Here is a 71,161-nt window from a genome sequence, read left to right on the forward strand (position 1 = left end):
GAAAAATTCTACAGGTAAACAAGTTCATATTCTTCCTCATTGGGTCTTTTTAGAGTTATTAAATTCCAAGCAACATTATTTGTAAACACAAGAACTCTTCTGGTATGAGATTGCAGCTTTTTCAATATTAATTATTCTATCTCTAGTGTCTTTCTCTAGAACTAGTTTCATCTCACCATTGTAAGTTATGCTTAAAATAAGAATGCTGAGCAATGAAACAGAACCCCCAGGCTGGAATATTAACATCAAGCACCAAGATTTGAAGCACTACGACATTTGGTAGCCACATCTTTGTTGTTTTTTTCAAGTGTAGTTTTCTGGTACTTGCTGAGTACTGAAATTTAAATCAGAAGTGAAAAAACAGCCCCATTTTTATCAAAACGTTTACAGTTTTTCCAAAGACCAGAACTTTCTCTCCACTCCTACTGTCCTGAATAACCATAGCTACAGATGGGATCTGAAGGAAGTATGTTTAAAAAAAAAAATCCACAACAACATAACAAATACATTAATTCTATGTTGTTTCTATCCCTGGTACTCTGAATAAAGTCATGCGACGGCATACACAAATATTCAAGGCCAGGTTGGAAGGGGCTTTGAGCAACCTAGTCTAGTGGGAGTTGCCCTCACCCATTGCAGGGGTGTTGGAGCTAGATGATCTCTAAGGTCCCTTCCAATCCAAACCATACTATGATTAATTTGGTGCCTATTCTGACAATTCTGAATAGACCTCAATACATAAATCTTCAATAATTTGCTTTAATGTGACTTACAAAGAAAAGGCACACAGGTCACAAGTGTGATTAAAATTAATGTGCAGTTTTTGAATATCCATAAATACTTTTGCAATATTTTGCCAGAAGCAATGCTGACCTTGACTTACGTCTATTTATCAGAGTGTTCTAATTAACAAAATCTTTGCAGTTTCTATTTTCCAAGAATGTCTAAACAGAATAATATTGGCCTACTTAATAGTTAAATGTCAGCAAAATATGCAAAAATATTACTTCAATTAGATAGAAATTTAATCTCTAATTTTGAAATTATCTACTTGGTTCCAACACCCGGATGCTCAAGATTTTGTATAAGAAAGCATCTCTTTCTTTTCTCCCTAAAATATTATTTGAGATGAAACAACTATTTCTTCCATGACAGTTTCATTACTAAAACATTTTCTTAGGTTAAATGCTTTGGTTTACTCACAACCATTTTCTTTAACAGTAAAAGTAGCAAGAAATAAAAAGGATGAAAAAATTGGTTCATAAGCCAAGATGGCTCAGCTCCATTGCACAAAAGGACTAGTCCATCTACCTTTGCCTACTCTGGTCTCTCTCACTCCTCTCAGTCTACATTTGTTGTGCAAGTTTCAGAAGTTGAACCTCTTGAATTATCACATTGAGAATTTTAATTAAAAAATGGTAAATAATATTGATTGTTCAGGTATTTCTGTTACAAACTATGCTGTCTTTTAAAAACAGGACTCCAGAATGAGGAGTGCACAGAAAGTACATGCTGTTTTTCTTCTGATTGTAACAGCATATTTAATTGAATTTCAATCATTTCAAAATAGATCAAATTGACCTTTTCTGCAACAGATTGTGCTGAGTACAAAGACATGAATAAAGATGAAGTGACTATGAGGATCTCTCCATCAGCTGCTCTGCAATAGCATTTTAAGGAAACATAATACTAATGCCAGTTTAATATAAACTTGAGTCATAGAATGGCTTGGGTTGGAAGGAACCTTAAAAATCATCCAGTTGCAACCCCCCTGTGGTGGGCTGGTTGCCAACCACCAGATCAGGTTGCCCAGGGCCCCATCCATCCTGGTCATCAGCTCCTCCAGGGACAGGGCATCCACAGCTTCTCTGGGCAACCTGTGCCAGCACCTCCCCACTCTATGATTATCATAACCCTATATGGTTCTCTCAAACATGTGATACATGAGACAAATGCTTTATTTGAAAAAAAAAATAAAATTAAAAATCTGTGAAGAAAAAGCCACCAGTTATGACAGATTGATTCCTTCCATTTTGCCGGTACAAATGCTGTTTTTCTTTATCTTGCAATGATCTTATCTCAAAATGTCCCACTTTTCATTTAAAACAGAAGATGTTTGGATGCCTACAGAGAAAACAGGTCAATATGAAAGCAGATTCCCCATTTTTAAAGAAAACTTAAATATTAAGTTGCATTATTACCAACGTATAACAAAACCAATCCCCAGTCAATGCCATGATCCAACTTCTGGGGCACACACAGTACAGTCCAATAGCTCTCAGCAGTGAACTCTCAATCCTTCCTGCTTTTGATTTATCCAGACCTCGAGCGTCAGATTCTTTCACCTAAAAAAAAATAGAAAATAAAAGATAGAGGTAATTGTTTCTCTGTAACTCCATAACACACACAAACCACAGAAGTGGATTTGCTATACACTTCTTGTAAGATAAATTTTAGTTAGTTTTCCCAGGCTATTAGGCAGATACATCAAGCATTTCCACTGAAAGCTTGAAAGGCACCAGATCAATTTGCCTTTTTTCCATTCAGCTATAATCCTCTGCTGTTAAAAAAGAACAAAATAATGTCACCTGGAGGTAATGAAAACATCAAAAAAGTCAAATGGAAGGACAGTTTTCATCACTATTTCATTGTTTATCTTCAACTTAAATATTTATTTATTGGGATTTTAAAAGCATCAGATTTCAAAAAAATAGAGCACTTCCCTTTAATGCTCAGCTGGTTGCTTTGAGTTGGTTGCCATTTGGATACATTGGCTGTAGAGAGGGTCTGGGCCAACACATCTTCATGGTCTGCAGCCATCACCAACACCAAGAACATGCAGATTAAAACAAATATTTCCACATACAAACTAAACGGAAGGTGTTCACATTTGTTTTTCACTACAGATATCTCACACTCATTCTTTTTTTTTTTTCCTACCCACAGCAAAGAAGATCCAAAAAATAGAATGCCAAGAAGAAACTTCATGTATGCTTTATAATAAGAGATGTCTTCAGACAGGAACACCTCCTCCCTTCTACCTACACAGACAGAAGGTGATGCATTTAGTACAAATAAGCTTTTGGTTATGCTTTGTCTTTAAAAAAAGCTGTTATTTTTTCTTATAAAATACTGTAAATTTGGTTGATTAAATTATTTTGCTGAGTCAGTAACCTAAATGGGAGAATGTTCTGGAAATGAACCTTATTTGAATAAATTAATATTCATAGAACTAAAGCTATAAACAAGGTAAGCAAAGAGCAGAACACTAATTTTCTTTTACCTTTGCACTCTAACAGCAGGAATTTCACTGTTCTCATCCAGAAAAAATTAAGCTTTGATGAAAATCAGCTTCCAAAGGTTGCTTTAATCAGTAAAGTGTATCTAGTCAGCTTTAATTACAGAGCTTTTCTGATTCAGACTTAGTGTTTATTGTATAAATAGATGTCTTAACGTGTACACAAATCTTGAACAATAATAATTTTCACCCTGTGAAAAATGCTGACAAACTTGATGTTATGTTTATTAATAAGCATCTAGTTTACTAACACACACACACACAAATCCAACCTGAAATGGAAACTGTAGAAGTATAATTGAGCCAAGGCTACTCTAAAGAAGGTCCCTCACACATTTATTCTTGAAATAATCCTTTCGTTTTCTTTCTGAATCCTATGGGAAGATGAGAAGTCAGCAGACAGTTATTTCCCAAGCAACCTCTCATTGCACAGTATTGTCAGCTTTGGTAGAGTAGTGGGAAATAGAGTTCAGTGCTAAACTGGGATCAGGAGACAAGCACGTATGTCACAGGAAAGCTTAAGAATTTGAAAACTGTAAGAGAATGAATAGCCAAGTGCACATAAGATGCTAGGACAAAGGAAATGGAGGCAAATGGAATCTTCAAGTGAGTTCACAGCAACAAACCAAACTAAAAATCATTTCCCCATGATATATCATTACTGAAACATTCTTGGAGCGCTGTATCTCATAAGAGTGTCTGGATTTCTAAAAAATGTCTTGAATAGACAAGAATTGGGCAATATCTTGCAAGTACTCAACAGATGTGGGAAAGGATTTGCTTTTCAGCTCTGCCATTCTCAGCCATACTCCTCCACAGACAACACAATGCTCCAACATCTTTAGGAATTTCAGCTCACTAGGATTATTAAGAAACCAGGCTATAAGAGTTCAAGTCATTTGGAGACAAAGGGCTGAAAGATGAGTGCCAGTCGGTCAGGGTTTCACGTTCCCCAAATGGGTCTGAGTTTCAAAGCAAGCTGGAAATGAGGGATATTTGCAAATATTTCCTCCAGGCACATCATGTTTTCAGCTTCAGCCTAAGTTACAGCACATCTCTTCTTTTGGAGGAGTAAATGAAGTTCACATGTACTTACAGGCTATTCTTCACCCTTGAACTACAAATTGAGACTGGCTGGAAAATGTCAAACGTTTGTCTTATCAAGAGGTTACAAGAGGTGCTTTTATTCTGAGTATCATTTGACTGGAAGGGGGTTGTGCTGCTTATAAAGGCAACAAAAAAATCAAAGACCAGTGGAGGCCAGGAGCTAAAAAATGTTAAACACAGAAGTCACAAAAACAGGAAAAAAAAAGATAAGAGAAGTGGATAGGAAGGAAAAAAAAATGATGTGGCCCTAATAAGATGACACAATTAAGAAATAAAAAATAGACAAAAAATGCAGCTCTAGATCCTGGCTCTCTTCAGCCTCGCAAGTATCCAAGAGAACAGCTCATTGGGATGGATGTGAATATTTACAGGGGAGACATAAAAGAGATGAGATGGCACACGTGAGACAAGACAACAAGCCGTGGATGAGGCTCACATTGCTACATATTTAGACAGAGGGAGAGTATGACAAACAGAGGCAAGCTCAGGGTTTGGTAGGAAGGTCTGCAGTGGAAGAGATGATGCTTCTTCATGAGATGGGGAGGAGGGAGCTGGCACAGGGATTATGGGGAGGTAGAGGATCCCAAATGTATTATCCTGCATCACTAAGTGTAGGAGGTAGTGGGGTGCTGCGGACACAAGCAGGGGGACAAGCATAGCAGGGAGGCTGAAAAGGACCACAGTGAGCAAGTAGCAAAAATGCATCAAGAAAGTCCATCAAATAAATCAAATTTATCTCTGTATAACCAATGAGACAGTCTTACTTGTTTCCAGTTCATAGTTAAAATTTGGATATCAAATTGCAAACCTACTCCCAGATCCTCCTCCATCTGAGCTAAGTCCAACAGATCAAATTGATACAAAAAACAATACAGAAACTTCATGGCTGGAAAAATATATCAGTTAAAAACACATGTAACCATAGCAAAAAATATTTCTGCTTTCTTTTCTTCCTTTATTTTAAATGGAGAATGTTACCCACCAGCCCAGGCCTAAAACAGAGGGTGAATAATGAGGGATTCTGAGAAGTCACTTCATGTGGCAAATTAGTAGCAGCGTCAGGAAGTTTTCACATGGGGAACTCCAAACAAATCACACAATGGTTTGGGTTGGAAGGGACCTCAAAACTTCCGCAGCCACAACCCCTGCCATGGGCTGATTGCTCCCCATGGGATCAGGTTGCCCAGGTCCCCACCCAGCCTGGCCTTGGGCACCTCCAGGAATGGGGCACCCACAGCTCTGGGCAGCCCTTGCCAGGGCCTCACCACCCTACAAAAACCCATGAACTTTCAGTTTTCAGATCATGGATAGAAATCAGCAGAGAAAAAGACTGTGTAAGTCTTTAAAATAATCATAATCTATAAAAAGGACATGATAGGTTCTGCATTACTCTGGAAGGCAGGAAATCTATCTTTTCTAATCATGATAAGAAATCCAATCTTCTGCCGCACAAAACTCAATTGCATTAGCTGTTTTTGCCTATACGAAAAGATTGAAGACTCAATTAGTTTCATATATAAGGATCAGCTTGATTAGGAGTTGTTTGTATTGACTAACCATGGCAGCTAACTGCTGGATATAAGCAGCAACAGAAATTCTTTCCTCTTTCATATTAGCTTTGTGTAATGAGCCTACCATGCAGAAATTTGTATAGGTGGGAGGAGGTAGAAGATGCTTAACAGAATTTTTTTTGTACTTAGTTATTGTTTTGTGTTCTTCCTTCTCTTGCCTTAAGTTAATTAAGCTCTTAAAGGAAAAATAAGAGGAAAGAAGGAGAAGAAAATAGAAGAAAAAAAGAAAAAGGAAAAAAGTAGGCATTTTCTAACCTTGTACCACAGGGATTTTCATGAACATCTGTGAGTGGAAAGCAGTATAGTACTGATTAGGGATTGCTTTGTTCTCTCATGCATTATACCCTCCTTTTAGTTTTCATGGAGCCAAAGCTGACTGGCAAAGCAACAAAAACAACAGCAAAATCCAATCTCTCCCCACAAGCTGCATTCCACCAAGCAGAGTCCCCGGAGTACAATGCCCCATGTATGCCTACTTGTGCGCATTCTTCTGCATTTCTTAGGCTAGGTTCCTCCCTTGATCTACCTTATTCAAAGGGACTCTTAGACTTTTCCCTCTTCTCTCTGACAACCAAAATACTGTCAGAACCCAGATTTCCTGCTACAAGCACTCCTGGCCAGCAGAGATAATACAACATTTCAGACAAACAGTACCTTGCAAACAAAAGCCTTCACAGGGAAAGTTAATTTTAACCTCCTCCCCAAGTCATAGAATCATAGTATTGTTTGAGTTGGAAGGGACCTTTAAAGGTCTTCTGGTCCAACCCCTCTGCAATGAGCAGGGACACCTACAGCTTGTGTTTGGAGTCCTGTCCAGCCTGACCTTGAGTGTCTCCAAGGACAGGGCATCCACCACCTCTTGGGGCAACCTCTTCCAGTCTCTTATCACCCTTATTGTAAAAAATTAAATAACTTCTTCCTTATCTCCTATCTAAATCTCCCCTCTTTTAGTCATTATGTTGTATTTGGCAAAATAATAGTGATAATGCACAAAATATGCCAGAACACTCTTCTTAAATTTAGTTAGACAGAGTTATTCCTCTCTGTATTTCTTTAAACAAGGATTATTGAGTCAGTAACATATCTTCACTTGCTACATAATCTGGAGCTAGTTTTGTTGCAAACCATTACAACCGAGATCGGAACCATGATATCCCAAGCTCTTATGCACAAATTTAATCAAGCTTGCTGATTCTCAGACTATCTTAAAAATTCTAATACACACAGAAACTTGATTAAAAGGGAAGATCTGCAGGATGAGGTAGTATCTTCTGCTATACTGACTGACAGATGTAGTCAGAGAAACTGAGCTTCTACCTGCTCATTTCACTAAACATCATCCACGCAAAATTGTGATGATTTTTTCCAGCCATAGCTGATATAATTTCTACAGGTCTTGGCTCATTTATACGCAGTCTGTCAGAGAGAATAGCAACACTGCTACACTACAAAAGTTAAGGAAAACACAAGAACTTCAGGAGCACAAGGGAAACATGTCCTTCCACAGCTCAGCATCCCTTCTCCCAGCACCACCAGGAAGCACAATGTTTGCCGGTGTCAGGTTTCTGGCAGTTTTGCAAACCCCTAGAATACACTTACGCATCCAGGCTTTTTATTAGACTCTCTGAAGGGCAGCTTTCTTTGCTTAGCTTCCTGCAGCTCAGAAAAAAATAGTGGAAAAAAATATGCATGTCTTCACTGATTTAGACAAACAGTACCCACGTTTCCAAAGTAAACAGCACAAGAGCTTTTTCAAACTCAGATACCTACTTTACAAAAATAACCAACTTTGACATCACTAGTGTCACAAGTCCAATTCAGCCCTTTGAGGAATCTTGTCCCAGTTCAAGAAAGGACACGAAAATGCATATGGAGAAAGAAGTGGATGTTTCGGGTGAAACAAGGTATTATTTCTCAGCATATTCAGGCAGAAATTGGTGATATGGATTTAATATGCTACAGAAAGACACAGTGGCTGAGAATTTATCCTTCTCCTTTTTTCAGTTACGACCAGTTATCTGTCCATCCCACGCTAATACACAAGCAAAGTTTCCAACCCAATCTCTGGAGCAGCTATGCGCTCCTAGATATAGCTGGTAGTTACAGAAAATTGACCTAAGTGCCCCACAAATTACGAAGTTCAGAAATGCACAGAAGTCCTTCATGTGTATTGCATACATGTCCATTCACACAACCACATGTCTGTACATCATTACTCCAGGGAGAGGTGCAAGCTCTGAACTATCGTTTGTATTTCAGGTTCTTCCAGTCCAAAGTTCTCCTAAGACAGGAGTGTAAAAAAGTATTTATGTAACTACATAGGAACAGTATATCCACAGCCTTCTTGCTTCCTCTCTAATTTCTTCTTTATTCCCATTGTGCAGCCAGGTGACCAACCAGACCTACCTCCTGTAGGGCAGCAGTGCAGAAGAGGTGGACAGGGCTCTGTAATCACAATATTTTACACTAAATTTGCATCTGAAAACATTTGAGGGTTAGGGAACAGGAGAGATTGGCTGCAATTGTTCTTTCCTACTTTGAATAATGCATGTAAATAAATAGTCCCTCTTTATTGTGCTTTGCAAAACCAAGGTTCCTACAAGTTACACGTTCATCTGAAAAATAAGGTCAGACCAGAACCAGTTAAGCTTGCTGCGATATCCGGAGAAAGCAATTCTACATAAAATAGCCACATTGTTTTGCAAATTAGTCATAAAACCTTTGCAAAGTATGAATAATCAAAGAAAATGAACAAAACAACAAAACAACAACAACAAAAAAAAGAACAGACTTTAGATTGCAATCATAAAAAAAAAAAAGAATTCATCATCGCCAACTCTCATGTTGCCATGATGTTACAAACAGATGGGAGGACACACTGACTCATATGAACTGAAATTCTTCCTGTAACCAGTGCACAAAAATTCCCTGAAAATGTTTTGTTTAAAGGAAGTCTTCATGCTAGGAAAAATTGTCTGTGTCTCCCCTGCATGCCTAAGCAGACTAGTAATTGAAAGAAAGAGCAATAGCTGCAATAAAGAAACCCCAATGTATTATTTCCAAAATGGACAACTACAACAGTTTCAGTTGGTCCAGTTTTCAGGCCTGTCCATACCATTGTTAATTTAACATTTAGCCCACCTAAACCCAATGACATGGCTCCTCATACAGTCTTCTTCCCAAAAATAACTATTTTCTGAACATGCCTATATACAGTTTTCTTAATTTATGCCCTTCAAGCATGAACTATCTAAGAAAGAATGAGTATTAGACTTCCTGAATCCCAGCAGAACACACAAGTCAGAGAATTTACACCTAATTTTTTTTTGGAATCATGCAGTAATTCCTGACTGAATGAAAGCATGATGTTATTTTAGTGTCCTGGACTGTGATTTAAAAATTAAGAGAACAGGAGAGCTTGTGATTCCGGCAGCATCTATGTGAAACATCATTTTTATGAAATCCATCAGTGTTTCCTTAGATGGTCCTCCAAGGTAGGAGGGTTTGGTCAGCCTGGGAGTCCACATACACACAGCACAGAACCGCTTCTCAGCATTCAGTTCGGTATTTCCTGTAGGTAGAGATTTCTGAGAAACACAGAATGACTTAGGTTGGAAGGGACCGCAGAGATCATCCAGTTCCAACCCTTCTGCCATGGGCTGGCCACCTCATCTCCTCCAGATACTGTGTTATGTAAAAAGGAAGGAAATGCTAGAAAATGGCATGTTCTTTCTGAGTCTGTTTCAAAATCATTTTATAACTGTGATACACCCGGGTCAGGGTCTGGTTTTGTAGAGCGAAGCAGATTTTGACAGAACTGTATCTTGCTGTGGCTGTAATAGAGTAATGTATCAAACTGGTGAGCAAGACAAAATAGAACGTCACGTTTTCCAAGTTCACTGAAAATGGTAGAGGTAAGTCATGACACAAACCCAGAACTAAAGAACTCAAATAGGGCAAAACCAATGTAACCTTCAAGCATCTTCCACTGCCATATACACCATTTTACAATGCGCACAAAGGCAAGCTCTAAATATCCAGAGTGACTCAACTCCCTACTAGATGTAACTGAATTTCTCATTTGCTAAGTGGCAAACTGCTTGGTAATTACATTTAATTTATATGTTGGGGTCAGTTGGAATCTTCAGGAGGTCAGGGAGATGTTTCACAAGAACACGGTGGCAAAAGGGGTTTTGTAGTTTGCGAGAACAAAGCAAATAAAGTATAAGGAAGACAGGGGATCTGGCAAGAGTCATCAATATTTCTACAAGCCTGCAGAAGACAGAGCAGCAACTCGCTGTGATGTTTTGCTAGTGGATTCCAGCCTATGCAATTACTCACTTTCAAAGTCTGTTGACTTCCAAGAAAGTGCTGTCGCATTCAATTATAAATGGATTTTCCTGACTAAGTAGCCCTCAGTAAGCTATTTTTTTTTTAAGCGTTGGAACTTTGATTTCAGGTACTTTCCAAGAAACTATTGAGCTGTTTCTATTATTTAAGAGATCAATTAAAACCTGTGATCACCTCTAACTAGAGAGCAATGTGTGCTTAATAGAAATTTAAGGCAGCAGTTAATATGTGCAATTGTAATACTCTTAAAATCATGTATGACAGGTTTCCAGGCAAACAAAGCATGCCAGGCTTTCCTAGTTAGACACCTGTGCATGACCTGAGAAATACTGTTCTGTGGGAAAGAGTGTGGATCTCATCAATCCAATGCAGAAATATCAGCATATTTACAGAATATTTATTTTTGTATAGGCATGCATATCAATGCTTACTGTAGAAATACTGCACTTTAGGCTTTCCAAGCTCTCTGTAACATAATGCAGAGTCTTACAACACCTGTTTTGGTGCTAGTCAAAGGAATGCCAGCAGAGAGGAATGGCTTAGTGCAGTCACTGCAGGGTGATATCTCATTTAAGGGACTGATATCAGGGATGGGCAAAGTAACACTACTCAGCAATTCCTGCTCTGCCACTGCTCTTGTGCAGTGGCTTTTGAGGGAGAAAAGCAAAAAGTGGAGTACGTGTCTGTACTTTTCTACAGAGAAGTGTGCAGATATGGATGGGGATGAGAATAGGCAGAGAAGAACTCAGAAACCCAGCACTCCCCATTTCCAAACAGCACCTTAGTACAAAGCATATGCACTGTTGTCCGTACCACATGCTATTATCACATGCAGCGCAGTCACTTAAATTAATTTTCCTTAAAACTAAAAATAACTTACCATGCCCCAGCCATTTGAGTACTAAACGAAATGTAATGAAATTTCAGAGGAGGAATTCCACTTTTTTAATATTCCCAAGCATTTTTTTTTTATATACATGAATGCCATCTGCCTTCTTGATAACTGTTACCGTATGACAGATACTCCAGCAGAGAACTCCTATCCTAAGGAAAAATGTGTACAAGCATTTCATGAAATAATCAGAACAAGATCGATATATTGTAGGAGAATTTTCTAATACCCAGTGCAGTCCTTCCTCTGTTTAATGTCCCAAATGAGCATATGTAAGCACAACCACTGGGAAAGCAAAGCAGAAACTAAGGGGTGTCCCTGATGGGCACAGCTGCAAATCCTTTGTCGAGTCGTTGATGCAGGTTCAAATAGGAAGATCCAGAAAGAAGGAGAATGATCTCTAGAGGTCTCTTCCAACCCCTATGATCCTGTGATTCTGTTAACTCCTCCTTTCTGGATCTTCCTATTTGAACCCGTACTGCTGACTCGATGAGGGATTTGCTTTTGAATGCGGCATTCATTGCAGCACAACTTGCAAATGGCTTTAGAACATGTCGAATGATTGGTACCGAAAAAGCACAAAGCTATTTATCACCCAAAACTGGAGTCCAGCTTACTGTGTCTCCAAAACCAGTCTTGACATCTGTCTCCTTTTTCCTTGTCTCTCTAGAGCAGGCAGCTCCCTCTGCAAAGAAATGAAGTTCAGACAACACAACCAGAGTCTATAGAGACATTCCTCCCCATCCTGCCTGCTACTTGATTGCAGTCACATCAAAATGGGCTCTCTTCTATCTGCTGCCATTGTAGGACCCACGTTACTACTGCAAGCGTGCTGGGTGGATGAGGTGCCAGGGGAAGGGGGCAATGGGCTCAATATAAATAAAGCCTTCAACAGCACAGAGATGGGATGGATGTCTCCTTATCTCTCAGCTAACTACAACAGCTGCTGGGCTCTGGACAGGTGATAGCCCCAACGGCTGCTCCAGCAAATCCTCAGCCCTTCTGCACAATGCGTGTCATCTTCAGGAGAGAAAAATCCTTTCCTTGAGGATGCAGCAGTGCTGCAGAGTCTGCTGTGCCCATGTAAAGACTTGGAAAACAAAGCACAGCAAGCAGAAACACCACCAGATATACTGAATGAGCTCATTTATGGAAAGTTAACATATCCGGTCACAGTTCAAATTAGTAGAGAAGGATCTAGTTATTTTTATTACCCACATAAAAGCCAGTGTTGTCCACAACTCTAATTAGTGACTGATCAATGTCGTACTACAGTATTTATAATCAATGGATGACTCAGACACTGCACTGACATAATTTTTTGGGAAACAGTTTCCTACAGATCTCAAAAAAATAGCACATACGAAACTCAGGTTACCTGCAATGCACATGCATGTGACGAGTTAAGTAAAAAAAAAACAGTGCCTTGTTGTAGTAACGAACCTCTACTATACACTCATAGCAGAATAGTCATGCTTAAATATCCTTACTAAGCTAATTCAAAGAAAAAGATCTTCCTTTGAGCCATAACCAAAAGCCATGGTAATTATTTTACAGGGCCGATCTGAACACAAAGTCCTCCTGTAATGAATGTACACTGATTTTGTCAGATGGCTGAAGTTATTTCAGCTTTGGCAGTGGAATTTGGTGGGTTTGATCCCCAAGGACTTGCTCAGAAAATAGTAATACAAAGCTCATCATTAGCAGCGCGCACAATGAAAATTAAGTCCAGCAACAAAATAAGTTTTGCTGCCGGGCAGATTACTGAACAAAACATTGGACTCTCATTAGTTTCTGTTATCTCCATTTGCAAGCTGTTGACGCATATCTAGCTCAAGGATAGGAGGTTTTTTTCATAAATATTCCCTTTGTTTCTACTGAGAAAACACTGTAGTTTGCTATCTAGATTTATAGTAATTATTTTCTTTAGAAATATTTTCCATCAGAAACACGAGCATCAGAAAAGCTTTTTTGAGTGGAAAATAGGAGAACGTGTGCCAAGCTGTCAGCCTTGTGCACAGACCAGGAAATACTCCAGTGAACTGGAATTCAAATTTTATCAAGTTGGCCAAAACATTTCTAATAAATGCCATTTTCATGCCCCTTCTTCTTTGCATACTTAAACAAGCTATGTTCAAACTGGCAACACAATACCAGGAGAATAGAACTAATAAGCCATAAATTATGTGCTTCTTTTTCTTGCAGTGCATCTCCAGGGTGTCAGAAATTCAGCCACGGTGGCTAAGGACTCAAATCCATTACAGTTCAGCAAGAAAAGCAATTTGGAAAGACTGAAAGTACTGCTCTTGCCATATGTATTATGGGCAAGTCTGGTTACTACCAATCAGATAGATCTCTGGGCTGTTTAAGTGTATGGTAAAGTAGTTCATAAGTAGTTCATGATATCACTTCGGAAAAGCTACAGTTAAGTGTTTTTATTTTTTGATGGCTAATTGAAAAAAATCTTTCATGCTCTGAGTTTTGGGGAGAGAGGCTGGATCCTCCTCAGCCGTTACAAGGCATGGCATCCAATCCCATAGCAACCATGAAAACCATTTATACCAGCCAAGAACCTAGTCTACAGCATGTGGATTATAGCTACTGAACAGTCCACAAAACTGTGACAGAACTTGAAATCACTGATCAGTTGAAAAAGAAATATCACTGTTTTCCTTCAAACTTATTCATTTAATATGCTTTGAGAGTAATGTATAAACTCAAAATTGGAAGGACAAGAGTGACTGGGGTTGCAGGTGTATAAAAACAACTGAAAAAAGTGAAGCCATGACTTTATGACAAGCCCCACAAGCCTCCCTTCACAGGCTGGTTTTGAAGATTCGATGGCTGATAAATGATGTCCAAATGATCAAAAGGCTTCCAAGAGCAGAAGAGAGTACTGCCAGGAATTCAGAATTCTCCAGTCAAAAAAACTAGAGAAATGTGGATACGTATAATGTATATACATAAAATATAATGTAATTACGTAAAATTTTATCACTCTCATCATATACTATAAGCAAAAAGTTCGCAAAAAGTTTTAGTTGTGATGAATTCCTTTAATCATCCCATATCCTAAAAAACAAACCTGAGCCACGAATGGGGCGTGTGACTGAAAAGGTCATGCAGGCCAAAGAAGTACAGATAAATTGAGAAGAGATCACTAGCTTATTTACCCAGAGCTTCTATAAGTCCAGGGGCTTTCCCGTATTGAACCCAGGTATGTGCTTTTGCTAAAGCACATCTTCCACAGTTGCAGTCAGCCTTGGTTTAAAACAAGGAGAACATGGCAAAGAACTACAGCTCCCACAGTAATTAGCCCTGGCAGCTGACTATCCATTTTGCAATGTAGAATTATGTGAAAAAAAAAAAAATGAAAAAAAGGCCAATTCCAACACCAATTTGTCAGGCTCCAGCTTCTAGGTGCTGAGTACCTGGAAGCACTTTGTTAGGTGGTGGGTGTTTGGTGTTTTTTCCTGCTCTTAGGTTCTGTCACAGCTGCCTTCAAAAAAGCATCCAGGCTTTCTTAATTTTAAGTCAGCAATTGCCTGTCCTGACATTAAAAGAAGCAACTGAAAACTCAGTGCCATGTGCAGTATTATCATCCTCACTTGCACTGTGAAGAGAAGAATCAACTCCTTGCTCTTATTTACTGCTCTCTTACTCATCCCCCGTGGAGCATATGGCCTTGTTATGAAATCACGCAGAGAACATATGTTCCATTGCTTGCGTACCACTACTCCCCAGCCCTTTTGTTTGCTGCCTTCCAGAGTCATTTCCCATTTAAAGTTAGCTCACGTTCCCTATTTCTACAGGAATCGCTCTACATTTAGTGTATTTAAAGCCTATTTTTGTTCATTTCAGTGAACTTCCATTTATCACTCTTCCAAGCATTGATTTATTTGAACATTTTCTCCATATTGACTTTATAGTTACTGTTCCAAAATGGTATAGCAAGCTGCTGTAACCTTAATAGGATGATTCTGTATAATCTATCCTGGAGTCCTGGGGCCTGCTAACACCAATCAGAGCTTCTAACGATCCCAGAAAAGAAAGTCTGTGCTGGTATGCCTACAGGTGCATTAATTAGAGCAGGCAGCCTGTTCTTTAAGATCTACTTGGGTGAAAGTTTGGAGGGGGAAAAAGATAAGCAATCTAAAAATTTCCCAAGTAAGGAAGTGCTTGATCTTTGCTGTAAAATTACTAGATGGCAAGAGTTTGGGTGATCGAAGTGTGCTGAGGCCCAGCAGCCACAGACCTTACACCATGAAGGAAAAGAAGCATTTTGGGGGCAATTTTCTTGGACCAGCTGAAGATTTGGAACTGGAAGGACTCACTTTATCACCAGAAGGAGCCATGAAAGAGGCTGAAGACAATTTCTGTGCTGGAGAAGAGAGGAAAGGTGCTCTGATCCCAAGTGCATGGCCTTGGACAGCCAGGCACAGCTGCCCCATGCCAGCAGCAGGCAGTGCAACAGCAATGGCCTTTCATGAGCAGGAGAGAGGAACAACTTCCTTAGTGAGGAGCAGTTCCTGGCCTGCGGGGCCTGGGAAGCACGCTGCAGGCAAGGACAAGGACAAGGCCCCCATCCCAGAGGGTTCTCCTTCTCCCCACCAGGCTCCAACATCTTTCCTGGGGGAAGCAGCCATCTCATTCTGACAGGGACAGCTGCCAACCCAGCCCTGATTATCAAGTTTCCTCCCTTTCACCCTGAGCTGCCCCACACACTGCTCCATTGCAGCCATTTAAACTGATCACCGCTGCATTTCCCAGTTCATTGGTGCTGATGCAGAACTGCCTGCTCAAGGCTATTGCTGAAAATCAAGAACGTTGCAGATGAATATATCCATTCTGCAGTTGGGAAAAACAGCAGCAGAAGCTCAGCAAACACATCCTTCACAGCAAACTCATGGGCAGCGCTACAGACAACAGCTCAGCTCCAAGTACCCTACTCCTGCCAAACACTTCCTTTCCTAAAGTCATTTGGAAACCAAGAAAGCAGTAAAGGATTTAAATGCTTTGAAGTGACAGGAGATAATATTAATACTTGTTAATCAAGCGTTTAAGGAATCTAAATAGTGCAGGAAGTCTCCTGTTCAGAGTGTATGTTTTTTTGAATTGGCTTAATCTGTTTTGTTTTATTGGACAGCTGCCTAAACCAGCAGAAACAAAGGAATTAATGTAATACATGGATTTTCAACATGATTTCTAATAATATGACAAATGCTCCCAAGCAGAGTTGGCCTGCCTCTGCCTGCTCGGTGTCTCCACCTGGGACTGGCTTCCCTTCCCATGTCATTACTACAGATGGAACGTCTCCTCAAGAAATTCAGCACGAAAAGATACTTCATGACTCTGTAAGGTGATGAATACCAAATTTCCCTTGGGCTGTCAGGAAGTGGAAGATGTTTATCTGTATTTCAAAAACAGCAATCAGACTTCATGAAGCTTACTTACAGATGATTGCCCCCCCACCTCCTTAAATTCCTTTACAATTACTAACATTTTGGCACAGAGAGAAGATGCAGTGCCATGTAAGACAGTCCCATTTAGAAGATGCCATGGAGACCCCAGGCCATTTCTGTTGCCCAGGATGATTTATACAGGTTATTTTCAAACACTGTCCATCTTTGCTCTTAAATTTGGTTTTGTACCATATTTTAAATAATTATTTGCACTGAAGGTCATCATAATGACTTTTCATGACTGCTGAATCAACTCAGTTATTGCTCTTCATAGCATTCATTCATGTGCTGGGTGACAAGCAAAACAGCTTTTAAAGCTATTCTATGCATTCAGATTTACCTAAAATAGAATTTATTGCAGGCTTACTGCAGTCTTTCAAAACACACACACTTAACTCATAGCTCCTCCATTCTGATCAAACTGCAGCAGCATCAGCCTTGTATACCCACTACCAATGCGCCAGCAGGAGTGGAGCAGTTGGCAGACAAGATTTCATAGGCAAGGAACAAGTCTATATTTCTGCCGGCCAGAAAAATATGAACCTTTTTCTTTTTCCTTTTCACATATGGAAATAAATAAAATGGGAGAGAGTTGAATATCTGCAGAAACATCTAGAGAAGAAATTGGTCGTGTGTTGAATCAGGAGACGTCTGCTGCTGTATTTTTAGAATGTCTGCACCAGGAAAAATCCACTACAGCTAAACATCATCTGCACATCAGCTGCATACCTATACACCTAACACAATCCTGCAGCATTGTGTGAAAAGACATCTGATAGGCACTATCCTGCACATTCTTGCACACAGTGAGAAAAAAAGTCTTTTAAGTCTATCCTTGTCTTTTACTGGAGGTCGGAGGAGAAGAGGAACACAGGGGAAGGCTAAAATATTCCACATGAAGCCCTAAACATTAGGCATCTAAATTAACATCTCATAGAATCATTAAGGTAGGAAAAGACCTCTAACATCATCCAATCCAACCCCAACCCAACCCCACCGTACCACTGACCACATCCCTCAGTGTCACATCTCCACAGTTCTCAAACACCTCCAGGAATGGTGACTCCACCACCTCCTTGGGGAGCCAGTTCCAGCACTCAACCACTCTTTCTGAGAAGAAATGTTTCCTTACATCCAACCTGAACCACAAAACCCACAGGACTCCAGCAGTCCATCAACAAGCACCAACCACAGCTCCTGAAAACTGCAGCAGCTGCAGGAAGCAGCTCTTGCTCCAGGCAGTAATTTTTAGCAGCTAGCTCAAGTTTAACAGCTGGTTTTGATGAACTGGACCACACTTTACTCCAGCACAGATTTGCCCACTGATAGATTTATGTTTGTTTCAAGATAACATGCTCTTCATCATAAAGGACAGCATTCAGATCAACCCAGGGGTCTACTGCTGCTGCCTGATGCCCAGAGGTAGTCAGCACTCCTACATTGTACAGTACACAGTGCTAAGAGAGTGGAAAGAGATAAACACCATTTCATTTGTTCTAAATCAATGCATAATTTCAAGAAGACTCACATTTGTATCCGAGTACAATACTTACATTGTCAGTATTTTCTCAACAGATGTCTTATTGTAAACTCTGATCTGATTCAGCCTGCAGTCACGGGAGCAATTCGCATGCTAAAGCACTCTGATGGATGATGCATTTTAAAAAAGTAATTGGGATGGGAAATAAAATGCTTTGCATCAAGTCAGAAAGGCTACATGACATACTCAAGAGATATTGGGACTGAAAAGTGCTGCGATGGAGGGAAAGATGCCAGGTAATTTTCCCTTTTCTCTATGTTACTACCAAACCATGAAATCTTTCCTGAGCAAAAGAAGCCACTCTGCTTTCATGATACTGAATTGCTTTTAGTAGACCATCCCAATGCAGTCAAAGTGCAATACAATTCAGGACTTGTCCAATTACGATGGATGTGCTGGCATCGACTAATTCAATGATCCTATAATTCTAGGAATGAGCATAGTGGTTGTGGGTTGATGGTTGGACTTTACCAACCTTTATGATTCTATGACTAGAGGTACTTTATAATGACTTTTATGTATGAACTCCAAAATTATTGTTCACACGTGTGTAGAGATGAAGTATTTTGCACTGAGGATACTCAAAACTTAGAAGAGAAATTGGGCTGAGAAGAAGCAAAGCAGTGAAATTCATCTGAAAGTATTTAACTTACAGGTTTGGTAAGTTTGCAGAATTTATACATATATATTTTTTGTATTTTATGTAGTCATCTTTTGATGGAATTTCTAAAAAAAAAAAAATTCCCTTCTAAAGAAGGAAGTAAGCAAGGCAGAGGAACAAGCAATGGCAAGGAGAGAGCCAGGCACTACTCTAGCAAGGGCCTTCACTAAGAAAATGAGGATCAGACTTACTTCTGTTGAATGATGTGCACTTGGAGCTTCAACATTTCAACTTCTCCTTAGACCAAAGATTCAGAACCCTTTCCAAGAAGGTCTGAATAACATTTTTTATCCCAGAGAGAGTAAAGAAGGAAAGGGTAAATGCAGGATGAAATTCTAAATAACATGCATTGCATACCCTTTCTCTAAGCATGGGTGAGGGGTGAGACAGGGGTCAGTTTGCCACAGGACTGAGACATGACTCCATCACTTCTTTCTGAGAAGACCTAAGCAGAGACATCCATCTTCCCCTGACGTCCCACTCCTGGGAGTGCTGGCAATCAGCAGCTGCTCAGAGAGCAGCACCTCTTCCATGACCCAGAGCAGTCATAGGAAGTGACTCTTTGCAATCCATCATTTCATGGACATCCCCATGGACACAAGCCCAGGGTATGAGCAGATCACACACCCATAGGGCTCCCACTTTAAGCTCTTTTTTGCCCAGCAGTCTGAGCTCTCGGCTAACCCCCAAGCTTGGCAGATTGAGAGTATTTGAAGGGTATTGCCTCAGCCAAACTACAGCAGCCGTGACACCAACTACAGCAGCAAAGTTGTTTTCACAAGTTGACAGGCCATGGTAAAAATGAAATGCTGCCATGAACAGAAGATGAGTAATAGCTCCTCTTTTATGAATAAAAATATTAATTTATTTGGACTTTGGTATCTTCATGCATTTCTCATAACCTAACAAAAGCCAACAGACGTTTTTGCTGTGTTCTTATGCGCCTGTTTGTGAGAGGAGATGTCAGGCTGCAGTTCACCCACCCATTATCTCTAAATGCTTGGGAGACTTTCCTCGCAGCCCAGCATGGTTCACAGCAGGTCACGGTCAGCCAAGATATGACTCACGCACATCACAAGCAGCTGAAAGTTACAACTCCTTCCTTTCCTTCCCTCGCCTGCTCGGCTATGGTGCTACTAAAATAAAAACATTTCACCTCATGTTTCAATTCAAATCTGCAGAACCTCTGACTCACCTGAAAGAGAATGTCACAAAACTGTCTTCCAGCAGAACAGCTTATGATGGAAACGCTTGTGAAAGAGTCTGTTAAAATATCACCAAGAGAATAGTTGTCCTGATCTATCCTCTGACATTGAAGAAAGAATTCAATGTTATTGAATGTTGTTCAGGAGAAAGGTTCAAAATCCCTCTTTAAAAAAAAAAAAAACAGGTAATTCCTTTAAAATATGCACATATCTAATGTAATTTATGTAGAAAACCTTATTGGTTTCGTTCTAGTTAAATGTCATAGGGCTCTCTGGAATGGAATTCATTTCAGAAGAAAAAACATCATTTAAGTTTACTGAGTACTGTGAATTAATACAAGCCTTTTTCTGGCCTACATTAAAGAGGAAAGGGCTAGCCTTAAAATGAAAGCAAATCCTGTGGGACTTTTTCCACTTGGTTTAATTAGAACTACAACATTAGACATTAACTTCAACCCCAATCCTTATAATTCCTGTGAACTCTCCAGCATCCACCATCTTGAACTTACTTTAATTTCTTCTTTAACTCTGAAGAGAAAACAAAAATACTCCATAAACTGTGTACACTTACAAGTAAATAGAAATGCACTGCTCTAAAGTCTCCAACACGATCATTTCTACATTAAAAACAGTTTAAAATACACAGTAATCCCAAAATCACTCTTCAACCGAGTATGGGGAAAGGGATGAAACTTAACAGCTCTCAAAAACAAGCTCTGCAAATCAGTTTAACAGCTCCCGTTAATCCAGAGATTAACAGAATCGATAAATGAGATTTGCTTTGCATTTATACCTCAAGTGAGCAGAAGAAGGACAGGAGCTCTACAAAGACAAGTAAAGCCCCATGTATTTTAAATGCGTTGTTATGTAAAACCATAGGCACAATAAAGAAGTACACTCATGCGTTTTCCCCAGACCCCCATCTTTGCACAGTTCTTGTCGTTCTCATCCACCCAGTATCACAAACAGGAACCAATCAACTAAACATCTACTAGGTCATTACAATCTACCCAAGCAATCAGGTGCTTGTTTTTAGGATTATGCATTAGGACAGATACAAGTTGTTCTTCAAACACCTGCATGGAATTCCCAAGACTCTCAGAGACATCTGTGCTCAAATGATATACTGATTATTTGATGGCCGTTAATTCTGCCATAAATACTCAGCTCTCTAGTGGTGCTGCATGGTTCCTCTTCTGTTTCTTACATACAATTTTATATTTTCATGGTCAAATTTCAATTTCTGCTGGTATTTTTCCAAGTCATGTCTTGGTTTTCTGGAGTGTTCTCACCAGCATCCCTTCCGGTTGGCTTAATTTGCAGTCTTACCAGCACCCAAGAGAAGATGTGCTACTATGGCAGCACTTGTCACAACATCTCACTTGAAAATTGCCTGCATGTGTACAAATTGAGAGAGGGAGATGGTAAGAGGCTTAGATTCCTTAATAAGAATTTCATTTATTTCCACTGCAAGTCCCAAATGTATTCCCAAGCCTAATTTAGGATACAGTTTTAAAAGGCACCAGGTTGAAAGTGCTGTGGTGGCTCATCCTCAAATTCCATAGCATACCAATAGCGCTGTCTTGGAAGGTACTGGGGCATGCTCCTCACTGACCAGCTGCACAGAGCACCATCCTGAGATCAGTGTCTGCTTTTATAGATTCCTCAGCCAGAGCTCTAAATTACACCTCTCACCCTGTGGCAATCCAGATGCATTTTTCTGCTAATATACACAATAAATTAATTAGTACCCAGTTAGCGGCTTGAAACAATGAGAAGCAGGAAGCATAATAGCAGCACTGAAAACATGCTAAGCCAGAAGTGCAAATGTTTTGCAAGTCAGTTAAAAAGATATATAGAATACATCTACAACAACGTGTTTTTTATTGTCCTTTATTTGTTTTTTGTGTTTTCAGCAAATCACTGTCGTTAGCAGAGACCTCAATGTTCACAAGTTCCAGCATATCTTATTAGCACTCGATTAGCACGTATGATTAGCACTCGACCAACTCTGCATCCAATACTGCTGCAGCGCAACAGATCCCACACTGCAAAAGATTTTGATAAAGTGGTCAATATTTCAGTTGCCCCTCAGATTCACACTTTGTGCAACTTGCCAAGGCTCTCTTGGCTCCCAGCCTGCTTGCTCGCTCTTCATTTTGTAATTAGCGAGAACATGATTGATTCACCATGAATGCAAAACAGGGGGCTGCAAAGGGCTAGCAATATGAAAGCCTCTTCCCATTGCCATTCTCTTCGGTATGGGATTAAAGTATTAATGGTCTTTGGGATACCGAAAGCCATGACAACCATTTCTGTAAACACCAGTGAATAAAGGCAACCACCTGCAACAAGATTTGTCAGTAACAATACACACAGGTGACATCCCAGGAGTTTACAGTGGCTTCATTATTTCCCAAATCTCACCGCGCTTATCAGGATGCCACCCACCAAACCCACATGACAACTTCAGTTCCTGTTCCAAAAGCATTCATTATGAACAGTCAGTCACACTGTAAAGCAGAAGTTTACATCATTTTGTAAGGTGTTTATATAAGGATTCCTAAAAAATACATGATTTGAAATGGAATAAGGTAGTAATACAGGATTTGGTGGGGTTGAGGTTTTTTTGTTGAAGTGCCATAATGGAATTATATGTATTTTTGCTATAGGTTTAGTAGATATTTTTGTTTTTCCACATAGCTCTGAAAAGTTTCATTATTAGAACTTTCTGGAACTCCTATAGCACTGCTATCTGCTTGATTTTTGTCGTTAGTTTTCTGATTTCTACTATTAGACTACAATTTGGGATTACACCATAAACAAAGTAAGTCCAAAAATCATTACTGAGAGTTATCACTAGATACAGCCCACATCTCTAGGTAAAGTTCATGTCTTCTTTTTCTTTTAGAAGTTACTTGATGCCCAATAATTCAAACACTGAATTTTCCTATGATTTCAATGTTTCACACGTATGTGACTTCGCACAGAAAGACGACGTAGAAAGTTTGTACACAGTATTCAAGTTTGAGTCACCCACGAGCGACATCTGTAAGTTTCCCTTGCTTCTGGAAGGAAGATTCTGACAATCTATTAGGAAAGATGGGAAACTAATGGCAAGGGATTCTCTGCTAATGAAGCAATGTCAGCAAGATGAGCTGCAAGCTCACGAAGTTAAGCTGTGGCTTAGAAAAAGTCAGCTTTGCTGGACCTCAGCAGAAGACGTACTTTCAAAACAGAGATTATCCACAGCTTGGACCTCAGTCTGACATTTTCAATAATCCTTAAGCTAAAAATATATTAAAAAGTAATACTGTAGTGATTGGAAGAAGTAATTACACAAAATATTCTGTTAATACACCCATAAAAGGATAGCTGCTGAATTGTTGTATAATATGATGAATGCTTGCTTGCAATACCACAATATCCTTTAGATGTTGTGGGTAGTAACTACTAAGTCCTTCTCAGCAGATAGACTTATCAACATCAAAAGAAGCCAGAACCCCTATACAAGGCCGAATGAGCCTAAAATGTGACAGAAAGACATCAAGACATTCCCCTTTATCTTCCTTATCTATGCACGCAGAAACTTCTCCGTATTTCCTTGCATTCTACAGCAATCTTTGGGACAAAAGGAGATGGTTTTTTAAAGAAAAGGACTGTTGGAGGAAGTAAGCAACCCCCAAAGGCCTACCGAATGGACTGTCATGATACTAGAAGGATACTAGATGGCGTCAGAGACCACCAAATAAGGCTGTATCTGTTGGGCAATCATTGGAAGCGGATAGGATAATGATTTGGGGAATGTAATGAATATGCAATACATGTGAAAATATCATCTGTTCGCAAATGATCAACTGGTAGAGCACTTATGGAGAAGAATCCCAATGCTACCCCCATACTGCCAATAAGAATACCTGCTTAACCATAATAAAATTTTTGCTTTTAAGTCTCTTTACATTGAGTTCTTGGATTTGGTGGAAACTCATCAAGTGATTGCTTAATATCTGTTTCTATATTCCATAATTAAGCACTCCCAACGCGCGCTTCTACAGAGATGTGGAGTCACCATCCCTGGAGGTATTCAAGGAAAGGGTAGATGTAGTACTCAGGGACAATATTGTGGGCAAACACTAGGGTTGGTGGATGGTTGGACTAGAGAATCTTAAAGGTCTTTTCCAAACTTAATGATTCTCTGATTCTATGATATTCATTCTCCTCAGGTTAGAATGGGCTAGAATCAGAATTAAGTTTTTGAAATATTCACCCTTCCACATTCTGTTAATATAGGAAAAAAAAAAAGAAAACCTCAAGCCTTCAGTTATATGGAGAACTAGTACATTTAAACTGGTATTGAGTATAATAACATATTGTCAACGAAATATTCCTCACAAAGCCCATGTCCTTCCCTATATTTTTGAATACCTACATATAAGTAGGATGAATAATTAAAGATTGCTACTATTTTACTGATGTTATTCTTCTACATTACACAAAAAATATGTTTTGGCTGAAGCTGAGTTAGTGGTTTAACAGCTAGTGTTCTGAATTGACCGAAAGCCGGCAACAGCTAGAAGCGTTCTTGTCTTTGGTTTCCAGACAGGTACAAACCTAAGGTTATTACTGGAAGAAACTCTTGAGATACAGTCCAACAAAAATAGCCAAAATCCTAAATCCATGCTCATCCCATGCAACTGTGGCTTGTCTCTTGCCCCACAGTCAATTATTATAATTAAGATCCTGATCTGACAACAGCAAGAACAGACCCTTGTCTTTTTATTATGAACGTTAAAACACCAAGGACTTTGATGGAATTACCAATAGGGTACTGAGTTCAGAGTGAAGTTATGTCTTAATATTTATGATTAAAAAAGCACTCAGTTTTCAGGCCCTGAGCACTGGTGTAATAAATGAACAAAAAGGATATCTCTAGCCTGCATTGAACCGAAGTCTTACTACAGAGGAACATATCAGGGCCACAGAGACTTAGAGGAATGCCCGCAGAGACTACTGGAAAAGCACTTGTAGCCAACTTGGCACTGAGTTGATCTGGGCCCTTCCCATAGGGGCTACATTTCCCTTTTGTATTAAATCTTCCAAAGGTGAACGCAAGCGCTGCTGGTTCACAAATCAAAAGTTATGATAAAGTCACCGCTACTCTTACAGTCGCTTCGCTTTTTCTTGAGAAAAGATTCAACAAGTTCACAAGTTAATAAGCATTGTTATTAGCCGAGGTATGGTTAAGGAACTAAGCTTTCTGAAGTTGATTTCCAACAACTGTTTGTTCAATCAGTCTCTCTCTAGATTTACAAGCAAAAGCAATGTTCCTCCATTATCAACGTCTTTCCTCTATTATCAGTAAATTCCCACCTTCAAAGATCAACACTACAGTTGATGTCGCAGCTTAGACTAATTCCTTAGACTCAACAGGTGCCCTTTTGTAGTCAGAGTCATTCATGGGTAGAATAACAATGGACAAAAACTAATTGTCGCCCTGGAAGTGAACATCAATCTTTGAGTCATTTGGCCAGGGTTCTTAAAGCCATTTCCCCTGCATCTGTTCTACACTGCATAGACAAAATAATGGAGGATTAGAAAATACCCAGATTTTTTTATTACTATTATTCCTTTTCACAAACCTTGTCAAGACTCAGCTTTTTCTCATTAAAAAAAAAAGTTTATGAAACTTCTGTAAATCTAACAGTTAATACGATCCCTGTAATCCCCATTCCTATATTAAGCCGTAATATCTGCCCATAATATCAACAAAAAACAGTAAATCGAGTGTGAGGTAATGGATTTGGGAAATACAGGAATTGTTTGGATCAATAGCACCACCTGCTGGATTTAAAGAAGACAAAAGAGTTGAGCCTACTCTCATTAAATTGTGTCTTACTCTGACTTTCAGCAGTACCGTTCTTGCACAAACGCCATCATAACAAAACTATTGCAAATAAGCATGTAATGAACTGCCAGATCTTCTAATGAGCCACCAAAAAGCTGCAGAAAGGTCACTGACACCCATTATCTGCCTTTACTGTGAAATCAAATACTCAAAACACTACCCACCTCTTACCACATTAATAAAAACGTTCAAATTGACCGCCTAACAACCCATGTAAGAACTATGCTGATGCTGTTGACATCACTCTTACAAGGAAGTGATTTGTTTAAGATGGCTGCGTAATAAATGTGGTACTCCACTACAGTATTTGGTAGCATGGCAGAACTGGACAAGAAAAAGGTAAAACATATGAACACTTCCCCATGGTATTCTGTTTCTATTCAGCTGCCAGGCATGAATATTCCTGATCTCACTGTGCCAAGAATCCTTCAGCATGGCATCAAGCAAAGAGCTTTGTCACCTGCAGTCCAGAAGAGTGCATTTCACTCTGTCAAGCAATCACTGTGCTGCTGTTTGTGGATGAGCTTCACCCCTCCCATAGGCAAGGAGCAGAGCTCCACACTGCTTACAGCCAGCCCAGGGCAAAGCTCTCAGGAGAAAAAGTGAGCAGAGAGGCTGATACAGATCAAGAGAGAATGCAAGAGAGTTCAGCTAAAAGCTGCTGTCATCTCATGGTCTCATCATGCCATCACTCAGCACACCTGGCTATGAAACCAGCTGTCCCAGTGCTTCAGGTTGGGGAGCTCTGCACCAATCCTCACCCCCCTTTTACAAGGCCCTTATTACTCCAAATATTCATTTGTATGGAACTTGCAGGCTGCCACAGGTTATCCATTTTTCTGAACACATGATGATCCTGTTGATTTCATTTCAAACTATCCATAACCATGGTTCCTTTCAGCTTATTCCATAAAGCTTCAAGAAAAAAACTGAGTTCTTAAAGGACCTCAAAGTTATTACTGAAAAGTTATTGAACTTCAGCAGTAAAAGCATAAACCCTTTGTTACTGAATAAAAAAATGCCTTATTTCCTACTACTTCTCAATAAACAGCACGCAGTACCCCAGTATCTTCAGTTAGTGACACCATAATCCTCTCTGATAGATATAGATGCAAGGAACAAACACAATACCTACAATTACAGTAATGTGTGATATCATGTACTCATGGAATAAATGGCAGGACAGGTGTTTTTAAGGGACCCAAGGTCATCTGAGTTCAACCAATTAGCAATCTGGGTCTACCTGTGGTCAAATTTTGCCTTTTGGAGTTTCTAGAGGTCAAATTCAAGAGTTTTTATGGTACCAGAGTCATCTATGGTCAACCAATTAGCAACCTATGGTCACTGGAGATCAAAATCTACAATTTAAGGTCAGTAGAGGTCAAATTCAATGTTTTTAGGGTTCTACGGTCATTTGAGGCAAACAAATTTGCCTTCCCCCAGGGTTTACTAGAGGCCATGTTATATCTTTCTATAGTCCATGGAAAAAGTAGCAGCTTCAGAGACAAGTGCAACTAATCTGTTTTAAGACACCTTTCTTGGGAAGGACGACACAAATGTTAGTGTGCCCATGTTGCTTCATTGATTACAAAAACGAAGCAAGTTTGAAAGAGATATCCAAATGTAAATATTTAATTAGGAAGAGTTAATCCCACACTGGTGTCCAAAGACTTCAAAAAGGGGACAAGTGACTTAAGACCTCTGTGATGAAGAGCCTTGGGCTTCAGTAAGGCCTCAGTAAGAGGATGTATTTCTATGTATGTCTTTCCCAGTTACACATCCTTCAAGTAGCAGTCTTCACAACATGTCTTTTACATGATAACATAAAAGATTCAGGAATTCATAAACCATATCCAAGACAGTGGGGTTTTTGTATGGATTCAGCCCAGATGCTACCGTGGAACACTTTCAGCACATAAAGACCTTCCTCTTCAGCAGCTTCCTTGTGGCACATTTCACATCATGGTTTCTCAAGCTGTAGATAAAGGGGTTGAGCAGAGGAATGACCATGGTGTAGAACACAGAAATAGTTTTGTCAGTGCCCAACAAGTGGCTGAAGCTGGGGCGGAAGTACATAAGCAGGATCGTGCCATGAAAGGTGAAAACAGCTGTAAAGTGGGAGGCACAGGTGGAAAACATTTTTTGCCTGCCCTTGGCAGAGCGGATCCTCAGCACCGTGACAATGATGAAAAAATAAGAAATGACAGTGATTGCAAGAGTGGCTGCCTCAATTATGGAGCCAAATACAGAAACAAGGATCTTGTTGAGATGGGTGTCACTGCAGGAGAGATTTAGGAGAGGGACAAGATCACAGAAAAAGTGATCTATTACATTCGAGCTGCAAAAGGACAGTCTCAGCAAGCCAAGGGTGTGTATCAGAGAATTCACAGCACCCCCTAAATATGACCCAGCTATTAATAGTACACAGCCTTTTTTGGTCACAACAACAGTGTAGAGCAGTGGGTTACAAATGGCCATGTAGCGGTCATATGCCATCGCAGCCAGGAGAAACATCTCAGTGGTGGCAAAAAGTGCAAAGAAGCCATACTGTATAAGGCATCCACTATACGACACTCCCTTTGACACCATTAAAAAGTTGAGCAGCATATTGGGAGTAAGAGTAGAAGAATAGCAGACATCTAAGAAGGACAAGCAGCTAAGGAAGAAGTACATAGGGGTATGCAGTTGTGGCTCAGACCTAATGATCAATATCATTCCTAGATTGCCCAGCAAGGTCATCCCATAAATGAAAGAAAAGACAGCAAACAGTGGAAGCTGCAGGTCTTGTCTATCAGTTAATCCTGTGAGAATGAAGCTGGTCACAGTGGTATCATTGTCTCGGACCATCATTTTCATTTAATTGTTACCTGGAATCAAGAAGGAAAGCCATAGATCAGTGCATGGGTTGGACTGTCAGTGTCGCTCAGCTCTGCCCCTGTGCCACTCATCCGCTCCAGTTCTGACTTTTAAACTTACAGTGATAACAGTTGTTTCACTTCTTTCTCCCTTCTGCTGTCCTCCTTTCCTCTCTCTTCTTTTCCACAGCTTTCTCTGATGTAGGGTGGAGAAACCTCCGGTATTCACTTCCAACCTTTAATTCATCCCGTGGTTAAGGTATCTGCCATGTTACCAGTCCTACATGACAGAAAACAGAATAAAGACCATGAAAGGCTTTATAATTTCCTAAGGCTTACCAGTCCGTTGCCCTCATTTAAGGTTCAAGAGAAGATTGGCTTTCCAGATATTTTCCTTAAGACAAAATAACCTGTAAAATAAACATAGTTAATGTCAGAGAAGCACACTGGCATAATGTCACTGAAAAAAAGAAAACAATTGGGTTTTCTTTTTCTTGTTTTGATTCATTTTAGGACTGGTTCTGTGGCTGTGTATGAGGAAACAAAGCCAACCTTATCCTGGGCTGCATCAAAAGCAGCGTGGCCAGCTGGGCGAGGGAGGTGATCCTGCCCCTCTGCTCTGCACTGTGAGACCTCACCTGGAGTACTGCGTCCAGATGTGGAGTTCTCAGTGCAGGAGAGACATAGGCCTGTTCAAGCATGTCCAGAGAAGGCCCACAGAAATGGTCCAAGGGATGGAACACCTCTCCTACAAGGACAGGCTGAGAGCTGGGGCTGTGCAGTCTGGAGAAGGCTGCAAGGTGAAGAAATCAGAGAAAATGATTTTCAGAGACTAAGGGAGAAGGAAATAATGGATAGAATTGAAGTTTGGTGCTTATTTTGATTTCACAAAGACTTACAACACCTCTTGTTTCTCTTCAGTCGCGTTCAGGACAAGGAATGTCAGGATGCAACAATTATCTCATTCCATAGTCTCCTTCTTTAAAACCTTCCTTCTCGAAGAAGGGAAGCAGTCCCGTGTGCCTTTAGAAAATCCCCGTCTCAGATGAAAAAAAGTGTTAAGGTGGAAATAGACCTGCATTTATATTTTTCCATCCAGATACCTGGAACAACTGGCCCGTACAAATGAATATTCCTATTTAAAAACATGCTTTTATTGTAGAGTAATTGCTCTCAGTTGAATTGTCCCACGAGAAAAGCAAGTGATGTTTACAACTGCTTCTGTTATTATCAAGCAACTTGAGATTCTCTTTCCACAGGATAGCACTAGTCACTACAGTCAAAGCCACTTTGACATTGAGACAGCTCATTTTGGAGCAACAGTCATGAGTGTCCAGTGAGTACACTGAGGTCCTATACGTCTTGGTGACATACAGACACCTACACATCCCATTCCATATATGTTTGTTCTGTGAGCTGAGTCACAGCAGACGGCATGATTATACCCTGAGCACGCCTCTAGAGCTCATTTTCTGGCATTGCCAGTGCAATGGCATTACAGCAGAAACACATTAATACAAAATCCATGTGAATCTATTATCTTCCTTTCCTTGCTTTACTCTGTATCTCAAGCCTGAGGTCTCCACTTCTCATCTCTATTTAGAGACAAGTTGTTTTTTGTGGATGTACTCACCTTCCCTCTATGATGCTACACTGAGCTTCTTGTTTAAGATCTGAGTGCCTCCAGTTCTCTCCACACTAGAGATGTGCAAAGGGGTGAGGCTGACTTCACTCATGTTGCACTGAACATGACAGTGGATGCATCAGTAAGAGCATCTCTACCAAGATTTTCCTTGGACAGAGGAGGGAACTGGCAGCAGAAAATTCTTACCTGCTACACTAGTAGAGAGGTCGGCTCAGGTTCTTCTACCTGTTTACGGGTACAGTCAACCCAAAGCTTTAAAGTGAAAATAATGCCTTGAATTATGTCTAAAGGGAAGCATGGTCTGATGTTGAGGAATATACATTTTGTGATAGATGATGCTTCCTGTTGACTTTCAAGGCAGCCTTAAGTAGGGCTGAGATACTGCTCTTTGCATTTACTTTTCTACCAGGAAGATTGCCAATTAAACCACTCATGACATTTTCATTTTAGGAATGAACAGACAGACATCTTATTAAAAACAAAAAGCACACGTCATTTATTTTGGTAATAATCAGTTTTTTCTAAAGCTCATCCCTGATTGCAGCACGAATTCAATTTTAGGCATCATGTAAACCTTGGTAACATTTTATAAACCCTCTTTCAACATACACTGAAATTGTCATCGTATTTTGACATGGGTCCAGCAAAATGAATGCTGCCCCAAATACAATGAGTTTCAGATCAGGAAATACTCCCTTCAAAATAGTGCTTAAGTATACATAAAACATACTTAATATGCAAAGACAAAGGACATTTAAAACCAAATATGTGCTTACGTGGTTTCTTATTTCAAATTATTTGCAAATCATCCCTTAAAACTCAAGTTGGTATCCCTCTGGATTGCCAAAACATTGGTGGCTATGGCTCTGCGTAGAGCATCCTTTACCTCCTTGTTCCTCCAGCTGTAGATGAGGGGGTTCAGCATAGGGATCACCACAGTGTAGAACAGTGATGCAATTTTGTCTGTGTCCAGAGAGAAGCTGTTGACCGGTCGCAAGTACATGAAGATGACAGTTCCATGGAACAAGGAGACAGCCATCAGGTGAGAGGTGCAGGTGGAAAAGGCCTTGTATTTCCTCTCCTTGGAGCAGATCTTCAGCACAGTCAGAATAATGAAAAGATATGAGATGAGGATGGTAATGATGCTGCTCGTATCAATCAAGCTGCCCAAAATGAAAATCAGCAGCTCATTGAGAGCAGTGCTGGAAGAAGAAATCTGGAAGAGAGGGCTGTTATCACAAAAGAAATGGTTTACCACATTTGAAGAGCAAAAGGATAGCTTTAGCAAGCCACTGGTGTGTACCACAGAGTTCAGGAACGCCAAGAAGTACGAACCTGTCACCAGACTCCAGCAGACCGCCTTGGTCATGACGACAGTATAAAGCAGAGGTTTACAGATGGCCACATACCGGTCATATGCCATCACAGCTAGCAGCAAGCACTCTGAGATTGTCAACAAAACAAAGCTAAAATACTGCGTAATGCAACCTCCATATGAAATTGTCTTTGTTCCTACCAGAAACATCACCAACATTTTAGGAGTGATGACTGTAGAATAAGCGGCATCTATGAAAGAGAGATTTTGGAGGAAAAAATACATTGGGGTTTGAAGCCGGAGATCCATGCTGATTAATGCAATCAGACCCAGATTTGTTAGCAGAGTGGTGGTGTAGATGGCTAAAAACACCATGAAGAGAGGCATTTGCAGCCTTGGATTGTCTGTCAGTCCAGACAGAATGAACATGGTTGGTGTTGTGCAGTTTCCTGAAGCCATCAGGATTGGCTGGTGTGCCGTCAGACATCAAGAAAAATAAGAAGGATGACAAAGGGTTTGTTAGTGCTTAGAAACTAATGGGGTAAGGAAACACGCAATGCTCACATCCACGATCAACAAGCACACAGCAGAGACTTGAGAAAACCCCACGTTCCAAAAATGGATTTTGCTATGAGAAATAGCACTACACAGAGTCTAATTTACCCATTCACTTATTCCACCCAACCAAGCTATCTAAAAATCTTGATGTCTAATAGTAGACAGTTGCATAGCCTCTCTTTCTCTACAGTGAGTGGAGACATCAGATGAATTATGCTCTTGGGTGAGGACAAATGTGTTTAACAACAGAAGAACCTGGACCAGATATCATTTTAGATGCAATTAAATGAACATAAAGCCCACTCTGTGAATGGCAACCAATTTTTATTTGTCCACAAAGACTTCCAGGCTTCTTATATTTATCAGAGATAAGTAAGGCACCGATAGGGTGGCAAGCATCACATCTACTCCATGCACGCTCCTAAGACATATACCTGAGGGTGAGAATCTAAGGTCATTAAACCTGAAAGAGTTACCTATGAAGCCCCAACATAAGACAGATGTGCTCAACGCTAAATCTTAATGCAAACATGCTCTTCAGTAGCTGTGCTTATCCTGTACTTGCTCCTTGCAATCCAAGCTGGAAATAATGAAAAAAAAAGGCCAGGAGGTCCACAGTTATGGACAAAAATCTTTCTAAAATAATTAAGATGAGACAAACTTCTTCACTTTCTTTTACACCGTCTTAGCCCACTTAACGCAGAGACATATATTTGTAACTAAGACTTAATTCAGGCACAGTTACAGTACTTCTACATAATCAATCAACATGCAACTTTCAGCAGCAGACACTTACTTTCCAAAGCAAACTTCAATAAGGACTAATTTTCACAGGAAGTAACAAGAGTTGTCCAGCTCATTTATGCCTTGCCTATTTCCTCTAATTTTTAATCTTTATTTCAAGGAGGTAGGCACGTAGCTGCAGTGCTGCATTCATGTACTCAGAAAAAGTCTGAAGCAATTATATATTGGACAGCCAGACCACAGCAGCCTGGCAATTATACCGTACTTTATGTCCCCTGAGAGACGGGAGCTAATTACATCACAACATCATCCTGAGAAGATTTGTAGTATTTCTGATATTTAAAGGTGTTGCTTATAAAGGCGTTTAGTTGACCTAATCCATGCCACAAATGATTGGTACCTATGGAAACCAGGTTTGATCAAATGAAGATAATCTATTTTACTGTTCATTAGTCTTAGTCATAGGTACCAATCTAGGTAACATCAGGTTTTGGAAGAACACAGTAAAATGGCAGAGGTCCATTCATCCAAATTTCTCTTTGATTTCTATCGTGAACTGCTCTTTGCAACAACTCCTCAGGTGGGATCAAATTTCTCTTTTATGAGATCACAGAATCATAGAAACACAGAATGGTTGGGTTAGAAGAGACCTTAAAGCCCATCCAGTCCCAACCCCTGCTGTGGACTTATTGCCCCCAAACCAGATCAAATCAGGTTGCCCATGGCCCCATCCAGCCTGGCCTTGGGCACCTCCAGGGATGGGGCATCCACAGACTCTCCAGGCAGCCTGTCCCAAGGCCTCACCACTCTCCAAGTAAAGAATTTTCCCCTAACTTCTAATCTACATCTCCCCTCTTTTAGTTTAAAGCCATTTCTCTTTGCTCTATCACTATCAGATCCTGTAAAATCATTGAATCACTGAATTGTTGGAAAAGGACCCTTAAAGGTCATCTAGTCCAGCTCTCCTGCAGTGAACAGGGACACCTACAGCCAGATCTGGTTGCTCAGAGCCCCGTCCAGCCTGACCGTTGTTGTTTCCAAGGAGAGGGCATCCACCACATCTCTGGGCAACTTGTTCTAGTGCCTCACCACTACCCTTAATGCAAAAAAAAACTTCCTGATATCCTGCCTTGTCCTGCTCAGTGGATTTCGAGGGAGCTGAATCTTTTTCTGAGTCACACCACTCCTCGTCAGCAGAAGTCGCTGCTGTGATGGAGTCATCCAAGAGAACCACAAGGCTCCCTTTGTTGCCTCAGTCTCTAACTCTCACCCACAGGCTTTCAAATTGGTTGTGACCTTTCTTCAGGGACAGCTTTTCAAGTTCTACTCCTTGACTGATGTAGAGGGCAAAGCCTCCTCCCCTCCTTCCTCATCTGTCCCTTCTGAACAACTTGTGGCCATCAATAGCCGTATTACAGTCGCGGGAATCATCTTACCAAGTTTTGGTGACGGCAACTACAACAGTTTTCAAGTAGCATGGTAGTTTCCAGCTCCTCCTGTTTGTTTCCCAAGATGCATGCATTGGTGTAGAGGCACACAGCTGGGCAGCTGATGTTGCCACCTTCTTGGAGGATAACTCCTTAACTCCTTTGAAGTGTTCACCTTTAGCCTCCCTGTTGCTTTCATCATCATATAATTATAAGTGTGCAGCAGGTTTATGGGCCCCACTAGCAGAGTTCAGAGTGAATGCCTAATTTAAATGTCTCATTATAGGTCTTTGATGTAGCTATCTGTATATGCTCTCTTTCTAGGCAGTGGAGGAAGACAGACAATCTAAAGGGTAATATGTGTAGGCATTACATGCCAAGACCAGGTAAAAGCCAGCCACAAACCTAAAAATGCTGACATTTTTCCCCACTGTCTCTAAAGAGATCCTGGGAAAATAGGCTTGCATGTAGTTGTGTGCTTTTTAGATTTCATATTTGTCAGTGAAAACTTTATTATATTTAAGTATGGCAAATCTCAAACTGCTATTTAAAGTTATGCAACACCATTGCTATGGTCATGGTCTTCACTTTAATGTCTGTTTCTTTCGCCCACTTGCTGCATATTGCATATCTGCTTGGTATGGAACTCCATGGTGCCCCATTTGAGGAACAGAACAAGATGCATCGCCTCCAGTTATCACCCAGTCCCTTCATTTTTGAACCTTGAAACATTCCAAACATTTCTGCTGATGTCTGCAGGAAATCTGGAATCAATGACAGTTAAAAACAATTATCTCGAGATATTTGCTGTATGAATAAACTTCAGTATGAAATGAGTAAAGAACTCCACTTGAATTCCTTTGGAACACTTGTTCCTACTGAAAGAGGCTGTTAGGGAACACTGCTTTGGAAAATGGAGTTAAATCTTCACACTGTCCAAAAATAATACCAGAAAAGACAAGTGTTCTTGGTAATATCACTCATGCCATTTACCTATTGCAAGACACTATGAATTTTGCTATTTGGAACCGTAACCACAAATTGTTTTCCCTCAGCTTTGTCTGCACGTCCTGCAAGATGCTACCGTGATCCTCAGAAAGAAAGAGGATGAGCACCTAGGAAACAATGATGGCAAAGGGGAGGAACAAAGGTGAATAACCACAGAGAAAACTAATAACAAAACCTCACTAAGGTGGATATCTGAGCGTGCAAGTGTATTGTGTAATTGTTGCCTGCTTATGCCTTCAATACCGATACAAAATGAGTTACTACATGGTTTTGCAGTTGAAATTTGTTTGTTGCAGGCCTGGTAAAGCATGTGGATCTAGCCAAATACTGCAGCAAGAAATGTACTCTCAGCTTGAATCTCCGTAAGCCTATGTAGAGCCCAATGAACTCTGAAAGCAAGTGCATGGCATTTTTTCCACATAGGTGATTTTAATCTAGGATTCTTGACCCTTTTCTTTACTTGCCAAAATGTTATGTAGCCAATAAACCAGTCTTCTAGATGCAGTCTGTAAAACAAAATAAATTTCCTGAAGCATCAGAAAAGATTGAGTATTAATAGAGATACCCATCTTCTAAGTATGCCCCTTGCATTTTGGATCATTGATGCAAATGCCATCACATCTAATCCCTGTTGCATTAGGAAAATGCTTTATTTTGAGGCTCTTCCTACACAGCTATCCAGTGTGCATACAGCTGCTTTGTTTCTCTACAGGGATTGTACATCAGAGAGAAACAGTGGACGGTTTAGAGGCTGATATGGACCCTGATTTTGGAATCTTTTCTCAAGTCTAGTCTGAGGTTTGTAACAATCTTTGTGTCCTTGGCAAACCAGTTCCTTTATGCCACAGTTTCCCTTTTAATATTAAAGAAAAAAAAAAGGGAGCAGTATTCTCATCCTTAGATACTGCTTTCCTGGCACACACAGCCTTTTGCAGTAAAAACATCCGGACCACTCCTCTTTGCAGCAGGGGTTGCCTGTTGCTGGGTATGGTTGTACTGTGCCACAAACATACTGTGGCTCTAGACTTTACCACAGTGCAATCTGGGGAACATCACTGGAGATACTGAGCAAATATGGATAGCTGGTGACATTCCAGGCAACATAGCTCCATGAACAAGTTTAAGGTGTTCTCCTAAACAACACAAATATGCAACCTACCACTGGACACCAAGCAGTGTCACAGTGATGAGGCAGGTCCAAGACCAAGACCAGAAGTCAGCTCACAAGTCATGGTTAGGATCAGGTCTGGTGATTGCCAGGCACATTCAGAGGGACGAGGCATGGTAGGAGTCAAGCGAGGAATTCAGCCCAGAGGCTGAGATCTGGATCAAGATGCTCTGTAGACCAGGCAAAAACCAGAACACCTCAAACACAAAATCAAAAGGAGAACAACAGCAACAACCTAGGCTTGGGTTCAAATAAAGCTCCTAGGCCTGTGAGTATGGAGATGGGGGTTTCAGGTGAGGCTGATTAGGGCAATTAATGCTTGGTAGAGCACTGCTGGTGCTGACATGGATCCTGAGAGCGCGGCTTTGAACCTAGATAAAATCCCAAACGTGTCTGCTGATTATCTTAAGGAACTTGTAATCAATGATATTAAAGAATCATATAAAATGAAACATTTTTATTTTGCATTAGTGTGGGGGGAGACTTAACAACAAAGAGCTCAACAGACTCTGGTAGATCTTATCTCTATGAGGCCTCCGGAGTCTGGAGACAGGGCTAAGGTGTAAACAGAATACTCTTTAGTATGCACAGCTAATGTGGTCACTTCTGGGACAGTTAAGCAACCCTTTGTTTGTTATCTACGTTGTTGTGAAGAACTTAAGGATAATTATCCGTGAGTGGATTTACTGCTTACGAGTGAAGGATATATAAGGTGTGTGTAAAACACAATAAAGAGAACTTGCTATTCTAAGAACTTGCTATTCAGAAACTTGCTATTCTGATGCCACACTGACTGAGGGAATTCTGCTGTAACGGGACCAAGCGCCGACACATTAGAACAAGAGACACTTTGAAGGTGTTTTAGCACACTCTCCATCACAAGTGAGAAAACAAGTTTTACTTCCTGGATACTGAAAAAAAAAGATATTCACTCCATCAGAAAAGGAAAACCATAATCTGCAAGTTTTCATTTACTTTATTACCATTAAACATCTGCAGTAAAAAATAGACATAACTCACTTTCCAGAAAAGGGAGATATCTCTCTTTCCTTGGAATAGATGCTACAAAATACCTCTAGAACACATACAAGTGAGCTGATTAATCCAGAATACAATTGCTTTATTTTAAACCACACTCTCTTCAATGTATGACAGTAGACTCTTCTATGAAATGTGCAGGTTGAGGGAAACCTCGCTAAATGTAAGAACTGCAAAAATATTGATGCCTGTATCTGGGGAATCTAGAAGAACATGCTAGGAAAAGCAGGTGTAGGTATTAGTCAGATTTAGTGGCTTTGTGTTGCGCTGAGCCAGAGCTACTCTATCAGCACTTGGATGCAGCTTTTCCCACTAAGTAAATGACCGAGAAAACACTTTCCTCTCTAGTGACTTTCTTAAGGCTTCCTTCACCTCCTTGTTCCTCAAGCTGTAGATCATGGGGTTCAGCATGGGAAAGACCATGGTGCAAGACAAAGTAATCAGTTTGTTAGTGTCTGAAGAGTAGACGGAGGTGAGCCGTAAGTACATGAAGAGGAGGGAGCCGTAGAAGAACCCAATGGCTGTGAGGTGGGAGGTGCAGGTGGAGAAGGCCTTGCGCCTGCCCTCTGCTGCGTGAAGCCGAAGGATGGTGCCGAGGATGCAGGTGTAGGAGATGACAATAACCAGGAAGGTGCTGGTTTGTATGAAGCCACACAAGGTGAAGAGAAGCACCTCGTTGACCTTGGTGTTGGAGCAGGAGAGCTCCAGCAGCGGGGGAATGTCGCAGAAGAAGTGGTTGATGGTGTTGGAGCCGCAGAAGGACAGGGTGAACGTGAAAGATGTGTGCACCAGCGAGGTCAGGCCCCCGCTGAGATAGGCCCCAGCTACCATGGAGGCGCAGGCCCGGTGCGACATGGCTACGGAATAGAGAAAAGGGCGACAGATGGCCACGTAGCGGTCATAGGCCATCACAGCCAAAAGGAAGCACTCGGCATCAGCCAGGGCGGCAAAGAGGAACATCTGTGTGGCACAGCCCAAGAAAGAAATGGTGGTGCGCTGTGCTACAAGATTCACCAGCAGCTTGGGAGCAATGGCAGAGGCATAGCTGAGGTCTAAGAAAGATAAATTGCTCAGGAAATAGTACATGGGCATGTGAAGGTGGGCATTGAGCCGGACGAGCACGATGATGCCAGCGTTGCCCCCCAGCGTGGTGACATAGATGAGAAGGAAGAGCCCAAACAAAGAAAACTTCACCTCCCGACGGCCGGTGAAACCCAGCAGAATGAACTCGGTCACAGCAGTGTGGTTCTCTTCAGGCATTTCCTGCCTTCATCTTGGCCCCTCAGCTCAGCGCTGTCCAGCGGCTCAGCTGCTCAACAGGCATAGTGGTAGCACAATTATTTTATGCACAAGAGCAAAAGGAACAAGCGGTGACATAAAGCATAGTCAGACATAACACTGAGAAGGACATGGAGCAAGAATTTCTGCAACACTCATTCCATGAGAAGTTCTCCATTCTAGAGAAGATAGATTGAATGAAACCTACGTAAAACTGGGTCTTCTTAGATATTTTTAAATACTTGAAGCCAAAGAATTGGGTCAGTTAGAGTTTTACATGTTGCACAGCTGAGAGGAAACAGTATTTCATACAAAATAGGCACGAGATACACACCTGAGTGAGGCATGGGGATCAAACACAGGGTTCTGTTTTCATTTTCTATTGCACGTTGCTCCTCATCTTTTCCTTCTTTCTAAATGCTTTACGTAATATGAGGGTTGGGTGAAGGCTCTTCTCTGATTCAGGCCAGTTTTAGAACTGAAAATAAATGATGAGCCTATAAATTGGATATTTTCTGTATTGAATCTTTTTAGATTTAATGGTCACGTAATTATTTTTTGTAGAATGTATACAGGGAATTTAAATGGTGTTTTCACATGTGTCAGGGAACACATTCCTCCAAATACATCCCCTAGAATATCAGGTTTCCGTGAGAGTTTCACCTGGGAATCGAACTGATGAATTTAACTTAATCTCCCAAAAGCAAGTTCTACTCCTCTCCACATGATCTTGAGTAAGGATTTACTTTTGTTCATATTTCTACTCACAAAAGGAGGTCTACAAAGAGACAAGCAAGCAGAAGTCACCAAAATAACTGCAGATTCCAATGCTGTGCAGAGAAAAAATATGAGACAGAAATGTGTCTAAGGCCATAATTAACATCCCTGATGAAGGGATGAGAGGAAACGCCTGCGTAAATGCTAAAGAAGGCAGAGGTTACTGCCCCAGAGCACAAAATCTAGGTAGCAAGGAACAAATGGGCATCACTGCTGCTCTCACAACCAAGCACAGGGTATAATCCCTTCAGTGAGCCAGGCAGCCTTCACCTGGAACTCAAACAGAGCTTGTTGCCACCACTGCTGGATGGATGCTATGAAACCAGTGGGGGTAGGGGACCACATTTTATGTTGGAGGAATTCCACTCTGCATCAGTGAGAAGCTTTTATTTGCAGTCCATGGCAGTTTATATCTTTCAAGACAGGTGCACTTCAAAAACAAATGTTCTAAGAGATACAGAAAATTAAGGAGGTGGTAAATCATTGTCCTTGCCACCTCTCCCTTTCCCTTCTTCTACCCGTCCCCCAGCAGATTGAAACTCAACATTACTTACTTTCTGTTTCGCTGTCCCTCGGAGGTGGCGTGTCACTTCAACACAAACAATGGAAACATCATCTACTCCCTGCAAGATGGATGAAGCTTTATCACTGAAAGGGACCTCTATGACATTAAGAACTGGCAAGAGGTCACATTTGTGCAGCAGCAGAAGGATCCAGCCACCAATGACTGAAGCACCACCGCAGGCAAACGCTGATATTGCCTCTGCTGTCCCTGTTTGCAGCCACCCCAAAGTCAGACCTACCCGGGGAGGCTCTGAGGACCGCCTTGCAGCAATCTGGGTGCGCAGCGATGGGAAGGATTTATCACAGCACCCATGTGACACCAGGGATGTGGTCCCTGTTGCCTCTTCTGCTGGATTACCTCATGCACAAAGGACAGCTGAGCTCTCCGCAGCTCCTGGGAATAGAACTCCATACGGTTTGGGTTTGGTTTTAGGAAGAACTTCAATAGCCTTCTCCTTCAGGAGCTGCAGAGTATCCACATTATTGTTGTGCTCCATGAATTTTTAGGTTGGAAACGTGTTTGTCTTTTTAAAAATAAATAAATAAACAACCACAGCTTGCGGCACAACGGAAATCATCATCCATTCTCACAAATCACTTCATGCACCACATGGAAAAACCCAAATCTAAGCCATTTGAGCCCCGCTTCACAGCAACCAAAAAATTCTTCCTGTTACAGAAGGAGAGAGCAGAATGAAGACGGAAACGGGACAGCAAACTGTGACTAATGGGCAGAAAGGCAGAAGGGTAACACATGGATTTGGACACATTTAGGAAAGAAGCGACTGCTGGGAGAGCACGTGCATGTGAACTATTGGGTCTTGATGAAAAAAAAGCAACAAACTGAAGCAGGGTGGTTACTCACCGTCTCAAAAGAGGAGGGCAGAGTGATTGTCTGCAACAGAAAGGGAAATCATTCTGTGAATATTACATGTTGCATTTTCCCTCCATAAAGAGGGAAATATCTGAGAAATGGAACGCACCAACCTTCCTCAGCAAGGGAGAAAGACACCGATGGAGCTGAGTTGCGGAAAACCTGTGAAAACCATGTGAGCACAAACTGAAATTAGAAGCATAAAGCACCCTTGTTCCTGGTGAGAGAATTAACCAATTCCAAATTTTTGTAGGCTGTCCTTTCAGCGATGAGTTTGTCAATTACAATTTTCTGTGAGGCCAAATCTTGAAATAGTAAAAATATCCCTAAAAGTGCTTCTTTGGGATTTCAGAAAATACTTTCATCAGAGCTGAAAAAGGTACATTAGGAAGAGTACCTGATGGCGGTTGTCTCTGCCTATTTATGCTCACCCCAGGCTCCTCCACGTGCCATTTGAGGATCCTATGTAGAGCTTTCTGAGTCCTACAGTGTCTTCAGGACTGCAGTTTTTGGGGTTACATGTCTGAGCTTTTGCTGCTAGCCATGTTTCAGCCCAAACTACTGGAAGAGCTGTGTATGGGTGAAAGAGCATGGCTAACAGGCTTCCTCTAGTTGGGCTGGGGTTGCTCATTGTCTACTGCTGTATTGAATGGGAATCTCAGAGAGACTTTTAAGAGTTTAGAGCCTTAAAGTTGTTTTGAAGAAACTCTCAAAGTCTGCTGGAGGCTAAAAAACTTAGATTTGACCATAGGAAATGGCTAAGTCTCCTGGTGACAAGGAAAATCTTAATGTTGACATGAGGACTTTGTCTCAAAGTCAGCTTTAGATAAGACTAAAAGTCTGCTAGACGCTAAACCTTAAAGGTGACTTCAAGAAAACCTTGAAGTAGAGTTTAGGAAACTGCTGAATTTTGCTAGAGGCTCTAAAGATAGTCTTCAAGTCATCTTTATGTACATTTTACAATGATGTAATTTTATACATATTTGTAAATACACACACAATGTCTGCAAGGCAGTTTCTGCCTTTCCAAGAAGAGTTTGGAGCCTGATGCACTTCCTTAGGTATCCACATTCCCCATCCCTGCTGCTGGGGGTTTCTGCTGTAGCAGGTGGGCCAGGACTGGACCCATCCAATTTGGGGATACAGTGGCTCCTGCTCCACGTGCAAACAAGGTGAGCCCTGCAGCAGCACAATCCAAATAGACAAACAACAACAATAATAATAAATAAATAATAATAAAAAGCATGGAGATGGACTTTGAGACAGCCAAAGGGCCACTGATTTCAGAACAGTTCTGTACCTGCTGGGCATTTTGGCAATCCCCATGCGGATATGCAGCCCATTACACCACCCCAGCAGACCTGTAATTCCACATTGCGCCTTGGTTCTCATGCCAAGTTCTTAATCATTTTTGCCTATCATAGTAAATAAGGCATCTTTCATTATTAATTTCCTTGAGTTGTTTTTAGCTAGAGGAAACATGTGTGCCTCTTAACACAGGTACAAAGAAGTAGACATGAAATGGAGAATGCATCACCCAGTGCCCAGAGACACCACGACCAAGGTGGGCCAATACTCAAGGCTACTTTAGTAAACACTCCATAAACATTACGATGACTCCATATACAGTCTTTAATATCCAGTTGCTCATAAGGTAGAAAATGCATTAGCAATATGACTTAGCTGGCAATGACACAACAGCACCCTTTATAACATGGAAACAGCCTATTGACACAAACCCCAGCACAGCAGCATCAAAGAGCAGGAAACTCCAATTATGCAAAATTTTCTCTAGAAACAAGGCCTAGCCTATTAACAGTCAGAAACAAATTGGCTGCTGGAGACTTTACATCATGTGGTGGTGTTCTATTTTTTAAATATGCATCATGCATGAGCTTTTTATTTATTGTTATTATTTTAGTCTTCAGCCAGCCACTTGGCCTGGATTCAAGTTAGAGATTTTTTAGAGGCCAAGAATAACAAGAACTTATAGAGTTTTCAGTTTGAGTTTGGGGGAGGTCTGGAGAAAGACACCAGCACCGTTGGGATCTGCAGTGATTTAATCTCTGCACGAGACCTGTACTCCACCTCTTGTGTTCATCTGAAGCCAGCAGGATATAGGGATTTATCCTTTATCCAGCTCACTGGGTTTTGTTGCACACCATGTGAGTGAACCAAAGCAGAGCCCTTAGTTTCCCACAGAGTGTTTTCTATCCATTAACCTCAAATGCAAGCCTTCAAAATCTTCTCCCTGTTCATCCACATGCTAATCTGTATCTTCGGTTATTTGAAGAGCTAATATAATCCACTTCAATGCTTATTCATAACAACATAACATCTACTTTGGCCGTGAAAATCATGGAATATCCCAACTTGGAAGGGACCCATAAGGACCATTGAGTCCAACTCCTGGCTCCACTCAGCACCACCAAAACGTTTCCCACTGGACAGGCTGGTCCCAATGGTTCCCACTCGCACCTCAAGAAATAATTGGGAAAAGCATAAAATTCAACAAGTAGGAAAGAGCACTGGTTCAGGCAGGCTGGAATTTGCTGTGTAAGTAGCATATGGGATGCTGGGTCCTGGATTCTTTATCCCAAGGCAAGCAGTCGTCCTGTCCACCTGCATCAGGCCCTATTAGTGCCACTACGTTGCTTGATTGAGTTGTTCTTCAAAAGAAACTCACTGGAATTCATGTGATTTTCCACTTATCATCCAAGTCACTCATAACCACAAACTCTTTTGGGGGTCCATATGCACCATCAGATGATAGAAGCAGGTAGCATTTAGCACGTGCTGTCCACGGACATCAATAGTACTATCGTCTTTACATTTCCATGCATGTAAACTTGTCTTTGAATGCATAAATCCCATCCCAGTAGGTGATGTTCATTTCTGTCAGATTCTGGAAAGTCCACTCTCGGTGGGGCTGGATGTGCCCATCCAATTGCATGCACACAAACATCTCCCTGGGAAAACCCCAGAAAGATTTGGGTAGATGTGGTGAAGATGTGTATTTGTGCCCAAGCTGTATTGGTGCTATTTTAGAATAGCAGTGAATAATAAATGATTCAAAGAGTTTCTGCTGAACTAATAAAAAAGTAGTCTTGGAAAAGTGCAAATAGGCTGAAAAATCTTTAAGGAAGAGCGGACCACATTTGGCCAGTGCTGCTCTGAAGGTGATCAGCTGCCCCAGACCCAAGTCAATCTGAATTTAGGAGGTCTTTACAAAAACTGGCACCTCTTCAAGGCTGACAGAGTAGTTCCTGAGGACAGTGCCACCATCAAACACACGGGCACTGTTGGTGTCCCGCCACCGGTACCCTTCTCCAGGCAGGTAGATATCTCTCCATGTTTGCCCTTTTTCTGTTATTGGAGCCACCAAAACCTGCAGTGAAACAGACAGAAAGAAAAAGTAACTTAGTGCCTGCAGGGTCAGTTGAGGCATTGCAGAGAAAATCAGCAACTTTGGATCACAGCTGCAAATAAGAGCATCCAAGTGTGCAAGCAGCAGAGGTCATTGTTCCCATGGGCAAGGTTTACTACACTGCAGTGAGAAGAGGTGATACAATGTCCTTTATTTGACCTAACTGTGAGAGTCCATCCAATTTGTATTTTGGAAGAAAATGCACCATCAACAAGTTGTGTAGTCTCCATCCAACGCATATTTTGGAAGAAAAAGCCTCCAGAGTCCACCCAAGTCATACTTTGGAAGAACACCTGAATTGAAATAACATCAGAAATCTGAAGTTTCCAGAAAACAAAGCTCCTGCCTCTAGGTTGAGCAGGCCAGGATGGATGCAGGAAGGCTCAGGCTCACACAGAGCAGTTTTTGAGGAGATTTTGTAGAGTTGTGAGGAATTTGGTGGCATACAACCCCTATGCCATGGAGGGAATTTTTGGCAGACGTGGGAATTTCTCTTTTCTCCCTTGATCTGTTGCTTGGGGGGGATCCAGTTGAAGACACTAATCAAGAGCTAATGAAGAGCCAAAGACAATCTGACACCAAGCCAAGCAGAAACTTAGATTGTAATTAGAAAGAAACGTGTTGTGGGAGCTTTAATTCCAGGCTGCCCAGAAGCTGGGATTCTAAAGCTCTCCTCTCTGGGAGACTTGGTCTGGATCTAAACCCTAGGAAGGGTTTTTCTCAGTATATACAACATGATGGACTGCATCTCAAGCAACATACATTTGTTTTATCATTCTGTGGACTCAAGGCTCTTTTGGAGATGCAAGAGATTTAGCAGCTCAATGTCTTCAAATTGTTATGAAGTCTCATCTGGTTGCCTTGGTGCATGGGTAATTGCATAAAGATATTTAAAAAAATAAAAGCACAAAAAAATTGCTTTTGTGAGACAAATTAGTAAGTCTCACTCAGAGCTTTGTTGTAAGGAGAAGTGTTTTCAGAGTCCTAAATTAGCTATTTGGCAAGAAAAGCAAAGCCTTTCTTGAAAGGAGAAGAGAGAAGAAAGAAAGAAGAAAGAAAGAAAGAAAGAAGAGAGAAAGAAAGAAGAGAGAAGAGAGAGAAGAGATGAGAGAAGAGACAAGAGACAAGAGACAAGAGACAAGAGACAAGAGACAAGAGACAAGAGACAAGAGACAAGAGACAAGAGACAAGAGACAANAAGAGACAAGAGACAAGAGACAAGAGACAAGAGACAAGAGACAAGAGACAAGAGACAAGAGACAAGAGACAAGAGACAAGAGACAACTTCTTTGGCTTGACGACCAAGGCTTTGATTTAAGTTTCTGCAAAACTGGGTGCACATGATGAAGCAAGAGAGGATGACAAGGGGGCAGGAAAAAGAAATCATGAAAAAACAAATTCCAGGAAAGCCAATAATTGAAGAAAAGAAGTATAAAGAAGCAGAATTAATGTATGAGATGCACTGATTATTCAACTCCTGAAACTCCATTTTTTGAGTTCTTGGTCAATCCCTGCACCAAACGTGGATGTTCCTTGGTCAGCAATGTCACAAGACAACATCGTGGTGTTTGGGTCCCTCTGGGGAACACTTCTGGGCCCTCCTGGCCTTTATAAATGTACTTGGCAGCACAACCCAACCTCTTGCAGCTTCCACTTTAACTCGGACAGCACTGATGGGAAGCAATGCCAGTATTTTTTTTTACTGAAATGGTGCCACTTGTTCCTTTGCTGTTAAGTTTCAATACATTTTACTGGAAGGATTCAATGGGTTGGAAGTGTGCTGCCAAGACATGCAGATTACAGGGGTCTGGAAGTAATGAATGTACAAATCAGCCTGGAAAAAAGAAACAATAAATTGAATTTCCAACAAAGGTTATCCTCCCAGGCCAGAGTTACCCCCCCAAGAAATGTGGGAGACAGCTCAGGAGCAGGAATGCATTGATGATGGCACGAAATCATGTTTATGAGCACCCTGCAGAGGATGCTTGCATGCAGCACGATGCTCAGAAAGTTTATCCCAGCATCCTAACACTTAGCCTCACCTCCAGCCACACCAGGACAGAACCACCTTATGTATTTTCCAGTAAATTATTATTAATTGTGCTCCAAATGGCACTAAATCAGGCTCTGGAGTGCATCTTGATTCTTCCAGCTGCCAAAAGCCAGTCTGGAAGTCAAAATATCCCCATCTGGTCTCTCTTCCCCGCCAGCTCGGGCTCCTTTTGAAGTAAAATTGGGCGAGGTTTTGTTGGCCTCACGTGGTGCTTTATCAGAAATGCTTGGCCCGGCCACGCTGATGGAGCAAGCCTGATGTTTTACCGTATTTTGGGAGCTCTCAGCCAAGCCATAGCTTTGCAGCTCCTGGGAAAGAAGACTGTTTGCTGCATTTTTACCAGGAATCTCGCCCTGCTAACACAGAGCAAATTTCTGCCCTGGCCACTTCCATTGCATCAGGGATTCTTCTGTTACAGTGATTTGGGGAGAAGGAGCTACGTTTCAGCTTGCTTGCAGTTATAACCAATACCAAAGAAATGTCTCTTCTCTCAAACAATGCCATTCCAATTCACTTACGCTAAGGATTTGTAGTTTTAAAGCGTCCCACCTGATTATACGAGCTTTTAAAGAAGTAGGAGAATATTTTATCAGTTTCCTGCAGAGATGCAAATTCTTCTTAAAAACAAACCCCCCAAAAAACTATAAATCAAATCTACGGAATTTGCAATAAGAAAGTCAAGCTCATAGATTTTAATATTGCTGTATTGGTCAGAGGCTGTGAGCAGAACCTGAGAAGATAGATAACTCTGCAACAGAAGTTGCTCTGCTGTTAAAACAAGCAACAAGCTCCTGAAGAACTTGGCTTTTGAGTTCTGGATATTTTTAGGTAGATTGTACTCCCTCCCACACCTGGGCAGCATCCCTGTGCAAAGGCAGCACAGGATTTTGCTGCAACATTAATGTAATTGTATAAATAAATATTTATGTTTTCATGAAAAAATGCATGTAATAAAATATATCTTTATATATTAACTGCCAAAATCTTGAGCTACTGGGATCCTGCATCCAGGCAAAGCAGCAGTGTAATAGCAAAGCAGCAGTGTAATAGCAAAGCAGCAGTGCCGAATAAAAACTCTCCTTACAGAAACGAGGGGATGAGGCACAATTTTCTTTCAAAAAGTCTTTCAGAAGAATCCAACTGCTTTTTCAAGATCCATTTTCGATTTAAGGCAGCAAATCACATTAATCTGTGTCACCTCTGTGCTGGATGCACGCTTAGCAAGCTGTGGTAGAATGATAATGTTCACCTAACTTGCAGTGGCCTTATTAAAATCGGTGGCTTTGCTTACAGTGCTTGGGATAAATAATATTTACCCCACTGGAGTAAAACATTCAAGTGTGAGAATCCCATAGGCAGCATGTGGATAGGGTGGTTCAGCTGGGACGTGGATGCCAGCCTGAACTTGGGACCCAGGGTCTGTGCTCTCTGTCGTGCCTCCTCTGTTGTGGATCGTACATAGGAATGAAAAACTCCAAAACAAGGCTAGAGGAACTCCCTGGAGGAACAATATCAGACTGGATGCTGTGACCGATCAACCTTGGATGAACCCTTGGCTGTAGCTCCAAGTAGTTGAATTAATACCCCAAAAAGAGGGGGGGAGTGGAAACTAGCAGTGATGACAATCAGGAGGTGCCCTCAGGAAGAAAGAGCTGAAAAACACCCTGCTATTTAAAAAAAAAGTCTTGTTGACTCTCCATTTTGAATACATTCTGCATTCTAAAGCTGAAGGAACCAATGGGACTCCACCAACCTTTCAGTTTTGAGCACCCTCTATTTGAGCTCTGTATTTGGAGAGAGGATGTGAAAGGGTGGATGGACAACTGCAGGAAGCTCTGTATTTTCCCAGATTACCCTTTGGGGAAATTGTCTCTACGTTCCCTACCTCATCTCCAATGAGAAATTCATCCTCAATGGTGAAAGCAGTCGGGTCCGTGGGACTGAGCCACCACGCTGGGCGGAAGATAGGGTACCCTGTACTAAGCCATTCCTCGCTGTATTTTATGATGAGTGGCACCACAAAGTCCCTGTGCCTCTGTATGCATTGCCGGGTAAGATTCAGGACCTGCACAGGAATGGGGGATAAAAGGAACACATGGTAAGAGGAATCCACAACAAAGCGAGAGGAAAGAAAACAAACGCTTGCTTAGCGAGAGATCACTAAATTGCAACATGGCCCTTCTGATGGCTGCCAAATGGGATTGATATGGCGAATTTTTGCCCATTTAGATGTGAAAGCTGGCTGGCAGGGTGACATCTGCTGGGGTGTTGATGTCCTTATCTAAGGGAACAAACTCTGTTGCTGCTGGTAAAGCTATTTGATGGCATCCTCTCAATGTTTGAGGAGTCACTTCCTTCCTTGAGTGCTCGAATGGCAGCATCTCTGGGGAAATTCTTCTGAACATTGGAAGAAATCTTGAAGGCCAATCTGTGGGCTTCATGATAATGTAGATATCAACTATTTGATCAAACTGTAATTAAACAATTCCAGCAACAAAAGCAAAAGGGGGACAGGTATGATGCTGTCATACCCACAGGTCTTGTGGGTACCAACCATGTGGTTGCACACAGCCAAAGCATGAAGTGGTGAAAACTCACAACAGTTATGCAGAAAAAAAAGCAATGTTGAGATCATGCAATGATACATTGCTGGCTTTTGTGGGTAGAATCATTAGCACAGTGAATTTTAGCATCAACTTTCCCCAGCAGGGTCTTTTAATGGATTTTTTTAATGGCTTTTAGGGCAGATTTCTTCCTTAAGGGACAGATGTGCCCTCTTCTCCGGAACATTGGTGTACGTACCCAGGAGTCACAGCAGAGCCAGGGTGGTGTGCCAAAGGCCATCACAGGGAGGAATGTCACGATCTGCAACCACCTCACATACAGCTCCGGGTCCTCTGGGGTGTCACCAGCCAGGCTGCCTCCTGCCAGGGACAAGGAGCTGAGCAGAGCTGCTTGGGGACATCTCATCACAGGAAGGGTCAAAGCAACCTGCTCTTGATGCAAGCAGGATGCATAACCCCATTGCAAGAGCAGCTGAATCCCCACTCCTGGGTTCTCCTTCCTTGACCTCTCTTTGAATGTCCTAAAATGGCTGGAGATGGATGTTTGGTGGGGCAGATACTGGGGATGAGGTCTGGGGAGATAGTTTCTAAGTCACAGCAGAACACTGTAAAAAAGCATTTCTTTTCTGCAAAGAAAAATATGTCAGAAAAATAATAGGTTGTCCTGCCACTTAGATGTGCAGAGCAGAAGCATTGTGGAAAAATACTCCAGTCTCTCAAGGCTGCCACCCAATGTGACATTCAAGGGGAAAAAGCAGGTGGCACAAAGTTTCACCCAAATCCTGCACTAGGATTAAATTGCAATCACCAAAGCGTAGATGATGACAACACAACCCAGCAAAGGATCATAGTCAGGTAGAACCTGATCAGATCAGTTAAAGGAATGGGACAGGTAGAGGGTAGTCAGCAAGAAACCCTAAAACTGCTTCACCAGAGCATGGACAGTACATCAACAGTGAAGGGCGGGCTGGAAAAAAGCCAGTAGTCCTCAGAAAGTGACATTTGTCCCAAGATGGGAAAGAAAAGATGTTGCTATTGGTATCCCAATGAAACAAGGCTGAAATATGTAATTTGGGTCATGTTCGTAGTGGAAAGTGGTGGAGGGGCAGAGTAGCTACTGGTTGATCAGAAACATGTGGTGGAAGTAGATTCCAGTTCCTCCCCAAAACACCAGAGAGAGGCTTGGAAAGGACAGGAGGGGGTGGGTAAAGGGAAGCATTCCTTGGCCTATCTCTCTGCAGTCTGGGGCAGCTTTCCCCTGAGGTGACAAAATCCCATCACCAAACTGCTCCAGGAGGGCTTGCACAAGCTATCCTCAAAGCTTTTTTCTTCTGGAGGCTGTGTGCCATGACCCCATCCACGTAGGGACAGAGTCCCTCATCCTCTGTCCCACTGACATTAGCCAACAGATTTAGCATCATCTCTTCAGGATGCCACTGGCCCATTGTAATTGCCCAAGCCTTGTTTTCTAAGGAAAACCAACTGAAAATAGAAGCCAAATAGAAAATTGCTCAGCACCACCCCTTTTCCAGGGCTGTCTGCAGCTCTGTTGGCTCTGACCATCTTCAGCATGGCCTCTGTGATGACTTCTGTGCTCATGGTGAGGTCTAAACAAATAACATTTACCTCCAAGAAAAGGGGAGAAATGAGCCGCTCAGCCCCCATTAGATAATTATGTTTCAACCTCTGTAATTATTTTTATTTAAAGATCTCGTGCCATTGTGCTTCAGAGCAGAAATACAAACTTGGATCAGAGCTGCTGGCATATTAGGAATAGCTCTTTCCCATCTGGGAGCCTGGGCAGGCTGTTTTCCAGCTGTTGGCTCCCTCCTCGCTTTAGTCAGCTCAGTTTTAGCCCAAGCAACGCGTGCAACGAAGGATCTCTGCATAGGGCATCCCCTGAGAGCTGTCTGTCTGTTAAGATTTACAACGTGGTGTTCTGTTTTCAGTTCCTCAGCCCATTCCCTAGTAACCTTCAATCCAACCAAAATGGGGTTCTGGGAGCAAAGGGCTTGAAGCTGCCCTATAGCCACCAAGCCCATGCTCCTCTCATGCAAAGTGCTGCAAAACTCCCCCCTGAAAATACAACGATGGCAAGCAAGGAGGAAAGAAGATATTACCCACTACATCAGGAATGAAGAAGTTGTAGCCCAAAAGGCTGTAGTGCAGCGTGGAGGGAATTAACCCCTTCAGTCCAGCGTGGCTCCAGTCTGAGTGCAGCGGGCTCATCTGGACAAAGAGCGGTAGATGACTAGATCTGGGGGAAACAAGCACAAACCCAATGTGTTTAGAAGGATCTGAATGGAAACCCTAAGACTTTTGGCTGTCTTGGCAGTCACTGTGGTCAAATGGGCTCCCCAGCCACTGAGGACCTTCATGGAAGGGAAGCCAGTGCTCTCCAACGCATCTCCCACCTGCTGCACCTGCTGAATTCAGCCAGTCTAGTTCTTCTCCTTCTTGATGGTGATGGGTGATGATCTTAGGGGTCTTTTCCAACCTTAATGGTTCTACGATTCCGGAATGTTCCTCTAGATCTCCCACTCAAAGTTTTCATCCTCCTGGCTCAACTCCACAAGAGTTGAGATCCCACCTCACACTCATCCTCTTGGCACTCCCTGGTGGGAAAACACTCTCCAAAATCATACCCAGGACACCAGCTGGAGTGTCCCTTCAGCCCTGGTCTATGAGGTGCCCCAAATCCAGAACCTGAACCCCGCTGTGATGCATCCTACAGAGAGGATTTCTCCTCCTGGCTTGCATTCATGCTCATCTGTTTTGCATTGAGGGGCCATCATTACTGACAGTGGTTTTGTCTGTCTGCCAGAGGGAAACATTTTTTTCCCCATGTTATTATTATTTTTTTCCAGTAACACTTCTATGTGTGCAGCTAACTTGGAGGGGGGAATCATGTCTCCAAACAGCCCAGTATAGAAGACAGAACACTGCCACTGCATTTTAGGCAACCAAAAAGGGTCAGGTCCAAATCTTCATGACAAGACTTGGCTGCAAAAACAGTCTGGAGCTCATCTAACCGAGGAGGATTTTGTCCTGACTCTATCCCCTCCTGGATGGGCTAAAAACACTTACAGAAATGGTTATTTGCCTTACTCTGGTTTTGCGGATGGCTGAGGAGTCACCCACACTTCCGGCAGCTGCTGGTATGGGTTCATTTTCAAAGAAAAAGCAGATTTACACCCTTGCTATTGCTTTCTCACACAGTTTGCCATCAATTCCTTGTACAAAACATGAAATCGGTCATTTTGCACAACAGCGCTCATATCCCTTTCCATCTGCTAAACATCACAATAGAGGAAAAAAAGGGGATCTCAAGGCATTTTTCAACTATTAATGAGTTCACCCAGCTATGGGCTATCCAGGTCAGAAAACTACAGTCATTTGGCACCACAGACCCTTACCACCATGGGGATTTGCAGGATATCCCTCCCTCCTTAAATGCCCATACAGGATGCAACGCATTTCTATCGCATCTGGTGTTAATGCAATTAAGCATCATTGCGTGGATGCGTTTTTATGCCCTAAAACATTATTCAAAAAAAGAAAAAAAGGAAGCGGAAAGATGAGAGAATCACCTTGATGCTTTCCTGAGCATCTTCCCATCACAACCCACCTGGCACCGACGCTGATGACGGTGGCATTCCCCAGTGACACCAGCGCAGCTGCCAGCATCTCAGCGTATTGGTCACCAGCCAGCTCAGCAGGAGGGGACATGGCTTGCTCCAGGAAGGCGTTGCCCTCAGCACCCTCAAAGATAATGTACATGGCACCCAACTTGTGCTGCAGGCTCCGGGCATGGGACAAGTACCAGCTCAGTGCCGCCTCATTGGTGATGTTCAGGCGGGCACAAAGCCGTCCCTTCCACGTGGTCAGCAATGGGATCTGCAGCAAATGGTGAGAGATATTGGTCAGACCCTTAAAACATCCAAAAAGTGTAGGGTGCAAGGCTAGAGGGGGGGTGGCACCGCAAGTGGCATCGGTGCAGTGCATAAAAGTGAAAAATTCCTCCCCGCAAGGTTCCCAATTGAATAGCAAACTGGTGGGTCATTAAAAATAAAAGAAAATAGAGGTGCTGGGTACCATACCGAGCAGCCACCATAGCGGGGCTGCAGGCTCAGCCAGTAGCCGGTCTCACCATCCCGCAGCAAGTGCAGGAAGAGCGGGGCAGCGATGCTGGTGTAGGGGGACAGAGTGATGGAGAGCCGCAGTGGGAAGATCATTGCCGGGTCCCAGGCATGGGGTGCACCATGCCTCTTCCTCCTCTCTGTGGGTACATGGTCCTGAAGGGAATTAAAATGGAAAAAACTGTTCTGTGCGAATGGCAAAGCCATTGAAGTCAGCAGCACTGTTTCTATGGGTAAAATCCCAAACCAACCACAAACCCATGAAATTACCGTGGTGGAAAGGGACCTTAAAGATCATTGTGCTCCAAGCCCCCTGCCATGGGTAAAGCTGCCAACCACTGGATTAGGCTGCCTGGGATCCCATCCGACCTGGCTTTGAACACCTTCAGGGACGGGGTATCCACAACCTCTCTGGACAAACTGTTTCAATGCCTCACCACCCTCTGAGTGAAGAATTTATTCCTAACATCTGTGTTGTTGATAAAGATGTCGAAGTGCAGCGGACCCAGGACAGACCCTTGGGGGACACCATTCATCACCATCCTCCATGGGTAAAACCCCAAACCAAGCTTTCCATCATTGAGAAAGGATTCTCAATAAATCTCCCACTCAACCAAAGGAACGCTTTCGCATTTCAGAGGGACTTGAAATTGCTCTGTGGGCATTCAAAGCACAGGGGCTGGCAGGATGGGATGTACCGTGGTGGCAAGTGTGGCTGTGCCATGCTCCCCCAGGGCCAGGACCCCCTCCTGCATCCGATGCCGCTTCAGTCTCCTGGCCAGTGACCTCAGACCCCGCTTAATTTTGGCAGCTGAACCCACTGGGCCATCATACCACCAGATAGGAGACCTGTGGGATGGAGAACACATGGGGTCTGCACGTTGGGCAAGCAAAGGACACAGCATAAGAGGCATGCGAAATTTAGCGGGTGAGAAAAAGCAGCAAAATGGAGATTTTTGATAATTTAGGCTTGGAAAGCAACCCAGTAACAGGGGCAGGGGGAATGGCTTACCCCAGCAGGGTTGTATCAGGCAGTGCCCGTGCTGGTCCTGCCAGTTGGGCGCCCACATGTCGGTGTGCGGTCGTGATGTTGGGGCTGATGCAGAGCACGTAGTGCAGGGGGCCTCCAGCTCCTCCCAGGCAAAAATGCCAATGACTCTCCAGAGAGAGGACCAGGGGCACATCAGGTGCCACTGTCACTGTCACTCCTTTGGGGTCAAAAGAGGGGAAAATAGTGCTCAGCGAGCATCTTTGCATCAGTGGCCATAGAGCGGCCCCAGTTATGCAAGAGAACCCAACTCTTCATCTCTCCTTGTTAGCCTCTTTTATTCATTTGGATTTGCAGTATTTCTGGCCTTTTTTCTCTGTATTCAGCTCATGCGCTCGGGTTCACCTCTTCCTAAAACGATCACTTTGCGAGCAAGTGATTTTGGATGGATATCTGAAGTTTGGCACGCTATGGAACAGTCCAAATATCCACCCAAACTGACAATGGCAGCCTTATCCTAGTCCACATCCAGGATCCCAAATGCGTGCTCAGGACACAGCAATAGACATTATTCCATGCCAAACTCCCCATGGGGTGCTTCCTGCAGTCGCTGGCACAGGCTGCCCAGTCACCATCTCTGGGAGTGTTCCAGAACTGTGGAGATGTGGCACTGAGGGATGTGGTCATGGAGGGGGTGGATTGGGATTGGACTTGGGGGTCTTAGAGGTCTTTTTCAACCTTAATGGTTCTATGAGCTGTAAGAGCAGCTTGGGCTCAACATCCCAATTCTCCCATAGTGATGGAGCAGTTTGGGATCCATCCCTTCAATCCTGCTGCCACTAGTTACTCCGATTGTAAAATATTTCACTCTCTGGGATAGGAACTCAGCTCCTTAATTGCTTTATAAATGCATGAGGGATAGAGAGACGCAGAGATTAAGCCCACAGGAAATCAGATGGGGAAGCCACAATTACCTGTTGACCCTAAGAAGTATCTCTCCAGCACAGGGCCGTACCCCGTGGGGTTTTTCCTGAAATCTCCACTGACAAAGGGCTGCTCTGGGCTCTCAGCACTGTTGATGGGCCAGTGCTGGGCGCGGAGGCTTGCACCTCCATACCATGAGACATTGGCCATGGAGAAGCAATCCTGCAGCAGGAGAGAGATGAACCCATGTCATGACCTCATATTTTACCAGGAAGAACAACCCCAAACCCATAGACTTTGGGGTTTTCCACTCCATTATTTTTTGCTTTCTATGTATGACCTGCTAGAAGCTTTAAACTTTTCCTACTTAGGAACAAGAGTTGATCATTTAGGGAAAAAAAAAATAATAGAATTCTGCACAAATGCTTTTGTAGGATGTGGGTTGATTAAAGGTATCAAATGGTGTGAGAAAGAAATTGCATCCAAGGTCCAGACTTAAAGTTATAGACCTTGAAGGCCACGAACATCTTAACTCGTTCATTTGAAGTGGAAAGTAGCTGACTGCCGTCCTTCCCCCCTACCCCCATTATGCATCTGGATGCATCTGCATTCAAAACATCTGGGCAGGGGAACGCAAACTCTGAGCCAAAGATCGTTTTAGCTATTAAAAAAAAAAAAAAAAAAAGAGGAAAAAAGAAATTTCTTGAAATGGTACTGTTGTGTGATGCCCAGTGCTCCAAAGCCTCTGAGAGTTTCCCTTCCCTGCCAAAGCAAAGGATCAGCAGGACTTAGCCTCCCGTGTGACTTGGCACGTGGAGATGGGCCCCTAGAAATCTGGGGGCGGTTGGGGTGGGTGGAGGTGGTCCCCCTGCATCCCATACGCTGCCCAAAGCCTACTGCTGCCGCGGGGGCATCACGAGGTTAAGCCTGAGCAAGGGGTGGGGAATGGAGATGTAAATTATTCAAGTGGAAACGCTGGAGGCCCAGAATAGCTGCGCTGGGTGTCAGTTGAACCAGTTACACCAGCTGGGAGAGAGGGAGGGAAAAAAAAGTGAACTCACTCTTAACACTTAGCTTTCCTCTGGATAATGTTTTCCAATGGGTTTTTTTGCAATTAAAATGGAAGGAAAAAAATAAATCTATTCTTGCTCATCCCCTTGAGCGCCTCCAAATTAACAAAGCAGCTTCTCTCAGATAATGCCATCCACTGGCATGAAGCCATGCCAGGAAGCAAAGGTGGAGCTTAAAAGAATAGAAATAGCCCAACGAGGGAAAAAATACTCCAAAGAAAATCCCCATAAATTTTCATCCCAGCAGGAGCGTGGCTGTGCCTGGGGTTGGCAGGGACCCTCCTGAGCTTCCCTTGTTTCCTCCACTGCTGTGTGCTCCAATGATTATTTATCTGGTCTCCATATGAACGGAGCCTGTGGTTATTCATGATGCACCAGGAGGAGGCAGCGCTGTGGGTACATGGGGTGCACTGGGCATCAGAAACAGGATTTTCCTCACCCACACCCTCCAGCTCTACAAGGCAGAGTGCAACCACACTGGGAAATTCTGCCTATTGGCCAAACCTGGCTCATTTTGCCCCAAAGCAAAGGAGCAGGGCAAAGGAGAAAGGCATGGAGCTCCCCCTTACCTTCAGCATCACATCGGGGCGCAGCGGGGTCCAGCGGATGCCATAGCACTCGGTGCCAGGGACTGGGGTGGGATGGAGCGAGATGCGGAGCTCGGCTTCCTCCTCCCACGTGTAGCAGAACTCTGTGCCGTCCTGCCAGCACCGATCCCGTGGCGGAGGCGGCTCTGAGGCCGGCACGCTACCCACCGTGATGGCCACCAGTGGCTGTCCCGTCGGCAGAGCCCGCAGGAGCAGGCCACCGCGGCGGCGATCCCACAGCATCCCGCTTGCCCGGCCTCGCAGCACCCACTCCTCCGGGGGCTGCTCCAAAGCCTGCCAGGAGATGATGCCGATGGTCATGGCAAAGAAGACGGCCACGCCGAGGCAGCCCAAGGCACCTTTCCAGGGCTCTGTCAGCTCTCTGATGCCAGAAGTCCAAGCAGCTTCAGGGATGCGGCCGGTGGGACGAGCGATGGGCATGGTGCGGTGCTGCGGGATGCTCTGGTTCCTCTTTCTCTCCCTTCCTCTGCAACAGCACAAGAAGGAAACACCCCCCCCTCCCCTTCAACCTTGAATTGCTCTGAAAGAACGCACGGAGTTAAAATTCCAAGTGGGAAGGGAGGGCTCCTCACAGCTTGTCTTGAGGAATGGCTGCAAATAGCAAAGAGGTGCTGAAAAATCCCCCTGAAAAAGTCTCGCGGGGTGCTTGGAGGAGCGGGGATGGGAAAGGTGACCCCGTAACGTGACACCGGCTTTCCATCCTCATTTCCCCTCGCTTGCAGAAGCATTTGGTGAACACACAGCACAAAGTCTGGCTGCTTTGGCTGAGCCCTTGCGTGAGGATGGGGCATCCCGTGCTTAAAGTGGGCACAGAGGCATGGGTGGTGACAACCTGTTGGGGTGACACCAGCTTACTCCCTTTGTCTGCCTCTCTCCTCCTGCTCTGCTGCATTTTGGGGCCAATAACACAGATTTCACTGCCCTGCTGTCCCCATTAGGGACCACATGCCACCTCCCCTAGGTTCCCCTCCACCCTCCCCAGAAAGGCACAGCTGCTTCTCTTACCTAAAGGATGCTGCAGCAGCACCCAGGCATGACCATTGTCAACCTAGCACCTCAACCCAAAATTTGGCTGCTGCAGCACAGGGCAGAGGCTCTTGATTCTCTTTCCTAAGGGGAACTGTTCCTCCCAACCCCTCAGCCACGTCAGAGACCTTTATAGCCCCAGCAACTTGATCCAAGCAAAGCCAATGTGTTATCTAAGCTGGGATGGCTCGCTGCCTCCCTCCCCAGGCCCCCACAGGTTTCTCACATTAGCAACAGAGCTGAGGAATTTTCTGATTTTTTTTTTTTAAAGCATTGACTTATATGGAAATAACCAGCAAATTCTGTTTCTTTGGTATATTTTAACCAAGTTATTGAGGTGGCACTGGATGTGCCCTTGTTACACATCTATGAATCCACAGTGGCATTGCTAAGCCTCCCCATTCTGATGATTCTATGCTGATTTGGCTTCTGTTATTATTATTTTGGGTTTTTTTCCCCCCTGTTTCTCAAACTTGAAGTCCCCTTTGGACATGCCCAAGGTGCAAAGAGCTACTTGCACCTAAACCACTCATCCTATGCCCCATGCACTCAACCCATCAGTCCTAACCCAGCCTATGGGCAAACGGGGAACACTTGGGGTTTACAAAAAATACTGTCCTGCCCAGCTGAAAAAAAAAGATTTCAAAGAGTTTCCCCATTTTGCATAAGGAAAAAAGGGTTGATGTGGCGTTGAGTGACACGGTTTGGTGGGCATGGTGGTGATGGGTTGATGGTTGGACTTAGTGGTCTTTCCCAGCTTTAATGATTCTATAATTCTAAGAAATAACCCAATAACCCCAGTGTCCTGACCCAAAGACAACAGCATTACTCACCCAGGAAATTCTGCTCTTCAAGAGGTTCTCAGGATGGTCAAATCCTCATGGAAATCCTTCGTTGTCAGCCCCCCAAAAAACCAAAAAGTGCTCGATGAGTTTTTCCCCAATGCACAGCTCCAGTATTAACTTTTCATTCCACTCTGGGCAATACCCAACATGGGAGGTGGAAAAAGCACGTTGATTGTATGGGGAGAAGCATCTCCCGTCTGCTGGCTTGGGCTCCTAAGCATGGAGAAAGGTTCAGATCCAGGATGAGGAGGAGGATGGCACAGTGATGGAGTTGGGTACCAAGTGCTGCAGGAAGAGGGCACAACTCTCCCAGCAGGAGCTTGCTGGGATTTCTGGGAGGAGCTGGGCAGAACCAGGAGGAAAAAAAAATCTGTCATGGCTGTGGGCTGAGAGCTGGTTAAAATAAAGAGAAAAGTATATAAAAAATCAACCCAGCCGATAATTCAGCCCATAGCATGGAGACACAACACTCCAAGATTTCGGAAAAGCAGCACAGCATCAAGGATTCCTGGTTTCTTGGCACCCACAGGACTGGGGGCGGGGGGGGTCTGATGAAATTTTTGGCAGCAAGAAGAGCTTGGGGAAAAGCTCTCTCACATGGCACAGGGTTAAATCCCTGCAGTCGCAGGACAGCAAATGGCTCCAAGGGAGAATTAGAGGAACTGAGCACAGCAAACCCATGGGATGCTGCTAGCACAGCATGGGCAATGCTCAGGGGCTGCAAAATGCTGGTTCTTGAGTTTATTTTTCAAACCTTTTCTTAAAAGGCAGCTTTCCTTCCACACCATCCTGCTAGAGGATATTTTGCCAAATTTGGGAACCCACAACCCCAATCACCCTGCTCATAGGCTGAACCCTCTCCCCACTCTCCCATCAGCATCTTCGGGATAGAAGCGATGATCTTGGGAAGTTTTCCCATCCATCCTAGATTGTGGATGCCCAATCCCTGGAGGTGCCCAAGGCTGGGTTAAATGGGATCCTGGGCAGCTTGATCTGGTGGGTGGGAACCAGCCCACAGCAGGGGGGGTGGCACTGGGTGACCTTTAAGTTCCCTTCCAACCTAAGCAATTCTATGATCCTATCCTAAACTTCAGCACAATCCAGATCCCGCAGACAGGTCAAAGCCCCACTTCTGTGTTTTCCTTCCTTAACCCATCCCAAGCATTTTTCTCCCATTGCCAAGGAAAATCACTCCTCCTTGACTGCTTGCAGAAGAAAAAAAAACATCTTGGGGCAGTTCACCTGGTTTCCATCCAGCCGACCCACCCTCCTGCATGGTTTTGCATGGCTTCCAGTCTCCTCTGCAAAACAGAGCCACTTTTTCCCCACTTCTACAGATTTAAAAAGGGGGTTGCACTTCCTCAAAGGGGGGGACTGTCAGTGGGGCTGAGCACGTGAAGCCATGTCCTGATCATCCCATTGCTTCCCATGAAATTTGCACCGACTCAAAGGCATATGACGGTATATGGCAATAGTAAGAAGATGCCAAAATATTGCAAAACTACCAATTTTCTCTTTTCCTTTGGGGCTTTCCTCAGGCTCTTCTTGACATGAGACATATCAAGGGATTTGCTTTGCAAACCCTTGGGGCAGGAAGGGAACACAGATCCTACAGCTGCGGATGCCCGTAAATTGCATGCAGCATCCTTTCTAAAACCCTGTTGTTATGCTTCAGGCTGGAAAAACAAGAGAGCATGGGGAGCTGTGGGACTCTGCCCATAGGGGCCAAGACCAGCCCTTAGCATTAATATTTTCACACAGCCCCAAAGCGCCATGTGATGACAGGCACAGCTTGCCTGCAGCACGCCTAGTCTGCACTGGCAATGCTGGGTCATTCTTTTTATTGTTTTTCTTTAAAATATATATAGAGAGAATTTGGGGCTTGCCAAGAACAAAAGAAGGGTGGGACCAGCAGAGCATCTCCATGACTTGGCTTCTCTCCCTGATGTTCCCTAGCAGGGGGTGGACACATCCCCCACTGCTGGAGTGCCTACAACCCAAACTCTGCTTTCCACCCCCCCAAAAAAAAAATTATACACATTGCATAGAGATGAGCACAAGGAAGACACCCAAAGCTGGACTGTTCAGCTCTGCTCATCCTCCTGCCCTCATCTCACTACCTACCTTGGGTTCATCTGCTGTATCCTAACCTGGTTGGGACGCCCCAAAAGTCAGACACAAGAAGACATGAGCTGATGCTCTATGCTGTGTTTTTTTTTCCTTTGCTTTTCTTCCCCTTGCAGTTCCCAGTGCTTCCTTGCAGTGACAGCAAAAGTCTTCGGCTGCACTGAGCATCTCTGCCTTACAGAGCGCTCCTCTGGAGAAAGTTAGCAGAGCTGATGAACGGTGAAGGAAACAGAGCGATACAGCTCATCTGATGGCTGAAAACCCCAAACCTCAGCCCCAAATTCCCCCCCTGGAGAGCAATCCTGAGTTTCCCTGAGCTCCCCGGCAACGCGGCAGCTATTTATAATGGCAATAAACCAAGCAGCAGGACCCACATGGAGGATGTGGGCATATAAATAGCAGGAACGTTTGGAAACAACTGCTCTGGACTATTGTCTCATTTTTATTTTTAATTTATTTATTTTTACCCCTTTGCACTGTTTGCACTGGAGAGAAACCATTCCTATGTGGAACTCACCCTCGTGCACCTCCAAACCACAGCACCCAAAGCCCCCAAATTGAACCTCACAAAGCCAGGAAACTTGACAAGTCCCAAACTCCTGCAGCTCTGTCTGCTCTGAGCAGGAATCAAAGCAGTCCTTTAGAGATGCTGCATTTACCCCAGGTGCCTGAAGGGGCCACCACCAGCTTCATGCTCCCCGTTATCTCCAGGACGCAGTTTGGAGATGCAGTGGTGCAACACCATTCTTCTCCAGGTGAAGTCGTAGATATGCTTCTCAAAGGCCTCAAAAGAATAAATCCAAGCCTTCTATTTTTTTCATTTATTTAGCACAAGGTTGATGATAAAGAGCGAGCAGCAAAGGGAAAGAAATCAGCTTCTCCGCCTTGGGACCCCCTGCAGAAAGCAGCCTTCCCATCCCCATGTAAGCACAGCTCCATCTGATGGAGCTGAGTCCCACCCCCTGCAACTGCCTCAGTGTTTCAGAAAGCTCCCCAAAAACACATGAGGAGCACGAGCAGAGGAGCACACAGAGAGAGTACCATAAGGACCCGGGGTAGGGATGCAGAAACCCACCTGGCTCAACCCGAGTGCAATGGAGGGTAATTAAAAAAATACTTTTGGTGAATGGGAGGGAAAGGAGTGTTTGGAAAGAACACTTTCATTTCATTCGCCTCTTCTAAAGCTTCCCAGAAATCTGGTCAGCAGATTTGTGGCCTACACGCTCGCAAAATTGAATTGCTGCCCTGGAGATGCCTTTCGGATGATTAGGCCCAGCCTCTTTAGCTTCTGGCTTTGGGGCCCAGCCATCAGGTTCCCATCCCAGCCCAGACATCAGGCTGGAAGGACTGACAGGCCCCAGGGGCAGGACAGCCCTCCAGACACCCACTTGTCTCTAGAGAGCTGACATTTTCCAGCACGACAGGAAAGCATGGGAGCATTTGCCCAGAGCATCTGCATGGGGCACTCCAGCTCCATTCATCTCTGCTTCCCCCTTATGTTATTAAGCAGCCACAAAGTCTACCACTAATGTGGCTTGAAGTCTTCCTCCCTGAGCCTCCAAAGCTGCAGAATACGCTCCAAGGAAAGAAGAGGCCTCTGCAAAGGGATTTACGATCTATAGGGCTGCCCTATTGAAACTTTCCCAAGAACACCTTCAACCCTCAGGTCTCCACGGAGAGGACCACCCCAAGGGCCACATTCCCCACACTACACCCAAGGGGAAAAACTCCTCCAAGGCCAACCAGAAGCTTCAGCAGGAGCTCAGGGGGTGCTTATGAGGAGTCCCTCAAGGCTTCCAGCATTTAGCCCTAACAAGCTCCACCTGGCCTCTCTGAGAGCAGCTGAATAAACAAGGTTTCTTGCTAATGATAGCAGGCCAAGCAGCCTCCTGGCCTTCATGATGAGGCTGTCCTGCAAGCAGTGAGTGCACTAAGGCTTTGGCCAAACACCCTGCCTGGATTCCTGGTGACGTAGTGATGCGCTGGGGTCAGCTCAGGACAGCGATCCCTGCTGTGTTCTGCTCCCAGGGGAAGCATATGCATTCTGGCCCCTGCTTTCCACAAGCTGGCCCTATCGTGTTCCTTATTTTGAGTAATTCATACTGAAAAATGTGGATTTCTGCTGTGCCTGGCTTTGCACGCTGACACAGAGCAAAACTCAGGCACATGCTCAGCAACCTGGCTGGGTTTGGTTGCAGAGCCCATTGCTTGGGGTCAGTGAGTGAGCCCTTGGGGCTTTTCACCCCCTGTCCCAGCAGCTTCATGGCTGGACAGATTTCGGCTGACTCTGGCCCCTCCCAAAAACTAGCCATCCTCAAGCAGCAAACATTCTCTCCGGCTGCCAGGCTACAAAATCCCAAGCCCATCTCACTTGGGAATGCCATAAAGAAACTCTAAAATTAAAACGTTTAAGAAAAAAAAATCCCAATCCTTGCTTCCCCATAGCCAGCTTCCCCCAAGGCTTTAAGCCCCAAATTTTGCTCTCGAGGTAGGTAGGTGACTGGCCATGAGCAGCTCCCAGTGGTGTTTCCTACTGATGCTGCTTTGGAGATAATTCCGATGTCGTGAAGAAGCAATCCCAAACTGTTCTTGTTTCAGACCATCCGTGGGGTTCATCTTCACCCCATGGGATGGATGTGTGGTAGAAGCACTGAGGAAGGCAAGGTTGGGTTAAAACACGGATGAGAAAGCTCTTGGTTAGGCAACAGTAACCCCAGGAAGCATCTTTGGGGCTATAAGGGGTCAAGGGTTGTCCATGTGGGCAGGAAGGGGATAGAGCATGAGCCAAGACCTCAGGCTGTGAATCCTGGGAGTGAATCTCTGCCAGCTTCTTCCTTTTTGCACCATCACAGAGGAAGCACACACAAAGGGGTGGGGTGGAAGCAACAGGAAACACCAAGCCCCAGTTTAAAGGCTTATTCCCCACCCATGCTCTCCCTAAAAGTGATACGTCTGCCTTTTAGCATGGTACAATAATCTCTTCCCCATTCCCATGGGAATATCCAGGCAAGGGAGCATCACACACAGGCGCTAGCTGAGCTTTTATTGGCATGGGGCACAGTGGCACATGGCTGTTTTTCAGAGGACACACAAGTGGCATGGCACACGTCTTCCAAAAAACTCACCTTGGGTGGCAAAGCAGAGCTCTGCATCAGAGAGAAATTGCACAGAAGCAGTTTAGCAAGAGGATGCTCGGTGACACTGATGACGCAGCAGCAAAAAGATGCAAGCCCTGCTCCTTTCCCTGCCTTTGCTGCCCCATAACAAAGCCAATCTGAGCAAAAAAAAAACACCCACCAAATTACCCAGCCACAGCAATTCCCCCATTGGGATGGGGCAGTCAAAATGCAGGCAAGGGACTGAGAATCATTTGCACTTCCCAGTATCAGCTCCATTGCATCCACACCCACTGCTTGCACTCTGGGAGTCTCCAAGACACACACTGAGCTGAGTTCCAGGGCGAGGGCATGCATCAGCAATGACATTCCCCTAGGATGGAGCAGTGTGGCCTTAGCCTAAGGTTGCAGGATACAGCACTGATGCTGTCCAACTTGCCTCCCCTTAGAGGCTGGCAGCCCTGGAGATGTCAAACAAGGGGCAGCCTCAGCAAAGAGCCCTCTGCCCAGGCTTTTATTTACAGTGATGTTACAGGAGAGAGTGCCAAGGAGCTTCAGATGTTACAAAGAAAAATGGCTTTTGAGAAAAGCCAGTGATTAGCAGGCTTTTTATCCCTACTGTAAACAGGTCTCTGCTTTAAAACATGCCCTCGCTGCCAGCCCAGGAGCATGGAGAAGGGACATGAACAGACCCAGCAAGCTCCCTGTGGGAAGCAGAAATCCCATAGGGAGGTGTGGGTGCTGGGTCTGATCCCCAGTGAAGTCCATTGGAACCCACAAGCATTGACACAACACCACTGAAGTCAATAGGAACAACCTTTGTTGCTGCCTTCAAGCAGGAGGAGGAGGAGGGTGGGTGGGACAGAGGAAGAGCATCCTCCCTGCAGACCCAAAGCCTGCATGTAGAAACCAGGCTTTCAGAGGCTGCTGAACACCAATGCCACCTCTTAACACTCCCCTCCTGTTCTACACATTGCACTTTAACCCCAAATAAAGCGGCTCCTCACTATACAACTGGTGCCTCAGCAGCAGGAGGACCCATCCCTCGGTCCTGTTCCTCTGCACCAGGGATGCTCACTCAGGGATGTAGTCTCTAAAGGAGTTAAAGCTGAGGCTCCGACCTGCTGAGTTCAAGGTGGAGCTGGCTTGCATCTTGGGGATCTTCTCCATCACTTTCGACACTGTCCTCCTCTTGAAGGAGCCTGGGGAGAAATGCCCTTGCCTCATGAGCTCTTGGTAGAGGGTATTGAACACTGCCACGGTTTCCTCGTAGCTGTCCCGAGTGGAAATCTCATAGAAAGGAAGCTTCAAAGCTTTGGAAAGGTTTTCGCCATCTTGCGTGGACACCATCCTGTCAAACTGCAAGTCCTTCTTGTTGGCCACGATGACCACGGGCGGCTGCTCGCCCCCACCACTCCGCTTGGGGCTGGAGTGGATGTGGTTGATGAGAAAACACAGCCGCATCACCTCGTCGAAGCTGCACCTGTCTGTCACCGAGTAGACCACTGCAAAGCCATCGCCCCATTTGATCTTCTCCTCTATCTGCAGGGAGTCTTCCTCCTGGTGGGGCAGAGAAGTTGCTGTTAGTATGAGAAGCCCCAACATCTTCTGAACGCACACATGACAACCCATAAAACCTCTCATGGTGACACATCACCTATATTCCTGAGGATTTTTTTTGACCTGGGCTCACAAGCAAGCCCAGTAGAGGAGTCTGTTCAGCTGGGAAAAGTGATGGATGCAGACTCCAAGAGAACCATGGAGCCACAGAATCATAGACTCATCAAGGTTGGAAAAGTCCTCCAAGATCACCCAGTCCAGCCATCCACTTGCTACCAATATTTCCCCACTAAACCGCCATCCCTTAGTACCACATCTAAATAAAAGTTTCTTGAGCATCACAGAGCCATAGAATATCCTGAATTGGAAAGGAACCGCAAGGACCATCGAGACCAGCTCCTGGCTCCACACAGGACCACTCAAACCCTAGGTCTGAGAGCAGTGTCCAAACACTCCTTAAGCTCCAGCACCTTGGGGCCATGACCACTATCCTGCCATGAGGCCTCCTCTCAGCCTCCTCTGCTCTGGGCCCAGCAAACCAAACAACCTCAGCTGCTCCTCACACCTCTTGTCCTCCAGACCCTTCCCCATCTCCGTAGCCCTCCTTCGGATGCTCTCTAACAGCTTTATGTCCTTCTTATTTTGTGGCACCCAAAGCTGCACCCAGTGCTCAAGGTAGGGATGGCACAGCTCAGACAGGCCTCTGACACGGCTGCCATATCCACAGAGGGTATGGAAAGGCAGGGCTGTTTCAATTCACTTGTAGTCCAGTGGATAAACTCTCCAAAACACTTATTTTTCCTGAGTTTTGTTTTTCAACTCAACTGCTATTTCAGACGTAACAGATTAAAGCTAGTGAAAGAGCAAGGATGGCCAAGTCTAATAATCCCAGGCCAGCCAGCTCTGCGAGCTCACCTGTCCTGCCGTATCGAGGATCTCAAAGTGCACCATCTCCCCGTCAATGACAGCCATGTGTCTGTAAATCATTTCTGGAGGAAGACAGACAGAGAAACAGGGCAGTAAGAATCCCCCCATGGTAAGCTGCTGCTGTTTGAGCCTGACAAAGACCAGGATGCTACCTATTTTATTTTAATGCGTGGCTAAACAAGCCTAGCTCCCTAAACCTTTCATCACATGAGAGGTGCCCCAGCCCTCAAACATCTTATTGAGCTAAACTGAAGGAATAAGCAGCAGGCAGAGAGAAGGTCCAAAGAAGAAAAACCAATTTACCCTTTTGTGGGGGAGGAAAAAAAAGGTTTTGCCTTAAGAAAACAATCACGTATACACAAAAAAAAAGAAATGCAAGAGACAGGGAGGTGCTACAATGGCTGTTGGCTCTGACCACTGCTGGTCTGGTTGAGGAGGAACAAGGGAATATGGTGAATTTGGGAAGTGGAAGGACTTTGCCTACCTAGTGTTGGGTCATAGTCTCCAATGAACCTCCTGGTGATGAATCTGACTGTCAGTGCTGCAAAAAAAAAAAAAAAGACAGACAAAAACAGCAACAAACGCAGTTATAATCATCAGAGCGAAATTTAGAAAAGTACTGGCTGATGGAGGCAGGAGGGATGGAGTGAAGACCTGCCCCTGTGAGAGGTGGGAGATGATATTCTGGCAGCCTCAGTGCAAACCCAGCCCTGTGAGGACCAGGTTTTGGGAAGCGTCTTCCAGTACTGCATCAGCTGCCTCGGTGATGCTTCACATTCCTGTATCCCCCTGAATTAGTCCAATATCTAATTATCTCAAGCCCTAGAATCATGGATTTTTGCATGCTCTTTGCAATCATTCGCATCAAGGACCAAAGCCCACTGCTCAGTGGGATGGGTAGAAAGTAGGGTCTCACTCATCTCCACACACCAAACACCTCCATCACCCCAAAGCTGCCTGCTCGTTCAGCGGTGTAAATGCCTTTCATGTCAATGAAACTCGGCAGAACGGGGATGGAAAGCAGCAACAGGCTCCTGGGACTCTGCTAACTCAATCTCTCGCCTTGCCAGGAGCCTCTCTGCTGTCAGAAACATCCCTCCAGGGCGCGTGGATGGGAAGTGAATCCTGCTTGGTGGCTGGGAGCAGAGAGCAAGCCAGGCATCGTAAACCCGTAACACACAGCTCCTTGTACATGTAGTTCATGGTCAGGGTTGATAAATTGCTAATTCTGGCCCTGAATCCTGCAAAGATTTATGCATGTGCTGAGTTTTATGGTGAGTGAACATGAACTCAACGCGTAGGCAAGCTGTAGGGCCAGGCTCTCCCTTTATATCACCTCTGCTGATGCTATGACTGCCTGGATGGGTCTCATGAATCTCAGCCCTGTTTGTTTAACCTGACCCAGGCACGCTGCAAGGAGGAATTAAAGCCATTGGCAGCAAATCTGGCAAAATGCATCTGAACTCCCAAGTCAGAGCATCGCAGGGCACGGCAAAGTGGGAGGGATGCATGGAGAAATCCTAAGCAAGGTCTTCCTGCAGCAAAACAAGCCCTGGAAAGGCAGCGTGCGCAATTAAACCTCTCTTATCCGATTACCAGCTCTCCCTGCAAGACAGGGAGATGCGAAGCCCAAAATTACACTCAAATGGCTGGCTGAGGTCTGCTGATGCTGGAGGGCCATCCAAACACAGCGTGGGCTTTCTCCTCACCCTTGTCACCTCACTCCATCGAGTCAGCTTGGATGGGGCAGAGCTGAGATCTGACCCACGTGCCCCCAACTGCAGGTGTACAAAGCAAACCAGTCAACGTTGCATTTTGTACGGAACGGCTTTGAAAATACACGGTTGGTGTGTTTTCTGGTGTAGGCAAAGAAATGGTTTGGAGGCTGAAGGAGCAAGGGCTGACGTGAGTGATGCTTAAGCCCTTCAAGGAGGTTATGATGGTAATGATTATGGACAGGTGCAAGAGAGGCAATGGGAGCGGAAAGTGAAATTGATGGAAAATGAGGGGGAATGGAGGATGGGGAAAATAAAAAGCCCCAAGAGAGGCAGGATGAGGAGGCTGTGTGCCACACGTCAGCACAGCAGGAGGAGAAAACAGGGCAGGGACAGTAAAGGGAGAATGAAACGCATCAAACCCAGAATATGGCATTAAACCCTCCTGAACGCAAGACGTCAATGTAAAGCTTGCTGCAAGCAGAACTGACGCGCTCCCACACCAAGGTGATGTTTGCTTTCTGCAGGGATAAGCAAGGATCCCACAGGAGGCGTGCAGCAGCATCCTTCAAGTGGGACCCAAATGGTCGGGGGAAACTGAGGCACGTCTGTCCTGATTTGTGGGAAGCACCTGATCCCATGACATTATGTTCGGCAGCCAGCCAGTGCTGGAGAGCATGGTGTTGGACAGGCAGAGAAGCCAATTAAAGTGAATTAAAAATTGGCTCGGGTGCAGGAACCCAGAAGCTGCCAGTCAAGATGAAGGCAGCAAGGCGCAAGCACATCCAAGCAGCCATATAAGGCATTATTTTTTCCCCCATCTTGAACATAAATAACCTGGGAGAGGGCTCTCTTTTGAGAACCCTGGTGCAGATAAGGTTAATTGGGTCTCCATCAATGATTAAGGGGATGCTGTGATGCATGACCAAGCTGTGTTGCAGGGACCAGCCAGTCACCTCTGCAGCCCCGTGCAGCCACGTGCTGTTTGTCCTGCTGCACAGCACACCCTCTCGAAGGCTTTACAGCATCAATCCATCTTCAGCTGGAGCTCCATAAGCAGAGTTCCCCTCCGAAGGACGGCGAAGTTTACACTGGGAGCAGCAGCAGAAGGCAGCAGATAGCTCGTGGGAGGGCTGCACTTCCAGCCTCCCGCGGGTGATTTATGCTGGTTTTAATCTTGGAGCTACCCACAAGGTTCAACCATTGACCTGTACCCAAACTCAGCCCCCCGCAGAGGGTTGGGAACCCACGCACGCAAGGATGGAAATGCCTGAGTTGCTCCAACACCTTCCTGTGAGATCAGATCTTAAAGTTTCTCAAACTGCTCCGGAAAGCAGAGAACTGCTCCCAGCTGGGCTCATCCAGGTGAATGCAGCAGAGGTGGGCGAGAAAATTCTGCTTTTACTTCCCCGCGGAGAGCGCCAGGCCTGGGGAGTCCTTCCTCAGGCATTTCACCTTAATATTCCCTTTGATCGCTGGAGCTGCAAGTTCCTGATCCCCAAGCAAGAGCTTGGTGTTACTCCCTTTAGGGCAAGAGGGGGAAACTGTGATTTTCTTTTTTTTGATAACGTGAGGAAAGAGGAAAGCAAGAGGCCGGCCAGTTACTGTATAAGGAAACGCAGCTCGGACAGCCCCGACAGCTGGCAGCGAGCCCGGCAGAGGTGCCACCGCCATGCACAGTTTAGAGGTTGTGCCTTGGCAGAGTGGCGAATGTCACCCTGTCCCCAAGGGCATGGCAGCCCCAGTGTCATCCCCTGAGCTGGCTGGGGTGGCTGTACTCCCGGCAGCCCTGGGTGCTGCAAAGAGAACTGCCGGTCCTGGTCTGCTCCAAATCCTCCCAATGGGGAGCAGCGGGGCAAAGGGCAGGAGGGGAGGGAAAACCAAACCCATGCGAGGGGAGGCATTGCTGGAGAAACTCACCCCCATCACGCCCTAGTCCCTACAGGGGACCCCCCCGATCCCCGCCCCCGGTCCTACCTGTCTTGCCCACGGCGCCTTGCCCCAGCACGACGAGCCGCAGGGTGCGGGCCGGGCTCAGGCTGACGGAGCGCCGCAGGGGCCGCGGGAAGCTCATGCCGGGGCCGGGGCTCCGTCCCTCGGAGCTCCGAGTTCCGACCCTCGCAGCACCGCGCTCGGCAGCTCGGAGCTCCGCGCTCCGTCGGCTCCGCCCCAGGGGCCGGGCAGGGCTGGGTGCGGGCGGGCTGGGGGATGCTCACCTCCTCCTCCTCTTTTTCCTCCTCCTCCTCGCCCCCGGTTAACGATCAACTCCCGTTTGCTTGGCTTGCGGGTAAGCAGAAGGGAAAAGCCCCGCAGCATCTCGGCCACCTTCAGCAAACTCCAGGATGCCGCTGGCACGGGCGGCACAGGTGACGCCAGAGCTAAAACTCCAGAAGAGACACGAGAAAGGGGGGTAGAGCAGTCAAACGTCCACCCGAGGGCTGCAGCCTCCCCCCCGAAGGCTCTCTTCACCCCTCACATGGGCCTCGCTTTGCCTGGCAAAATGGTGAATTTGCCCGCAGCGAAACCCAGGTCGCCTGCACCGCCTCTGCCAGCACTCAAGGTAACCCACAACTCAGTATTTACAGCCATAGCTCATGGCGAAGCTGAACAGCGCCGGTGCCCGCACAGGACATCAGCACACCCAAGCGTTGTGTTCTCATCTTGAACATGGAGAAGGTTTTCCTAAAGATTTCTACCAATAACGGAAGAGCCGGACCCACTGAAGCTCCCACTGGGAAGAGGGCACTGGTAAAACAAGGGAAATGAGCAAGTGGAGATGTAAAACACCGAGGGGATAATGGCTTCTACGTGGAGCTCCTGCCCTGCAACC

The 71,161-nt window shown here is 44.1% G+C and overlaps 5 protein-coding genes across 8 annotated transcripts in view; all 5 read right to left on the minus strand.

Moving 5' to 3' along the window:
• LOC110401423 (olfactory receptor 1052-like) lies at positions 27,900–28,847 on the minus strand. Its single transcript, XM_021402544.1, has one exon. The coding sequence runs from the start codon at positions 28,845–28,847 to the stop codon at positions 27,900–27,902; it is 948 nt and encodes a 315-aa protein (XP_021258219.1).
• LOC110401216 (olfactory receptor-like protein COR4) lies at positions 31,297–32,265 on the minus strand. Its single transcript, XM_021402052.1, has one exon. It carries the CDS (start codon positions 32,263–32,265, stop codon positions 31,297–31,299), a length of 969 nt encoding a protein of 322 aa, XP_021257727.1.
• On the minus strand, positions 38,062–40,351 carry LOC110401949 (olfactory receptor 5AS1-like). 2 transcript variants are annotated; one of them, XM_021403520.1, is made up of 2 exons: positions 40,345–40,351; positions 38,062–38,999 (listed from the first exon to the last, which is right to left on the minus strand). In XM_021403520.1, the coding sequence occupies exons 1-2, from the start codon at positions 40,349–40,351 to the stop codon at positions 38,062–38,064; spliced, it is 945 nt and encodes a 314-aa protein (XP_021259195.1). The 2 variants fall into 2 exon arrangements, with proteins under 2 accessions (XP_021259195.1, XP_021259194.1); XM_021403519.1 differs by lacking the exon at positions 40,345–40,351 and having other exon boundaries at positions 38,062–39,009.
• On the minus strand, positions 44,446–57,435 carry LOC110402182 (SITS-binding protein-like). The gene is made up of 10 exons (XM_021403948.1): positions 56,977–57,435; positions 55,388–55,559; positions 54,438–54,633; positions 54,124–54,274; positions 53,387–53,581; positions 52,915–53,183; positions 51,407–51,543; positions 49,525–49,646; positions 48,608–48,787; positions 44,446–44,630 (listed from the first exon to the last, which is right to left on the minus strand). Exons 1-10 carry the CDS (start codon positions 57,433–57,435, stop codon positions 44,457–44,459), a joined length of 2,055 nt encoding a protein of 684 aa, XP_021259623.1. The 3' UTR covers positions 44,446–44,456.
• LOC110400941 (ras-related and estrogen-regulated growth inhibitor-like) overlaps positions 64,038–71,161 on the minus strand; it is a 10,757-nt gene continuing 3,633 nt past the window's right edge. The window contains exons 1-4 of one of the 3 annotated variants that reach the window (XM_021401314.1): positions 70,548–71,161; positions 67,101–67,157; positions 66,605–66,678; positions 64,038–65,689 (exon numbers count right to left, since the gene is read on the minus strand). The exon at positions 70,548–71,161 is cut by the window's right edge and continues 2,660 nt beyond it. In XM_021401314.1, coding sequence (XP_021256989.1) covers positions 65,204–65,689; positions 66,605–66,678; positions 67,101–67,157; positions 70,548–70,647 — 717 coding nt within the window. In that variant the 5' untranslated portion in view covers positions 70,648–71,161 and the 3' untranslated portion in view covers positions 64,038–65,203. Of the gene's footprint in view, positions 65,690–66,604; positions 66,679–67,100; positions 67,158–70,308; positions 70,526–70,547 lie in introns of those variants that run through there. The other 2 variants (XM_021401315.1, XM_021401316.1) reach the window with 2 other exon arrangements.

Source organism: Numida meleagris, chromosome 6 (genome assembly GCF_002078875.1).
Source record: "Numida meleagris isolate 19003 breed g44 Domestic line chromosome 6, NumMel1.0, whole genome shotgun sequence".
Lineage (NCBI taxonomy): Eukaryota > Metazoa > Chordata > Aves > Galliformes > Numididae > Numida > Numida meleagris.

Bases quoted from the DNA above. Each gene is read 5' to 3' on its own strand.
- LOC110401423 (XM_021402544.1), bottom strand. From the start codon at position 28,847: ATGAAAATGATGGTCCGAGACAATGATACCACTGTGACCAGCTTCATT.
- LOC110401216 (XM_021402052.1), bottom strand. From the start codon at position 32,265: ATGGCTTCAGGAAACTGCACAACACCAACCATGTTCATTCTGTCTGGA.
- LOC110401949 (XM_021403519.1), bottom strand. From the start codon at position 39,009: ATGCCTGAAGAGAACCACACTGCTGTGACCGAGTTCATTCTGCTGGGT.
- LOC110402182 (XM_021403948.1), bottom strand. From the start codon at position 57,435: ATGCCCATCGCTCGTCCCACCGGCCGCATCCCTGAAGCTGCTTGGACT. The intron at 55,560-56,976 runs GTAAGGGGGAGC...CTCCTGCTGCAG, and splicing joins GCCCCGATGTGATGCTGAAG to GATTGCTTCTCCATGGCCAA. The intron at 48,788-49,524 runs GTACGTACACCA...ATTCCTGTGCAG, and splicing joins GGCTCTGCTGTGACTCCTGG to GTCCTGAATCTTACCCGGCA.